Source organism: Urtica dioica, chromosome 11 (assembly GCF_054948205.1).
Source record: "Urtica dioica subsp. dioica isolate 48M chromosome 11, U.dioica_male_clone48M_v1_H2, whole genome shotgun sequence".
NCBI classification, from domain to species: domain Eukaryota; kingdom Viridiplantae; phylum Streptophyta; class Magnoliopsida; order Rosales; family Urticaceae; genus Urtica; species Urtica dioica.
In genome coordinates, this window is record NC_142766.1 from 13,509,115 (window position 1) to 13,569,945 (window position 60,831).

Sequence of the window (60,831 nt, forward strand, 5' to 3'; positions counted from 1 at the left end):
TTGAGATGAAATTAAATTATATATATCTGTATATGTAATATATTGTTATTTATTGCCCTTGTTTTAAGCATATTACATTATAGCGTACTATCAATTAAAAGTCTCTTTTAATCAATAGCATTAATTTAGGCTATTAACCTAATATGATATTTAAGTATAACACAATCGATACTACCAATCTATCTGTCACAAAGCTTACAAGGATTATGTTAGTTCCTTCCGTGGCAAGGTCTTAGTTTGGAAATACTGTATGTTTTAGGTTGTTCAAGACGATTGCGCAACTACTTGTTGACCTGGGTTGTACAAGTCACGTGACAGTCTGCGCGAACAAAACTAAAAACATAATATTTTTTTAGTTCTGATTTTTATGGTGATACGATCGAATTTGGGATCCTGATCAATTTAATTCGTGGAGATTTTGTTATTGACCATAATAAAACTCGCCTAGTGTTTCATTAGGTCAATTGACACTTTTAAGTCAATACACGCCAACCTTATTTTTGAACCAGCCTCTTTATCTTGGAAATCTACATCGACAACTGTTTCAAGATTTGTTGTTGTTGTTGTTATGCTCGATTCATACAGAGGTTGTGAATGCGTATTTTGCGTTGATACGATGATAAGATTTTCGGGAGATGATTGTGCGATATTCGAGAAGAAGAGTTGCGTGGAAGTGAGAGAGAGTCTCAGATCTGAGGGGAGCTCAGATTGCAGTTCATTGGAGATCGGAGGAGACAACTATTTGAGAGGGAGCAAACTTGAGTGCTTGTACCTTTGATTATTATAGTGAATCGCTTTCCACCACCGTACGAATCATTCCTCCTGAGTAGGAGCTTTATCACTGAACATAGTTACCAATTTCGTGTGTCCTTTATTACTTTCTGTTTCTCGGCTTGTTTGATTGCTTGCTTAATTATTCTTGCACCAGCAAAATATATAGTTATTTAACTAGTTGTTCAAACCGATATAGTTGAACAACCTTCACAATACACGTTTAGTAATTTCAGATTAGACAAAATAAAAATGAAATAAAAAAGAAACTAGATCTAAAGACTTTGTCCTCCCAAACTCTAATCAGATCAACCACTGTTGCCCTAAAACCGCAGCTCACTCTCGTCGAGTACCAAAACACCGATCCAAAAAAATGATTTAGCGTGACATTTGAATCATGCCATCCATGATCTTCCATTTTCTCAAAAGTCAAGACATGTCTATGCCACACTAGTTGAAAGTCAAACTAACGTTTCGACAAATTTAAGAATGTTACGCTCATCAACTTCATATATGGTGGGAGAATGTTAGTACGGACATTTATTAAACTTGATTAATAATAATGGTAGGCAAATCGATCTATAGAGAGTTTCATACAAGTCATTCAAGCAATCCGCCATCAAGCACTACTACAAAACTGGGATCCTACAACGCTTAAAAACAGTTGTAGAATGATTCTACAACGCTTATTAAGCGTTGTAGAATCCAGCGTTGTAGAAGCTTCTACAACGCTTAGATATCCGTTGTAGAAGCTTGGCTTCTACAACGCTTACGCATCCGTTGTAGAAGCTTCTACAACGATAGAGTTCCATTGTCCAATCTTCAAAAATTACAAAATTTCTCGCCGCGGCGATGTATATTTCTCGCCGCGGCGAGGTATTCTACAACGGATAAGATATCCGTTGTAGAACTATCTCGCCGCGGCGAAAAATATACACCGCCGCGGCGAGAAATATCTGGGTTCTTTCTACCCAAATTCTCGTCGTGGCGATGTACATTTTGAGGTTGTCTTCTAGTTTTTCTTTTACCGCTAGCGCTAGAACTAGTAGTAGTTGACGACATGAAATCTAAGAAACACAATTCCAACTAAATATCAAATGAAAACTCAATTCCAACGAAATATCATACAAATATGGTGTTTCAACCTAAATTATACATAATTCTCAATTCCATAAACTAACCCGGAGTGTAGATGAGGAGCATGGAGGTGTGGAAGAAAGAGAGACTCGGAGTTGTCGCCGGAGATGCCTAGGCTTGTGTGAGTTTGACGTGGTGGTGGAGTTTGTGGGTTTGTGGTTGTGGCTTTTGGTTTGTTTGAGTTTGGGTTTGTGGGTTTGTGGGGACGGAGAAGAATAGTGAGGGCGAAGAGAGAGTGATGGAAGAGAAGAAGAGAGCGAGGGCGGAGAGAGAGAAGTGATGGCGGAGAGAGAAGGAGAAGTGAAGGCGGAGAGAGGGTGAGGGCGGAGAAGAGGAGTGAGGGTGGAGAGAGAGAGAGAGAGAGTGGAGAATAAGAATGAAGAACAATGAAGAATGAAGAAGAAGAAAAATAATGAAGAATGAAGAAGAAAAATTGACTAAGTCTGAAATTCGGGCGGGCTTTTTGAAAAAATTTAAATTTTTAGGTTTTAAAACGCTTCTACAACGCTTAGAGTAAGCGTTGTAGAACTCTCGCCGCGGCAAAGACTATTTCTCGCCGCGGCGAGACTGCTGAAAAGTAAACCTAGAATTGTCTCGCCGCGGCGAGAGATAGCCTTCGCCGCGGCACAAATATCTTCTCCAAAAAAGGGTCTCTGGAACTCTTCTCGCCGCGGCGAGAATCCTTCTTCGCCGCGGCGAGAACCTTCTACAACGGATAGATATCCGTTGTAGAAGGTTCTCGCCGCGGCGAAGAAGGATTCTCGCTGCGGCGAGGTTCATTAAATTTCACTAATCCTACAACGGTTAGATTATCCGTTGTAGAAAGTTCTCGCCGCGGCGAGAGAAACACGTCGCCGCGGCGAGGCTTATACAACGAATAGTCTAAGCGTTGTGGGAGATCTTAAATATGGTGAGATTTTACAACACTTATAATAAGTGTTGTAGAAACACCAAGCTTCTACAACGTTTAGCCATAAGCGTTGTAGAAACACCAAGCTTCTACAACGCTTAGCCACAAGCGTTGTAGAAGCACCCAATTTCTACAACACTTATTTTAAGCGTTGTAGAATCTCCAGTTTCTACAACACTTAGCCGTAAGCGTTGTAGAATATGGGTTGTAGAATCCAACATGTGTAGTAGTGAAGGCTCTATAGTTTCTATGTTTGGGTTAGCTTGTTATTCAAGATTTTAATACTTTGCTAACTGATTTCCTTTCATGTTCACTCGTTATGCGATCTGCAAGTCCTGTCGCTCACTTATTAGCGAGAACGTCAAGTTTATACTCGGATTGTGTTTTCTAAGAGGCGTTTGTTCCTTTGGAAGTTAAGTTGTTGTTTCAACAAGATTTGATTGATTGATTTATTAAATAATTTTCCTTTGAAAATAAATAAATTTTATCTATAGATAGGAGTAGTTCGTATAATTTCTTTACACTTATAATCTACTAGCAATAACATTTATATCCGCTTACGGTATCTAGAAATACCACGCTCTTTTATACTATTAAAATTCATACTTTAACACTGTTCTTAATTGTTTAGTTTTTGGATATTTCTCTTCTTGCCAAAGTGTTATTTTCAATTTTATGTGGTAGATTGTGACACATTATAAAATTTGTACGTTTTTTAATGTGTTTGACCGACATTAACCAATTTAACCATAAAAAAGAAACTAAATGAAATTGTAATCAATAGAAAAACATGTGTACATTAAAAATTAAGTGTCTACAATTTGAAAGATGGTAGAAAATCAGCATTTTATAGAATTATAAATTTTCTAAACTCAAAAAAAAAAAAAAAAAACACACACACACACACACATAACACATTAGTAATTTTCGTTCAAGTGGGATCACTCGGAGCATTAAATATAGAAAAAAAAAATTCCAACACGCATGCATCGTTCTATCGATCTGGCAACAATTCACCATCTTTAACTAAATTCTAATTTTGCACCATGAGATGACGGTAAATGATGGGTTTTTTTTTTTTTTTTTTTTTCTTTTTCTTTTATACAAAGTTTCCAAATTTAGGTGGAAAGTATTTCATTAAGTGAATTGTTCACTCTTGTTGTACCTAACATTTATTAGCCTAACACACACATAGCAAAGAGAAAGTGACTGTGTCATATACATTATACATACCTCTTAAATGACGCAAATCTTACATTTCACGTTGTAAGTTATTTAAAAACATGATATGATCATTTGAAAAATATATTGCTACTTCGATATTGCCTCAACCAAATAAGAGAGCCAATTACAAATCTAAAAGATGCAATTAGTGAAAGAAGCTAGATATCACATTATTTTTGTGCTCATTAAACAGACACACCCATGTATATCACTTAATTAGACATAGATGTATATAGGCCATGTTCTCTACTATAAACTGGATGTAAATTAACTCAAAGTAGTAGTTTAGGAACATAGTTTACATTCACTTATAATACACTAGACCTGAGTGAGAGTTTGAGAGAAAAGATCCGATCTCAGAGAACCTTGAGATTCAGTCTTGATTCATTGAATTTTAATTTTTTTATTCTGTTACAAGAGTATATATATATATATATATATATATATATATATATATATATATATATATCTAACTGACTATACAACAGACTTATTCGCTCATAGATCTTCTAGACGTTATTGTCCAGCGTGGCATCTTCGCTTGCGTTCCTAACCAATTGGGCTTGGGCCTGCGCACTTGCCTTGGGCCCTCCTTCATCTTTGACTCCAACACCCTCCCTCAAACGAGACGGCGATTGTTTGACGTGAAGTTTGTCTCTGAGTTTCAGGAATCGAGGAACTGAGAGCCCTTTGGTTAACACATCTGCAGTTTGCTCTAAGGTGGGTACATAGCAAATCTCAATGCTCTTTTGGACCACCATGTCACGTATGAAATGAAGATCGATTTCGATGTGTTTGGTGCGGACATGGAACACTGGATTTGCAGCCATGGCAGCAGCTCCAATGTTGTCACACCAAATTATCGGAGTCGAGGTCACTTTGACATGAAGCTCACTAAGCAGTGACTTGATCCAAAGAATTTCAGCAGCCACATGAGCCAGTGCTCGATAGTCTGCTTCTGTACTCGAACGAGCAACTACTCCCTGTTTCCTTGAACTCCAAGAAATGAGGCAGCCAGCTAAGAAGATGCAGTAAGCACTAGTTGACCGTCGATCATCAACATCGTTACCCCAGTCAGAGTCAGAGAAACTAGTCAGCGAGAAACTCCTGCTTGGTTCAAGTGCCAGACCATGGGTTACTGTGCCCTTGAGGTAGCGTAGGACTCGTTTACACGCCAGCCAATGAATTGACGTCGGAGCTTGCGGAAATTGGCTCAATTTGTTCACTACAAAGGCTATATCAGGCCTGGTTATGGTGAGGTACTGAAGTGCCCCAATCACGCTTCGATACACAAATGGGTCGTCCATTGGTTCACCTCCCTCCCTTGAGAGATGCTGATTGGGAGCACATGGACTCGAGTAGGGCTTAAGTCCAGTCAGCTTGACACGGTTGAGAAGATCAACGACGTATTTTTCTTGGGAGAGAAACATACCAGAGCTGGAACGAGTCACTTGAATTCCCAAGAAATAGTGAAGCTGACCGAGATCCTTGAGTGCAAACTGCGCGTTGAGGTCACGCTTGAGGCAAGCAATGGTGGCAGCCGAGTTGCCAGTGACCAAGATATCATCCACATAGACTAGGAGCACAATGAAGACCGAAGCACGCTGGAAAATGAACAGCGACGTGTCCGAGCGAGAACCAACAAACCCCCAGCGAACTAAAGCGAGCCGGAGACGATCAAACCAGGCCCGCGGAGCCTGCTTAAGACCATAAATCGCCTTGTGGAGCTTGCAAACGTGGTCCGGCCTGGTATTATCGACGAAGCCATCAGGCTGAGCCATATACACGTCTTCGGTGAGAATGCCGTTTAGAAATGCGTTGTTAACATCCAGCTGAACTACATCCCAGTTGTTATACACGGCCATGGTAAGGACAACCCGAATAGTGCAGGGCTTAACCACCGGGCTGAAGGTTTCCGAGAAATCCATGCCAGGTGTTTGAGAGAAACCCTTGGCTACCAAGCGAGCCTTAAACCTTTGAACAGAGCCATCAACGTTATACTTGACTTTGTACACCCACTTATTGCCCACAATATTCGTAGCTGCGGTCAGCGGGACAAGCGACCAAGTTTTGTTGTGAGCTAGAGCTTGAAGCTCAAGTTTCATGGCGCCAAGCCATTGCGGATCGGACAATGCTTGTGATGTAGACTCGGGTTCTTTGGGACCAGGGAGGGAATGAAGAGGGTGTTTTGTGACAGTGAGAAGCTTAGGTTTGTAAATTCCCGAACGAGATCTTGTTTGCATAGGATGAAGAGAGAGCATAGGTACTAATGCTGGATTGGTAGACGTGTGTGGGTCATCAGGTAAGGGATTGGAACTAGTCTGTGGTGCAATAGGTAACACTACTTCTGGGACATTAATAGGACATGGGACAGGTTCATTTGTAGGGTTGGTTGTGGGGCTGTTTTGGCTGCACATAGGGCTAGGCAATGGTGGGCGTGAGGTCGAGAGAGACGGGTCATTGAGGTTAGATTATACTGTTGTCTCAGGGGAAAAAGTAGGGCTGTTTAGAGTGAATGTGAAGGATGGTAAGACAGTGGGAACAAGGTCAACAGTTAGGGTAGAAGTAGTAGGCAATAGTTCAGAATATGGGAACTCACTTTCATTGAAGATGGCATTTCTAGTGATGTACACTCTCCCAGATTCATGGAGACACTTGTAGCTAGGGCTGTACAAAACCGAACCGAAAATCGGATAAAACCGATATCCAAACCGAACCGAAACCGAAATTTGGAGCCACGTCAGCTAACCGAAATTCGGATTCGGATAACCGATCCGGTTTACAAAACTGGACCGGATATCGGATTTGATTTTGGGAAAATCTGGATATCGGTTATTTAATGGATTTTTTTAATTAAAAATAAATATATATTAAAAAAAAAGACTTGGCCTAATTTTGAGAGAGACCTAGCGTTTTTATTTTTTTTCCCAAATCAGATTTTGCTGAAGTGGAAGCACTAAATGATTCTAAGCAACTTGTTTTGGGTAAGATAATTAATTTGATATTTTATTTGACATATTCATTTGTTGTTTGTTTATTAAAACAAATTTATTTTAAATTTATGTCATTATTATTAACAGATGATGGTCAAGTTGTCATAGAAGAACAAACTTCTCATATATCAACTCCTACTGCTACTACAACTTGATTATGTGATCTATAAAAGTAACATACAAATTTAATTGATGTATGGTTTATTATGATCATTAGGGTTGTAATTTTAATTTTATATTATGATATTTACATGTGCATGTAGTTGGAGACGAGTGTCCTTTTGAATTTTATTTTTTTTACTCAGTTTTAGATTATGTATTGTCATTTTGGAGCTTTATAAGAGTCGTTTGTACTCGTTTTTTGAATTTTTACAAACCGGATTTGGATTTTAGAAATTGAATATCCATTTTATAAAATTGGATATTAAACTGGATCTGAAATTTTACAAACTGGATAACCGAATTTTAAAAACTGGATACTGGACTGGATACTGGATTTAAGAAACCGGATAACCGAATATTCGGATAACCGAATTTCGGTTTTAGACTAAATTGGACCGGATACTGGACCGAGTTTTTAAAAACCGAAAATTCGGATTCGGATACTAAAAATGTCAAAAACCGAACCGAACCGATCCAGTTTCACCCCTACTTGTAGCCTTTGTGCCCCGGGCTGTAACCAATGAAGAAACACCTCGCAGACCTGTATTGGAGCTTGTTGGAGTTGTATGGCCTCGGGTGAGGGAAAACTGAGCAGCCAAAGACGCGCAGAAAACTATAGTCCGGGAGCTTTCTGAACAACACTTGAAATGGGCTTTGACCACCCAGGACTCTCGTCGGGAGTGTGTTGATTACAAACACCGCTGAGGAGAATGAGTCCCACCAGAATTGTAGAGGTAGACTAGCTTGAGCAAGCATTGAGAGTCCCAATTCCGTGATATGCCTGTGTTTGCGCTCAGCTTTTCCGTTTTGAGCGTGAACATGTGGACACGAATACCTCGCAGCAATACCGTGTTCAGTGAGAAACGTTGTAAACCCCCTATATTCTCCACCCCAATCACTCTGAATTGCACAGATAGAGGTGTTGAGAGACTTTTCGACAAACTTCTTGAAGTTCTTGAACACTCCAAATGCCTATGATTTGAGCCTTAGTGGATAAATCCACGTGAACCGAGAGTAATCGTCCACAAAGTGGATATAGTATCGGTATCCATGACATGACATCACCGGAGATGGTCCCCACAAATCCGTGTGAATAAGCTGTAGAGGCTTTGTAGACTTAGATTGCGACATTGAAAATGGTAACGAATGACTCTTTCCATATTGACAGGCATTGCAAAACTCATCACATTGTTCAATTGGAAGAGACACATTACACTTGTTCAATACATTTTTGACTGTCTTATTCGAGGCATGACAAAGTCGTCTATGCCAAATATGCCATTGTTTCGCTACAGACACACCTAAACAGACTGAAGAAACATCAATACTGGACTCTTGACTTTGAGCAGAGCTTTGAGATGATTCCAAGCTTAGCCATGCACTCTTGTTTGTCTCTTTATTACCGCGCTTTGACAATCCCAACGAGTAGAGTCCATTCTCAATTGTTCCCCAAAGTAGAGACCTGCCTGTCTGTTCATCCTTAATGACACAGTAGTCAGAGTGAAATTCAACAAACACCCCATTATCTGCTGTTAGCTTTGAGATACTGATCAAATTTTTCTTGATCTGAGGCACATGAAGAACATTTTTTAGTCTAATATCTCTATGATGTGCATGTAAAATAGCAGTACCAGTATGAGCAATAGTTAGGCAATTACCGTTGCCAACCATCAGCTTGTCCACACCTGAGTATGCTGAGTTCATCTGCAACTTCTCGAATTCGGAGGTGACATGATTTGTCGCACCTGAGTCAGCATACCACGCCGGATCTGCTACGGTGTCAGGACCAGCGAACAGTGCTGCTTTGAACGAATTATGTGCACCACCACTTTGAGCTTGAGCGCTTTGAGGCTGAACACCACCACCTTGAGTCTGAGTGCTTCCTTGAAAGGATTCATCAAGCCTATGCCAGCATGCAACAACAATGTGGCCTTATTTTCCACAGACCTGGCAGGTAGGCCTTGAATTGGAGTTGCGACCGCCATTAGAGCGACCACGTCCTCCTCGTCCTCTTGCTCTGCCACGGCCACGAGTGTCGGTGTAGTTAACCATAGCACCGGTGTAGTTCCCTGATGCATTGCTCACTTCTGTGGTGGTCTGAGAGTTGAGTTGTTCAATTCGAGTTTCCTGAGCCAACGCCATAGCCAATACTTCTTGAATCGATGGTTCTGAAGAACAATCGCTTGCTTGTTGAAGTCGATTGTTCACCATGGCCACTACAATGTCGTACTCTGCTGGTAAACCCATCAGAATCGCTAGAATTAGGTCTTCCTGAGAGATATCTGCTCCAGCCAAGAACAGAGCATCCACGATTGCCTCCATTTTGGCGAATAGTCAGTTATCGAGAGATTGCCTTTCTTTGTAGACTGAAGTTGAGCTTTCAATGGCATTAACCTGGCCTTGGATCGAACAACAAATCGCTTTTCGAGAGCACTCCAGACACCGTGTGCCGACTGAATTCCGGTGACTGATCGGAGAATGTTCGTCGAGAGTGAGGAGAGAAGCCAACTAAGCAGAAGTTGATCGTCACGCCTCCATCGTGCGAACTCCGGATTTGCAGATCTGGTGATTTTTCCTTGATCATCTGTGGATTCAAGGAATTCTTGAGGACAGACCTCGGTGCCGAAAATGAATCCATCGAGATTGTGACCTATCACAGCTGGTAGAACTGTACTCCTCCAAACAGAGTAGTTGTCCTTGTCCAGCTTCACCGAGAACGCAGTGTTGAGTGTAGGAGCAAAGTGAGACGAGACCAGAGGCCTTTGTATCTCCGATGACGATGAGGAAAAACCTTCAGACGCCATTTTTGGAGCTCTGATACCAAGTGAGAGTTTGAGAGAAAATATCTGATCTCAGAGAACCTTGAGATTCAGTCATGATTCATTGAATTTTAATTTTTTATTCTGTTACAAGAGTATTAAATATATATATATATATATATATATATATATATATCAGTATCATATCTAACTGACTATACAACAGACTTATTCGCTCATAGATCTTCTAGACGTTTTTGTCCAGCGTGGCATCTTCGCTTGCGTTCCTAACCAATTGGGCTTGGGCCTGCGCACTTGCCTTGTGCCCTCCTTCATCTTTGACTCCAACAACCTGATGAAATTATTGCTGTAAGCATTAGGTACTTGATACCATTCGCTATAAATTTTGGAGATTTTTTTAGTTATAATTTTGATTGAGAAAATTGCCACCAAAGTTTTTTTTTTATTTGATATTTGCAATATAACCCTTGAAGGTTTTTCACTCTCTTCGGCGTTTCTAGCGCTAAGAGCGTCATATATATATATATATATATATATATATATATATATATATATATATATATATATATATATATATATATATGCCTATTTATCTCCTTATTATGAAAGGGTGGCTGGAAGGACAAAGAGTGGCTGAAAGAGTCACAACCGCCACGAAGATATTGAGATAGCCTCATTTTTTTTGTAGAGTACTGATAAGCGTCAACATGATGATGCATCATCGCACACACATTCGTAGGACCCACATGTCAGGTGAGGCTCATCCTGTGTAAGTGCATTAACGTCGTCAGTGTGCTGATTTATATAATTAATTTTTTCGATTTGTTACAGTTTAATACCCATTTTTAAAAGTTGTTGGAAAAATACTCAATGTTACAATATCCTTCCTCCGTTAATATATATTCGTTAAAATAAACGGAAAAAACTATTAAAGTGGTCAAAAGTAATACTAAACATTTTTTTTATTATATTAAAAAAAACAAAAATTAAATTCTCCCTCCTCTCATCCCCTCTCTTTCCTCACCATGAACTGTATATTTATAGGGCACTATAGTTTAATAACCAACAAAAATATTAATGTTTTGAAAATAGCCAACGTTTGCAAACTTTTGTAAAAATAGTCAAACAACTTATGTGACATAAGTGATAGCTAATAAAAATTACTTTTATGACATTAGCTTTTTAAATTCGTCACTTTCTCTCTCTTGGTTTTGAATTCGTCATTTTTTCTTTCGAACTTTCATTCCAACATTTTTTTTCATAAAAACTTCAAAAATCCATATCTATCCTACAGATTCGTGGCGCCAAGATCTTCAAAAATAGATCCATTGTGTTTGAGAAAAATCGTGTTTAATGCGACATATTTACGTGTGTTTGTAATGACTTTTCAAAAAATATTCAATAAATTTCCATTTATTTCCAGATGATTTTCGAAAAATTTTGAATTATTTCCATATCTAAGGCAATAACGTGATTTTTCTATATTTATGGCGTTAAAAGTTATTTTTCATCCAACACAATTGGTCTATTTTTGAAGAAGTTCATATGAGATAAATATGGATTTTTGAAGTTTGGATGAAAAAAAATGTTTGAAAAAAATTAGGATAGAGAAAGTGACGAATTCAAAACCAAAAGAGAGAGAAAGTGACGAATCTAGAAAAAAACTGCTAAATTGATTTAAAGACGCTTTTGGAATTTTAACTCATTACCCCAACTGTCACCTCACACATTTGGCTAGTTAGTTACAAATTTCATATTTATATATATTATTTATTAATTTATTTTTTACAAACTTCATGTTAATAACATTTTATTTATTATTAATTTTTATCCTTTTAATGCTTTAGAAAATAAATAATTTTAAATTAAAAAGGAAATAAAGTTTAGTTCTTTATTTATTGTAGTTTAATATATTTTTAATTTATTTAAAAATAAAGAGTATTCATGCCTTAAAAGAAATATTAAAATAAACGAAAATGCGTTAGAGGGGAAGACTATTAAGGCCATAGAGAGAGAGAGATCAATTTTTTTTCTATATTATAAATAAATTATGTTTATTTTTAAAAAAAATTCTCATCTAGATGGTTCATGAGTCTTTTCATTCATTTTGACGGACATGTATTAACGAAGGAAGGATATTGTAACATTGAGTATTTTTTCCGTAAACTTTACAATGAGTATTAAATTGCAACAAATAAAAAAACATTGAATATTTTTACCGCCAATAACTTTAAATGTTTTCTATTTATTTAGGATTTTCTAGTCATGATTATATAAATGTTTGTTCGCTCGCTTGTATGCTTGTACTATGCTTCTCTCTCGTGTACTTATTTGTTTGCCAACGTGTTATGTGATTGTGAATTTGAGATTTGCAAGCACAATACATTACCAACTATATACAAGTAGGATTTTAACACTAATATTAGTATTTGCTCATTTTGTGTCGTATTTCCGACATGAGAAAGAACAACATCACATTGTAATTTGAGTAATTATTAATTAGATCTCCTACCTACTCACGGTGATTGATGGAGAGATCCAAATAGATACTCCTGTTAACTATGAAGAAAATGATTATTCAACTTTAAGATTAAAATATTGATGATATACATCGATATCTTGTGAAAGTAATGAACATAATATTTATCTACACACAATATCTTTTTTTTTTTATTATTATAAATTTATTCTTTCAATACCCCTTAATTCTCACAATATTTTGGTTATCAAGATTTATATATCAAATGTAGATTTACTTATCTCGATCTAAGACCGCTCATTTCCACTATTAAAATTATAAATTTGGAAAAAAAAATTGGTAAAAAATTATACAAATTTGTAATAGGACAAAAATTGTAATTTTCAAAGTTCAGTTCAATAAGGGGCATTTGACCCCCCTGAGCTTCATGTAGCTCTTCCCTTACTCTCGAGTTGTTCTTTTGCACATCGGACTTCACCGCATGAATGCCACCACCGCCACGAAGAAAGTTTATGAAGATTTGTTAAAAATTGTTGAAAAAATCTTTAAAATTTATGGAAATACTTTCAAATCAATGACTGAGATTTTGTTTGGAAACAACACAGTATATAATTTATTGGTAGGGTAAAATAGTGATATTGTATGATGAATTTGTATTTTCGAGGAAATAGTTATATAGTGCATATACGAGTCTAACAGGGACGATAATCAAATCTAACTTTTAAAATGGAATATTTAAATTAAATAATCATAGAAATGATTTGAAAATTTGATTAGTAAACCAGTACTTTAATGTGTAAAAGTTCATGCTAAACAAAAAACTAAATTTTAGCCTTGAAACATAGAAGGATAGTAACCATACATTTGCTCTTACGACTATTTATATCTAATATCGACTAGTTTACTAAAAAGATTTAGCTATAAATTGTCAAATTCAGACAACCTATCAAAAATTGAATGTAAACAACTTCAAGGAGTAAATTGTAAAAACATGATTCTATTCCGTAACAAAATAAAAATTACAAAACTAGAAAAGTTGAAGGGGATCTTCCAGTTGCCTAGAAACAGTGACATTCGTCGCTGTAACGGACTCCAATAAATAATTAATAAACACACACCGTCTCTCTGTCTCTCAAATAAAGAAAATAATAAATTATTAAAATTATATATAGCATCTCTCAATAAAAACAAGATTTGTCGCTCAACATCGCGTGAGAGTGACAAACAAAACAAAGCTCAGTCACTCGCATCGCATTCGCAGAAGTTATTCTCCTTAATCTCCAATGGCTTCCTCTTCAGATCTCATACTCTCACTGCTCTTTCTTCTCGCGATTTTATCGGCCGCGAAACCAGTGAGGTCTCAGTGCGAGCGCAACAGACCGGTGATCTTCAACTTCGGCGATTCGAACTCCGACACCGGAGGACTCGTCGCCGGCCTCGGATTCACCGTCAACCTCCCTAACGGCCGTTCATTTTTCCGTCGCTCCACCGGCCGTTTGTCTGACGGCCGTCTCCTCCTCGACTTCCTCTGTACGTCCGATCAAACTCTCTCAAATTTTTTTTTTTTTTGTCGTTTTGGCTGAATTGAACGCCGATCTATGCAGTGATGAGTGACTGTAATGTGTGTCGGCAAACCACTAAAGCCTTGTCGTTTTGTTTGCTACATTTACGACTTCGTTTTCAGACGAAAATGTGGGTCCCACTTTTTTAAAAGGATAAAAAGATTACAACTACATATATCAAAACAAGTTCAATGCTTCATTTAATTTTAAGATGGTATAGCTGTATTTTAAAAACGCAACGTAAACAAAGGGTCAAACTTTTACTTCGATAATTTTGTGTAATAGTATGATCAATAATAAAGGTGAAAATTCCCTTGCATAGTTGCTAATTCACTTTTCACTTTTTTTTGTCTTCTTCTTGTTGGGAAAAATTCACTTTTCACTTTTGTAGAAACTATTTACATTTCTACCACAGAAATTGTATGCAAATGCTATGCTTCTTGGTAGATAAAGACAATCATAAACATAGATATGAGTGTTTCTCTTTCTCTTCCCTTTCAAGCTACTATAATATGTTATATATACATGTATCACATTAATTATACCAGACGGTACTACCAACCAAGTAGTATATAAAAAAAAAAATCACTTTTGTTTTATTAGAATAATTCTAAAGACAAATAACGTGCAAATAATATGTAGACTATTCACCTTGAATTCCGGTAAAAGAAAAGAGATTGCATGAATGATTAGAATCACCGATGTACAAACTTCATGAAATGTGTCACTCACACGCAACTACTAAAAGCACAAAGACAACGTAAGAAACGTGAGACCAAATTTCAGAAGTGACAATGCAAGATTGTAATGTTGATTTCATTCCCTTTTTTTCTTATGATTAGGCCAAAATTTGAACGTAAAGCTATTGAGCCCATACCTTGACTCATTGGGTGGGACCAACTTCAGTAGTGGCGCCAATTTCGCTATTGTGGGCTCTTCAACTCTTCCCAAATACGTTCCATTCTCACTCAACATTCAGCTCATGCAATTCGCACACTTCAAGTCTCGTACTCTTGAGCTCCTTAACTCAGGTATTCAACATTTTGTATGATACAATAAGTTCTCTTGATTACTAACTAAGATGTTGGTTGAAAATTCGCTGATATCAATAATCATTTTTTTTTTTGGCTTAGCTGTGGGTGGTCATAGTTTGATCGAAGATGCCGAGTTTAGCAACGCGCTTTACATGATCGATATCGGTCAAAACGACATCTCCGATTCATTCGCCAAGAACATGTCGTACGTGCAAGTTGTTAAGAGTATCCCAATGATAACCACAGAAATCAGCAACGCGATTAAGGTTCGTATACATATTTGATCATTTGGTTACTTTCTTTTCTTTTCTTTTTTTTAACTATATGAAATGATTAAAATAGTGCAGGCATTATATGATCTGGGTGCTAGGAATTTTTGGGTACACAACACAGGACCACTTGGGTGTCTCCCACAGAAACTCTCACTAGTTAATCATAAAAAGAGTGATTTAGATTCACATGGATGCATTTCGAGCTACAACGACGCCGCAAAGTTGTTCAACGAAGAATTACGACGTACATGCCAAAAATCGAGATCCGAGCTCAAGGGCTCCAAGATCATCTACGTAGATATTTACTCAATCAAGTATGATCTCATCGCCAACTCAACCAAATATGGTAAGCTTTACTTTGTAATCTATGTATATTTATAACAAAATTACGTCATACCAATATTTCAAAAGCTATTCCACAAAATAGCGTGAAAAACTTTTTTGATTCCATAAATACCGGTTGTCTATAGTTACTTTAAATACAATATTTTCCTTGATGTTTACCATTTTTTTTTTATCAGAAAATTAGAAAAATAGTCAACTTAAATGTTTGACATTACTAAATAGCCAACGTTTTATAAATCTCAGGAAAATAGCCGTAAATAATGACATGACCTAATATATGGAGCTATTTATCTAAGATTTACGTCTGTAAATACATGAAAATGACTATTTACCTAAGATTTACCAAACATTGACTATTTAGCAATATCAAACGCTTAAATTGACTATTTTCCTAATGAACTTTTTTTATACTATTATTACGGCATACAATTTGATTTAGCTTTGTTTTCTTGTTTAGATTTTTTCTAATTTAACCGTTTAAAGTTTCAATTAGAACAAGTGCTGTATTTGGGTTCAACTTAAAATTCAACTTTTGTTGAAGTTTTTGAAATTTCAAAGAAAACGGTAATTGGTATTTCCGAAATTTCCTATTTATATAAAATAAAAATAAAAAAGTTCATTAGGTAGATAGCCACATTTATAGTTTGACATTACTAAACAGCCAACGTTTCGTAAATCTTAGGTAAATAATCACTTTTCATAGACGTAAATCTTTAGTAAATAGTCAACTTTAATTTATTAGATCACATCATCTTTATGACTATTTAACTAAGATTTACGAAACATTGGTTATATAGCAATTCCAAACATTTTAGTTTACTATTTACCTAATTTTTTTGAAATAAATACTATTGTATTGACCGTTGGTGGCTTGGGCTGGAAGGTTTTGCGAGTCCGCTAATGACGTGTTGTGGGCACGGAGGCCCTCCGTACAACTACGAAATCGGGGTGACTTGTGGGCGACCCGGCTATGAAGTTTGCAAAGAAGGGTCGCGATTTGTGAGCTGGGACGGCATTCACTACACTGAGGTTGCCAATATGATAGTTGCCTCCGAAATACTCTCCGGACGCTATTCAACGCCTCAAGCCAAGTTTGATTTCTTCTGTACCACTTGAGAGCTTTGATGGGTTTCGAGAGAGAGCAAACTATGTTTGCTTCTACTTTTAAGGCCTCGTGTTTGAATTAGCGCCTCTTGTATTTTATAATTACTGCATTGTAATTGTGCCAAGAGCTAGCGTGAACACACTTTCGAAAAGAAAAGAATAACTACGGTTTTTTTTTTTTTTTTTTGCCTGTGAAATGAATCCATCGATGGACTCACCATATTTTAATGAGTGTACATGTTTCTAAAATGAAAGCGGTGATAAGATTGTATAGCAATTAAGTTGTACATGTTTTAATTTGTGGCAATGAGACAGTTTTTGTTTTTAAGTAGAAAAGATTTCAAGCATAAAGGAAGCGAAATGACAATAAGATTATCTAATGATTCAACGTTAATATATGATTAAAGCAATAACGTCGTCGTTTTTCTCATGTTTGCAATATGCAATCACACAAAACAAACTAATACTCTTTTAACTTTCAAATTGTACCCCTCTCTCTCTCTCTCCTCTATATATCTATTACCTCTACATATATGTGTAGATAATAATGAGCAGGTCCTCTACATTTTGTCTTCTAGCATAACAAAAAGTAACATAAAAAACAAGTGACATAATTTCTGGAGAACGATAACTTAAGCTAAAAAAGAGTTTACAAATTGTTTTTGTCATGCTGTAGATATTTGTGTGGTAAAAAAAAAGGTTATGAGTCACCTGTGTAGAACATATTAAACCGAATTTGACGTACGTGTCAAGCACAAAAAATTTAACTGCCCTCGTCACCTTTTTTTATCTGTTGAAGTATATCTCTTTCCTTTATTCTATCTATTTTGCCGATTTCTTTCTAAATAAAAATAAAAAAACATCCTATGAGTCACCTGTGTAGAGCATATTAAACAGACTTTGACGTACGTGTCAAGCACAAAATATTTAACCGTCCGCGTCACCTTTTTTTTATCTGTTGAAGTGTCTCTCACCTTTATTCTATCTATGTTGCTGACTTCTCTCTCTAAATAAAAAAAAACATCCACACCATCTGCTCTGTGATTCATGTTTCACTGTCTCTCGATATATATATTCTCTACCGAAGCAACGGTGAAACCAAACACCAGCTCCGACTCCATTGTCACACTTTGATTCATGGGAAGCATTTCAAACTCCACGCTGCGAAGCCTCTGTCCTTTGGAGTCTCGAGATCAAACTCCGAGAACACGCCTCTGATCGATTCGCATATAGGTATCGATCGTCGACACAGTGAAGACGCATAAATCGGAGGCGGGCCTGCTGCCACGGATTGTGGCACCGGAGACCCGGGATCGAGATTTGGAGAGGTCGAATTATACGGTGAAGGCAACCTAAGAAATTGATGTTTTGAATTTTTTTTTCTCTCCAACTATTGAAAGTTTAATGGCTTTTCTGCTATTATTTTGAGGCTGTGGTGATTTTAATATACTTAGGTTGCTGCGAGAAATAAACATCCAAATTATGACAAAATAGAGAGATCAAAATGTGAAGAAGGTTTCTTCAGGAGATTGTGTTCTTAAATTTGACCGGCTTTCTATTCAAAATTCAACCCGTTAAGTTTAGCTAATTATTTATTTTTATAATTAGCTTTGTGTAAGATTTGGAAATAAATTTTATATGTATGGCATAAAAACATGTTTTTTTGTAGCATATATAGTTGCATAAAATTTTAAGAACTGTGTTATTTCTGAATTTAACTCTAGAGGAAGTTTACAAATTAATTAATATTTTGAATAATGATACGATACCAACAACCATATAGGACAGTGTTAAATCAATGAACGAATTAAGATTTCCTCTTAATTGTTTCACGGAAACTTAATTAGCTCTCAGTCTAGGTTTTTTGTTTTCATTTATTCATATTTTTAATCTTAACTAGCTAACAGATTGAGAATTGAATATTATGCTGATGGTGAGATGAGTTGACGAACTGATGGTGAGACGAGTTGACGAACTGATGGTGAGATGAGTTGACGAACTGAGACGAGCTGACGAACTGATGGTGAGATGAGCTGACGAACTGATGGTGAGATGAGTTGACGCACTGATGATGAGACGAGCTGACGTGATGATGGTGAGACGAGCTGACGAACTGATGGTGAGATGAGTTGACGAACTGATGGTGAGATGCGTTGATGAACTGATGATGAGACGAGCTGACGTGATCATGGTGAGACGAGCTGACGAACTGATGCTGAGACGAACTGACCAACTGATGGTGAGACGAGCTGACGAACTGATGCTGAGACGAACTGATTTTCTACACCCCCTCAAGCTTGACTTGGTATGATGAAGAAATCGAGCTTGGATTGCACAGTTCGAAGAGGCTCGTCACTTGGATAGTCGTTGATGGTGAGATGAGCTGACGAACTGATGGTGAGATGAGTTGACGAACTGATGATGAGACGAGCTGACGTGATGATGGTGAGACGAGCTGACGTGATGATGGTGAGACGAGCTGACGAACTGATGGTGAGACAAGCTGACGTGCTGATGGTGAGACGAGCTGACGAATTGATGGTGAGACGAGCTGACGTGATGATGGTGAGACGAGCTAACGTGATGATGCTGAGATGAGCTGACGAACTGATGGTGAGACGAGCTGACGAATTGATGGTGAGACGAGCTGACGTGCTGATGGTGAGACGAGCTGACGTGATGATGGTGAGACGAGCTGACGAACTGATGGTGAGACGAGCTGACGAACTGAGACAGTCAACTGATTGACGAATATGGTGAGACAGTCAACTGATTTAAATTCTTTTTTCGTAGATTTTCGAGTTTGATTTTGTCTAAGTGGCTTTTCGTCTCGCTCGTGTAATAGGTTTGATCAGACAACCAAAGTACGGTCACTTAAAGGATCTTCATAATGCCATTAAACAATGTGAAAATGCTCTGCTAAACGCCGACCCTACCATCACATCCTTAAGCAACTATGAAAAGGTTTGTCAATTATCATTAGCTCTCTCAATAGGATACTAAGAAGAAAAAGGAAAAAAAAACTCGGTTGATTGTGTAAATATGAATAGGGGCTCGAGCTTAGCTTCTTTCCATTATTCGTTTTTGTTCCGGGTACATTTACATACTAAAAATATGATGAGACGAGCTAACGTGATGATGGTGAGACGAGCTGACGTGATGATGGTGAGACGATTTGACGTGCTGATGGTGAGACGAGCTGACGTGCTGATGATGAGATGAGTTGACGAACTGATGATGAGACGAGCTGACGTGATGATGGTGAGACGAGCTGACGAACTGAGACGAGTTGACGAACTTCCCGATTGTAAAAACGACGTGTTTAACACTGCTAAAGTAAATCACTCACACAACCGTAATGCTAATTTTATGTTTAGAAATATGACATGACATAAGTTACTCTAATCTATAATTCATCACAGATGATATGTTGTCTATATTTTTGCACATGTCATCTATGTGTCCGAATGTCTAAGGAAATACTGAACTGTCAAACTTTTCTTGTACTTGCTTAGTGAATTAGCTGGTTCAATCTACTAGGAAATTTAGTGCGTTACATTTGAAAGTAACTCTCTTCAACGGTACTTTTTGTAATCCATGTTTCAATTAAATTAGTTACATGTTTTTTTAAAACTATCCACATTTTAACTCCCAGTTCACTACCACCAAAGCTTGGCCTCAAACTGAGGAGTTGAGCGAGCTGCCGAACTGAGGAGTTGAGCGAGTTGAGCGATCTGAATTCTAATACTCCCCCTCAAGTTGGACGAAAAATGTCTTTGAGGCCAAGCTTGGACAAAATAGAACGCAGTGCTGGGGCAGATAAAGGCTTCGTGAACGCATCTGCAAGCTTATGCTGAGAACGAATCGGCAACAACTTCACATCTCCACGTTGCACATGATCACGCACAAAGTAGAGATCGATCTCTACTGAGCTCTGATACCATTTCAAGAACTGAATCGAGAACGAAGAAAATTGGGAAAAGTTTCAGAGAGAATTTTGAATTGCTGAAAAATTGAATTGATTGAATTGATCTGAAAAACATAAGCGTACAAACATATATAGGAACAAAACAACGTTCCACGAGAAAAGACTAAAGTGCCCCTCACTTACAACAAATAAGAAAGGGCAAATAGAAAACTAATAAAACCAAAAAGAAACTTATAAAACGCTATTGAGCGAGTTGAGGAGTTGAGCGAGCTGCCGAACTGAGGAGTTGAGCGAGCTGCCGAACTGAGGAGCTGAGCGAGCGGCCGAACTGAGGAGATGAGCGAGCCGCCGAACTGAGGAGTTGAGCGAGCTGCCGAACTGAGGAGATGAGCGAGTTGAGCGAGCTGAATTCTAATACTCCCCCTCAAGTTGGACGAAAAATGTCTTTGACGCCAAGCTTGGACAAAATAGAACGCATTGTTGGGGCAGATAAAGGCTTCGTGAACGCATCTGCAAGCTGATGCTGAGAACGAATCGGCAACAACTTCACATCTCCACGTTGCACATGATCACGCACAAAGTAGAGATCGATCTCTACTGAGCTCTGATACCATTTCAAGAACTGAATCGAGAACGAAGAAAACTGGGAAAAGTTTCAGAGAGAATTTTGAATTGCTGGAAAATTGAATTGATTGAATTGATCTAAAAAACATAAGTGTACAAACATATATAGGAACAAAACAACGTTCCACGAGAAAAGACTAAAGTGCCCCTCACTTACAACAAATAAGAAAGGGCAAATAGTAAACTGATAAAACCAAAAAGAAACTTATAAAACGCTATTGAGCGAGCTGAGGAGTTGAGCGAGCTGCCGAACTGAGGAGTTGAGCGAGCTGCCGAACTAAGGAGTTGAGCGAGCTGCCGAACTGAGGAGTTGAGCGAGCTACCGAACTGAGGAGATGAGCGAGTTGAGCGAGCTGAATTCTAAAAATGGTACTCTATAATTGTATTCATATACAAGGTAACTAAATTTAAGATATGGATATATAAGGATACAAGAAAGTCTCGAAGTTGATCAAGATATACAACAAACCAACAACCTTAACGATATTCAAACAATATTCTTCTCTTATGCATAATTCTGCTCACACGTGCTTCTCTTCTGTGCAAATATCCAATCTGCAAATATCCAGTACATTTGTTAAATATAATCTTCTCTTTCACGTCAAAAAAAAAAAAAAAAAACCAAAAAAATATATCCTCTAGAAAAAAAACCCCAACAAAAATTGGCCATACTTTTTTTTTTTTAGTCCAACCTATATGAATCTTAAAATATATTATCTTATACGTGTATATATAATTTTTTTTCAAGTAATGCTTATAATCTTAAAATTTTCATTTTTTTCCAGGTTTAGCTGTTGAATTACAATTGGAATATTTTGCACGTGCTACGCGTAGTATATTATTATATATTTATAAAGAAGAACGCATGTTTACTGTTCATCAAGACTCACATTCCTGTTACGCCATCTTTTGAAATTACGAAAATACCCTTTAATGATATCATAATTACAAATATGCCACTATAAACAAACAAAAATTAAAAAACTCTTATAAATCGTTGGAGCTGTCCGAAGTAATTGTCTGGAATTCTCTAGATATTTGCATTGCAAAAATCATCATCAACTATTTCATGAAATTTCTGGAAAGTTTTTCATTTCTTTCCAAGCGGCCTATATATTCCATGCTCCTCCACCGAAGAAATCGTCTGCCCTTTCGTCTTCAAAACTGCAATGACAAATACATAATCAATTTCATCGGATGACAGACAAAGCCGAGGGAGCACTATCATTCCCTCAGTCTTACACTTTAAAATCACCAAAAAAATTTAAAATCGAAGCTACTGTTTTGAAACAAAGCAGCGCGAGATAGCCCAAGGAGACGATCCGTATCCATAAGCAACGCTCGGTTCCGAGTCATATTTGCACTGATACCTTCGCCGCGTCAAAGGAATTCCAGATGCCCCCTGCCAAAAAAAAGAAGTCGAATAACTCGGCATCGTTTAAAAAAAATCATAACGCTAGATAGAGACGGTGGGTAAGCCTTATTTATTATTTATTTATTTTAAAAGAAAAACATATTTCATTCGAAGGTCATTTTCTTTAATAGATAGACGTCAAAGTCTATACCAAACAGCTAACACGTTCCAAAATCCCTTGGATGAGGTTATTTCCTCTCTCTTTTATCCTTTGGTTAATGGTTTGATGAAAATCTATTTCAGCACCCGAAAAGAAATCATCACAATTCTTGATCATCTGGGAGCAAAAATGCATCAACTTACAAAGAATGGGTTACAATAACATATATTTCCTACTAAGATCTTTATAAAAAAGATTACCTATCATTTCCTTTTTGATGTGTGGAAGAGCAGATGATACCTAAAGCCTACACCTGTATTGCATATTCACCGCTTCTGCTGTTCACTCCAAGTTTTCCCCTCAAAGAACTCATTCAACATTCTCTCTAAGTTCTCTAAAGTATATCTAATGTACTTCTGAGGATTCAGCGTTTCTAGAAAGAGAGAAACCGGTAAAGAGAGAGAGAAGTGAAGCAAGAGCCACCTTTGCTGCGGAAAGAGAAATCGATTAAGAGAGAAGAGAGAGAGAGAGAGAGAGAGAGAGAGAGGCTGAAAAGAAAAGAAAAGAAAAGAAAAAGAAATTACGCTTGGAAGACTCGGTAAAGGTACAGAATTGTGTTTCTTTACACCCACAATTCTCAGACATTTTTAGCAAGGATCGCCTTACCGTTACCGTTACCGTACCGGGGTCCCAATTTTAGGGGGATACCGCTTACCGGAGAGGAAACCGAGGGGGATTCAGGAAAAAAATGGAAATCGATACCGATAGGAACCCGGCAAAAAATGTAGGAACCCGAGGGGGATTCAGACAAATATTTTACAATAATAAAAATAGTTTTCATAGTTCATAGTTCATACTTCAAACAAAGGTTCATACCAAACATAAACTGAATTCTTAAACATAAAATACCATAAGTAGAGTATAAAATTATTACAACACGTACGATAAAACACACTAATTATAAGTGGAGTGCCTCGGGGGTTGAAATCTGCGCCGCCTAGATCTGCGACGTGGTTGATCATCCACCATCATGTTATACTGGTACCACGTCATGGAACTAGAATATGTGTTGAACCACGTACGAAAGTGATAATCGTAGGTCTCCTGACTAAGACTAATAGGACGCGAGTACGGAGGACAACCGTCCTCCCAACGTGTGAAAGGGGTTTGACCGTACCCATTGTAGGACTCATGTGTGTCTTCCACTGCGATCACGGGTATTACGGGGACGGGGACAGGGACAGGGACGGGGACATAAGTGTAGGATGAGTAAGATTGATTCTCGTAAGGGTCGTATGACATCGGGAACTGTGGATAACCAATCTCGGAGCCGTCGGGTGTAATAGAGAACCCTCCAAATTCTGAAGTCAATATATCTATTTCATTACTACCCGACATAGAGATCGCATCGTTCATACCTCTTTGGTTTCCGCCTTGATTTCCGCCACTTTCCGGAGCAAAAAAGAACGGGTTGAATGGCTCATCCCCGTGTTGAGACCCGCCGCCCTGATAATGAGACCCGCTGCCTTGGTATTGAGACCCGCCGCCCTGGTATTGAGACCCTCTGGCCCTGGATTGCTCCCCGCCCGTGTATTGAAACCCGTCGCCCCCGTGTGATGGTGACCCGCTACCCCCTGAATCATGACCACGGGTATCAATTCCGACCTCTTCACTCAAAACTTGTTCGACGTGTATTCCTTCTGTCCGAGCATGAGATTCCGCCAAAGGATCGGGCAAGTTGTCAGCACCATCCATGTGGACCGGATCGATCCAACGGTAAAGCTCATCGTCGCCATTATTATCCGCGCCTGACCTATCGAAAGCCCTTTCAATGATATCAAGAGGATCGAGAGGTTCCATTTCGTCCGCATACCTTGCTCTTTTGTCTCTCACGCTCAACTTCATGTTGTAGCTTGCAAAGACAAGCTTGTCGAGCGTTGAGTGCGCCAAACGGTTTCTTTGCTTCGTGTGAATCAAAGCAAACGTACTCCAGTTCCTCTCACAAGCAGATGAGGACGCCGTTTGCGATAGGATTCGCCTTGCCAACTTCTGCAGCGTAGGTGTATGATTCCCATATAGTTCCCACCACGTAGCTGCACTCAATACGAATGTAGTTAAGAAGTGAACAAAACTTTAATAACATCTTCATGAGATTGTACCTGCATTCACGGTGCCCCTCGTAGTCATTGCACTTTTCTGGGCGAAGTCACCTCGCATGTCTCGAAATGACAACAACTCACTTGCCAACATCGATGAATCTTCGTCGGGGTGTAGAGCGTCGAACACTTTGGTCACCGAGGCCATATGGGTACTCTCCTTATGGATTTCCCTGTTGTACTGCAAGTTTGGATTAAGGAAAAAAGCTGCACATAATTTAAAATAATGTTAGGGTCATAATAGACTTAATATAATTTAAAAAAATACAGTACCTGCTTCATGTAACGGGTGGCCTAATTGGTTGCTCCACCTATTGTCGATGATGTCTACGACCCACTGACGCCCACGAAGTGATTCCAACCGCTTTCGCATCTCAGTGAAAACATAGTACAACAACCCCATGGTGGGATGCACCTCTGAGTCCACTAGTCGTAAACACGTGTACATGGGCTCGAATATGGCGCACACGTCGTCGATACCTTGCCAAAAACGGGCTTGTAAAACGTTTTCGGCAACCCATTTCCCTTCTCGTGAGGACGACAACTTCAAATCATCCCACCATTGAGACGTGAAGAGGTTCCGGAGAGGTGATCTTTTGGCTCGGAGACTTCTGAGAGCCAAGTAGTTGGTCGCGAATCTTGTCGCCCCGGGTCTCACAATTTCACCCGTACTAGTCTCTCGTAGCTTGGACAAAACGGAGCCGTGGTTGTAGATGAATTTGGTCGTCTGTCGAGCAGCTTTCACCACGTTGTCGATACTTGGCCTCTTCCCAATATCTTCGAACATAAGGTCTAGGCAATGTGCGGCGCAAGGGGTCCAGTACAAGTTGTACTTCTTCGTCAGCTTCTTCCCCGCAGACTTGTAGTTGGACCCGTTATCGGTGACGACCTGTACCACGTTCTCTGGTCCTACTTGATCAATCACCTCAGAGAGTATCCCGAATAGGTACTCCGCACTTTTGATCTTGTCGGACGCGTCAATTGACTTCAAGAAGACGGCGGACCCACCACAATAAACCATAATATTTATTATGCTTAATCTCGTGGGTCCCGTCCATCCATCGGCCATGATAGTGCATCCGTACGTCTGCCACTTGACCTTTTGTTCTTCGACATACGCTCGCATGTCTCGTACCTCTTCGTCGAGTATCCACCCGTGAATGTCTTTCGGGCTGGGCAGCGGGACATTCGGTCCTACTGGTAAATAATATCAATATATCAACATCACATACAAAAGATTGCAATTTATATTTGTAAAATCGATATAAAAAGTTTTTTACTTACCGACTTCACCGGAAACATGAATCATGTTCATGAAGTGATGGTCAACTGTCTTGTTTGCGGCAACTTGCGAGTGAATGAAAAATCGGCCAATGGCTTTGGCCAATCTGTTCTTGATGCCGGGTTGCGCTTCATCAACCCTCCTTTGTCGCGCACTATCGCTCCGGTACAATGACGGTGCGGTCGTTGGAGGAGTTCCTGATGATCCGCCGGGACCTTCACGTTCCTTCCGCCATTGTTCGGCAGCTTGTGCCTCTCGTGACCTCTTCATTACGCGACGAAGTTCCTGCTCTTCGTCTACGTCTTCGTCAGAGTCTCGACTCCCCCCTAGACTTTTTCGGAGGTCTGCTCGTATCGACTCACCCAGAGTCTTACGTTGCTTTTTCTTTAGAACGTTCCCGTGGAGTAAATTTTGCATTTCCAATTTTACTTCAGGAGGAACTTTGTCGCAAAACCTAACGCTTTTTGCCTTGTCCACGTTCGCCAAGTGGTTCTTCACACGTGTGATTCCACCACCTCCAATGATGTGCCCGCAAAACTTGCATTTGTATGCACGTGCTCATCCTTCGATGGGGTCGCAATACTTGTATGTCGGGTCGGACGCCATACCTCAAATTAACTTTACACTAATCATAAATTCATAATCATATAACAAAAATCAACATAATAACCACCACAATAATCATCTACATAACCATAACAATAATCATCAAATTAATTGTAATCAACACTATTATTTCAACTTCATCATGCCAATAATCACTAATTTCAACTTCATCATGACAATAATCACAATAATCAACAATTCATAACTAAAAATTGAAAAAAATTCCCAAAAGTTGAAGAACTCGGGTGGTACCTCTCGGTTCCCCGGGATTTGGACAAAATCGGCCTCTCCAGGACGGGATCCGGCGGGACGAAGGACGGACTCGAAGGGTTTCACGGGATTTGGCCGGGATTTGAGCAAAACACGAAGAGAGTCGACGGGATCCGGTCGGGACGGGACGCGCAAATTTGTTCCTCGGGAGATAAGGGTTTCGCGAATTAGGGGCAAATTATTTATAACCAAAACGAGACCCGGTCTGGGGGGATCCGCCCGGTTTACCCGGGATTCGACCGGGTTTGGTTCACGGGACCGGTTTATGTGCGTTCCGTCCCGGTCCCCTCCGGTTCAGGGGATCCCGACCGGAACCCGTACGGAACCCGCGGGATTGCGAACCTTGATTTTTAGGCCGTAGATAATCTAAATCCAACGGTTCGAAATTAAAACTGTAAAATAGTGAGGATTGTCATTTTTATTTAAACAACTAAAAACAAGACGTGTCGTTTTCTGTTTTATTCTTTGGTGTGAGGTTGACCCTTGACGTTATGTAAGATTATTATTAAAATTAGTTACCATTACACATATATGTGTTATGTGCTTGACAGCAAAAAAAATAATAATAATAATAATAATAATAATAATCAAGACTGAGACTGGGTAGAGTATCCTGTTGAACATAATATAAATGAAGAGGCGGATCACAGGGATTCATAATACTTTTCGACTAAATTTATTTAAGATACTAATTTGCGCTCATTCAAAACGCAAAAAAAATTAATTGTTTGCAACGATGTTTAAATTTTTTTTTTAATAAAGAATGATAAATTAATATCTGCTAGAATATATATATATATATATATATATATATATATATATATAATAATGTATGTTAAATTGGAATTAAATTTTATATGATTTTGTAATTAATTACTAATAATGTAATTAATTAATAATTCTAGATGGTTTATTGCTACATGATAGTATTTTTTTTACCCAAGTAATCACCATGAACTGCACTTACTTTCAAGAAACCAGTAGCCGCGATTTCAATTTTTGAAATTGGATCGAACCGTCTTAAACCGGTCTAAAAAACTGGACCAAACCGTTTGAGGTAAAAATCGTGTCAAAATGGACCGGCGTTTTAAAAAAACAGTGGTCTGATCCGATTTCCGATTTTCCAATTTTTTTGCATAACCCTATTTTAAAAAACATACTATCTGCAGCAACGCGCAGGTATAATTGCTTGTATATATATATTCCGAAGCTCATCAACGTCGTTTTTGTCATGTTTGCTTTGACGGTTCAGGAAGCTCTGATGTGAAAAATATGTTGGGCTCTACTATGATTATTCGCCGGTACACGAGAATTTTGTCTGTCCGGATTAGGCTATACAATACCTGTGAGATAAATTCGTCGAACTCTATCATCACGCGCTACGCGCGTCTGGGCCAAATACATAATGCACAGAAGGTGTTCGATCGGATGACCGAAAAAGCCGTTTCGTCATGGAACTCCATTATCGCCGGCTATTTTCTAAATGGCCAGCCTTTGGTGGCTCGTAAACTGTTTGATAGAATGCCTAAAAGGAACGTCGTTTCTTGGAATGCTTTGATATCTGGGTATGTCAACCATGGCATGGTTGACGAGGCTAGAAAAGTCTTTGACTCGATGCCCGAACGGAATGTGATCTCGTGGACATCGATGGTTAGAGGGTACGTGCTAAAGGGTCAGGTTTCGGAGGCAGAGATTCTGTTTTCCCAGATGCCCGAGAAGAACGTCGTGTCGTGGTCGGTGATGCTGAACGGGCTTATAGACGAGGGACGTATTGACGACGCTCGCCGACTGTTCGATGAAATGCCCGAGAAGGATGTAGTGGCGAGGACTAAAATGATTGGCGGGTATTGCAAGGCAGGCCAATTGACCGAGGCGAGAGAGATCTTCGACGAGATGCCTCAGAAAAACGTGGTTACTTGGACGACTATGATAAATGGGTACGTGCAGAACCAACGGGTTGAAGTAGCTAGAAAGCTTTTCGAAGTGATGCCCGAGAAAAACGAGGTGACATGGACGGTCATGCTGACGGGCTACACTCGGTCCGGAAAGATTCGAGAAGCTTCGGAGTTCTTCGATTCCATGCCGTCGAAGTCCTCTTTCGCTTGCATCGAGATGATGATCGGGTTCGGGAAAAACGGGGAGGTCGACAAAGCGAAACGGGTGTTCGATCTAGTGGAAGAGAAGGACGAGAAAGTGTGGAACGCGATGATCAAGGTCTACGAACGGAACGGCTTCGAGCTGCGAGCACTCGGCTCGTTCGCATCGATGCAGAGATGCGAAATCCGGCCGAGTTTCCCTTCCCTGATCACCGTGCTCTCCGTCAGTGCCAGCCTGGCAAGCCTCGATTACGGGAAACAGATCCACGGCTGGCTTATCGCATCAGACCTCGGCCGCGACCCGTTCATCTCATCGGCTCTGACGACGATGTACTCGAAATGCGGAGACCTCGCGAGAGCCGAGCGGATCTTCATAGGTCTCGATACGAAAGACACGGTGATGTGGAACAGCATGATCACGGGCTACGCCCAGCACGGAATGGGAGAGAAAGCCTTGAAGTGCTTCGGCGAGATGAACGTACCGCCGGACGAGGTCACCTTCGTCGGAGTCCTCTCGGCCTGCAACCACGCCGGGAAAGTCGAGGAAGGTCTCGAGATCTTCCGATCCATGGAATCGAAACACGGCATAGCTCCGACGAACGAGCACTACGCGATCGCGGTCGACATGCTCGGGCGGGCCGGGAGGGTCAGAGAGGCGATGAACTTAGCCGAGACGATTCCCGAGGAAGCCGACGCGGTGGTTTGGGGTTCGATTCTCGGGTCGTGCAAGTCCCACATGAGGCTCGACCTTGCCGGAGCTGCGGCGGAGAAGCTTCTCCGGCTCGACCCAGAAAGCTCCGGCCACTACACTCTGCTTTCGCAGCTCTACTCATCGAAAGGAAGGCACGGCGAAGCGGCCGAGACACGGGCGAGGAGCTCGGGGAAATCGCCGGGGTGTAGCTGGGTCGAGGTGGAGAGGAGGGTCCACGTGTTCACGGCCACGGGGGATCAAAACCCGGCGATACTCGAGAAGCTCGAGGGGCTTCTGAGGGAAGGCGGGTATTACCCGGACGCCACGTTCGTGACTCACGACGTTGAGGAGGAAGAGAAGGCGCAGAGCCTCGGACACCACAGCGAGAAGCTCGCTGTCGCGTTCGGGCTCATGAAGATTCCGGCGCCGAAGCCCGTTCGGGTAATGAAGAATCTCCGCGTTTGCGGGGACTGCCACGCCGCAATCAAACTCATGTCAAAGGTCTCGGGGAGAGAGATTGTGCTGAGGGACGCGAATAGGTTTCATAGGTTCAAAGACGGTTCGTGCTCTTGCGGAGACTATTGGTGAAGTCGCCGAGAATATTTATCATCCTCGTCAGACTCGGGTCTAAGCCTCGTTCCGTGACAAGCACACCTGCGATTTGACCAGCAAGTTGTAAAAAATGAGTCATCTTTCAGTCTTGCTCTACATTGGCTTTTTTTTGTACGTTGTGTAGATTCATTTGGGTGATTTAGCAGCCCCATGTCTCTCCCCATCGTCTCGCCATTTTTATTTCAGCAGCGAATGTAAGAGTTGGTTGTTAGTCGGACTCTTGAGAGTTGTGTTACTAAAATAGAAGAGAATAACATAAAATTATTCACAACTCATTGCTAGTTGATTTGTATGATTATCTCTTGTCTGATTTAATTTTTCAAATTTATGTATAAAAATTCAAATATAAATGTTTTCTATCTACGCAGTACACAGCGGTGTATGCCCAGAGCCGAAAAACAGAACAAAAAACCGCGGCCGAAAAACAGAAAACAAATAACCGAGCAACGATCGGTGATGTGAGGTTGTAGAGAGACGTAAGTGGGAGAAGACCTCTTTTCACTTACAAAAATGGAGTGTCACTGTCCTCATTCAATTTCTTCCATTTCCACTCGTTTCTTCTTCTACCAAACCGAAGAGCTTCCGAATAATGTCGTCGGATTTGAAGTTGCAGAGCCTTTGCTTATGCATAGTCGACTATAGTTCTACAATAAACGACATCAATGAAATATGTTTTCACAAATCAGAAGTACTGGCAGCTCAAGAATGTTGTAAAAAAATATGGGGTCAAAAGTGAGATCGAGAATTGTGTATTCATGAGAGACATCTCTTGAGAATATAAATCGAAAGAACGTCACAACAAAATTGCCCAAAACAGAATATAAATGGGCAGCCTCAAATAATTTAGGTAAAAAAAAATCCTAATCTTATTTTGTATATCCAGCTACTCTGAATTTAAGAGATCACCTCAAGGAACAAGAAGACAAAACATCATACATGAAGACGAGATCAGATTTTATGAGCCAGTTTTCTTCTCTGTTGGTGTTCGGCGACTTTGTAATCGACAACCTCTCTGAAGAGATTCGAGTCGAGAACGCAGTTCTCGCTCCCGTAAACCGCGGCTTGGACGCTTGCCATCAGCTTCGCAATCTCTCTGCCGGAGAAACCGTCGGTCTTTGCCGCGGCCTCCTTCAGAAGATCGTCGGTCAAACCCTTGATCTCGATCCTCTGTTGTTCCTTCTCGAACAGTCCAAAGAAGCCCGGCTTTCTCGCCCCAGCCTGAGCTATGTACTTGTCGAGATACAGCTTCAAAAGCTTCAGACGCTCCTCTTCCCCGGGCAGAGGGAATTCCAAGACTTCGTCGATCCGATCCGCCACGGCCGAGTCGAGATCGCCGGGACGGTTCGTCGCGAGGGCGAGCACAATGTCCTTCGACTGGTCGCCCGTTCGGAACAGAAGCGCGTTCAGCGCACTTCTTTGCGCTTCGCTCATATAGGTCTTGTTTCGCCTGCCACAGAATATTCCAAGTCATCAGATTTCATTTTTTTCCAACGGAGTAAAGAAAAGCAAGGAAGAAAATCAACTTACTCGCACAAAAACGCGTCAGCTTCATCGATAAATAGTAACAAGCCTTTGCGAGATTTTTTGGACCAATCAAACAATTGGTGTATCTTGGTAACAGCCTGTGACCCAAGAGGGGCAACATCGCCTCCGGTCATCAGCGCATAATCTAATCCCTGGAGACACCAACGGAATTTAAACAGTCAAACATCGAACAACACAAAACCAACCAAGTATATATGTATATTCAGTTGATGTTTTCGTACTGATTTGCGAGCGAGTTCTCTGGCGGCCATGGTTTTTCCAGTTCCTGGGGGGCCGTAGAAGAGCATGTTCCGAAACGGAGCCTGATGGGACTTTGTATTGGCAGTTGCTCCGGCGAGCTGTTTGATTCTCTTCTGCAGAGACGGGTGCAAAATAACATCTCCGAAGCCGTTCCCGTTTTGGGAAGACGCTTTGTCAGCACCGCCGCGTAGAGTGCTCATTGCTCGTGAGAACAGCCCCGACCACGGGTATTTTCCTCTCGAAGACTCTCTTATCAGCGATGGCTGACCCAATATTCTGTCCAGATAGCTTCCCAGTACCTTCGCACCTTCTCTGCGTTCAAGAAGCAGGAGTAGCATAAGCAAATGACTTTTGATTCATTCATCTTCGCTTGAATTTAAAAAAAAAAAAAAAAAAATCGAGGATTACCTGGTCGAATATATTCCCGCAGCCAGAGCTGTCATACCACCAACGGCAACAACCAACTTATTTTGATCCGTCAGAATGGCTTTCAAGCCCCCTGAAAAAGTGAACCCCACACCACATCAAAACTCAATCAAAGTAAGGATGTTCTAGCCAAAGAACACACTGAACTTGCTAGATTTGCAAAATAGCCAAGGCTTTGTCTAAAATTAATGAAATAGCCAAATTGTGCAAGTACCATGTTTCAATAAAAAAAAAATAAAAAAACTTTCCAATTAATTTTTTTGAAAGTGAAAAATTGCTTATATAAATCGTCAAAAAAAAGGCTAACGATGTAATTTTGGCTATGTTGCTGAAAGTTTGGAGCTTTGGCTATTTCACTAATCAATTAGTTTCAAATGACTATTTAGTATAATTTCGTCCTAAAAAGCGAAGCAACATATTTGGTGTATGATTGGCTTTTGTATAGTCTATTCTATTCGAAAACTAAAAAACGTCTAGTAGGAGCGTAATCAACGTACCACCGATATGGTCAAAAGTAGTATTGATTGCGGCGACCCATTTCTCTCTCTCGGCGTTTGCGCGGTCGACCAACATGCGGCGATTGACGTCCTCGGCCAGCTTGGCCTCGTGGGCCCTACCCTCGGCCTCGGCGATGGCCCTCACTCTGATTGTCTCCCTCTCGATCTCGGCCTTCTCTCTCTCCGTCTGCCGGCGCTGAGCCTGGATCTGCTCCTCCGTGGCTCGCCTAGCCTGCTCTTGCCTGATCGACGAATCCTCTTGCAGCTTCACAAGCTCTTGGTTCCTCGTCCGCTGAAGCTCGTTCTCGGCTTGCATTCGCTTCCTCGCCAGCTCGTCCTCGTACCGAGCCATCTGCGACTTGGTCTGAGCTTGGTGCTGAGCCAGCTTTTTCTGCTCGTCGTATATCACCCTTTGTCTCTCCTACCTCACAAAAAAAAAAAAAACCCCATAAGATTTTTCACCTGAACAGAAAGATGATGGTTTATTTTGATCATGGTATTGATTAGAAGGAAAGTATTACTGTCTCGGACTGAGCTTGCATCGCCTTGAACTCCGCGGCCTTAGCTGCCATCTCAGCTTGCCTTGTTTCTTCTTGCTTCTTTATCACTTCAAATACCTAAACCATCGAGACTTTGTAATTCGGAATTTGTTTTTCTTAAATCTCCTCAGTTAATGAAGCTAATTACTTGATTTGATTATACCTTTTTGGCCTGAGAAGAGGTGGTGATCTCTTTCAAGGCCTTGGCACCGCGCTCCAGCGCCTCCGGATCGAACCCAGCCGAGGTCGTCCTCGGATTGTCGTTCCGCACCTTCGGCGGCGGCGGCGGAGACTCTTCATTGGCTGCCGGAGAAGCGGCCGGAGACGCGGCCGGAGAAGCGGAAGGGAAGGTGAAAGGTCCGTCGGCGCGAGAAACCGAAGCCGAGGCGGCCATGGCTGTGATGAGCCCTATCGCAGAGGTTTTGGCCATGGTGTTGTGAAATGAGAGAGAGAGAGAGAGCTAGTAGCGCATATGACTTATGGCTCAAGAAATGGGTAAATAGGGTTTAGGAGAAAAGTGTTGTCTCTCTCGGACGGAGAGAGAGAAAAAGAAGTCGGTTGTGGCAGATGTAAGGGAGGGTTTATGTAGGGTTTCTCTAACTCTTTCTCTTCTCTGGTTTCCTTCCTGGATTTTCACGGGTCGGGTCATAACCAAATTACCAGTACGCTTAACTACGCTCTTTTGGGCTGGGATCCATTAGAAATGGGCTTCTGACCTTCTTCATTCTTAAAAAAAAACAAGTTGAAATTATTTGCTTATGAGAACACCTCGTTTTATTTTAGAGTCCATTAGGAAAATAGCCAATTTAAATGCTTGACATTGCTAAATAGCCAACGTTCGGTAAATTTTAGATAAATAGCCACTTTCAGACGTAAATCTTATGTAAATAGCGACTACCATATAACAAACAGCTATTTACGTAAGATTTACGTCTGAAAGTGACTATTTAGCTAAAATTTATCAAACGTCAACTTCCTACGGTATAACGCCGTCGCCGCATGAGAACAAGAAAAATCATCCAATTGCCAAACGCGACATGTACATGTCTTTTCAGCAATGTCGACAATTCGGTGAACGGCACAATCAATAACCTCAAGCTGTTGGTCATTGCTGATGTTAACCTAAAAAGCAAAATAATAAAGCAAATTATTAATATACGATAATTAACACTAATTTCCACATATTACCAATAATTTTTGTCGTGAAACATACCTCCATCGTCCGAGCATCATCTTCAGAGTTAAAAAGAATACCAAAAGCATGCTCAGTAAGACCATATAGCATTCGTGGAATAAGTTCTCTCTTCTCATTAAACCACCTTTGCAACAAACTCCGATAACTTAAAACCAAACAAACAACTGGCCAGCCATGCGCTTCGTTCATCATAGAATTCAAGCATTCGGAAATATTTGTCGTCATTACATTATACCTCTTTCCCATAAACTGACTCCGCGACCACAATTCAGGCTTCGCATCCAGTAAGTATTGTTTCATGCTAGGCTTAGACTCGGTCATCTTTGCAAGCCAATAGTCAAAATCTTTTTTAGTATATGCCTTTGCACAATTGTAAAAAAGAGGCCCATAATAAGCTTTTCCAAACTTTGCATTCACATTCGCCCAAAGATGTTGCATACACACTGCATAATTAGCCTCGGGAAAATCTGCATGGATAGCTTTTGGAATAGATGTATTTCGATCTGAGACAATAATCAAACCATCTCTAACACCATAAACTACCCTGAGATGAGTCATGAACCAATGCCAAGATTTGTCGTTCTCTGAATCAACAATACTAAAAGCCAAGGGAAAAAGATGATTATCACCATCTTGAGCCGTGGCCAATAGTAATGTCCCGTGTGATTTACCTTTGAGAAAAGTCCCGTCCACCGAAATGATAGGACGGCAAAAATTCCAACCATGCACAGAAGCCCCCATTGCCAGGAAAAAATATTGGAAATTTCTCTGTGCATCAGTTTCTGTTACTGTGTAAGTACCTGCCAACACAGATAATAAACGTTAATTACTGGAAATTATCTCTGATAGGTGCGTTAATCACGCGTAAAACTCCCATCCCTCGGCTTAAAACGAGCGAGTTCTCAAGTGTCTTTGATAGTTTCTAGTGTGTTTTTGATGATTTACAGGTACAAAGGAGCAGAGAAGCTTAAGAAGTCATTTTCGGAGCAAACGGGAGTCGAAACGGAGCAGAATTGAGGGTTATAAAGAAAGTCAACGCTGAATATTGACTTCTCGCGGCGCCATGTGATACCAGCGCGGCGCCATGTAATACCAGAGCGGCGCCAGAAAAACCCATCACAGATGGCGGTCATTTACGTTCAGAAGCGCGACGCGATGGATACTTAGAGCGCCGCGATGTACCGCGACTATTGACCGTGGCGGCACGATGAATGCGATTTGGGAAACTGATTACGCGTTTTTTATTAAACCTGGGCCATTGGATCTCATTAAGTGGCCCAAATGACTCCGAACTTAGGCTAGAAACTTATAAATCCTACCTTTGTAACCTAGAAAGACATCTTTTGTTTAGTTTTTATTTTGCTTAGGTTGCTTTGGCTAATCTGAGTTTTTTGGAGAGACAGAGATTAAAGCGCCGTCTTCATCGATTTCGTTCATCATTATTTTCACAGTTCCAATTCCCTTCCTTTAATCTCTTGAACTCCAGTTTTTATTAATGAAAATCACGTCGTTGGTCTATTTGTTTTTTAGTAGTTCATCTTTTTCTTTCATCTTCCTTCTTCTCATCATCATGAACTAAACCATCTAAGGGCTATGGCGTAGCGAGATTATGAAACGGTTATGGATTCCATATTATGATAGTGTAGAATTGTTATCGTTCTTACAGCTTTGTTTAATTCAAGTCTGAATTTAATGCTTGTATAAGAGTAGCTACCTTGTGCATGATTCGTATTTCAATTTAATGCTTGAAAGAGATTAGGTTGATTTTGTTCTTGATTTGAATTACTATAATACATTCCTATGCTAGATATAGATAGGTTGTTATAGAGTCGTGGTATGCTTCTGTGTTCATTGCTTGCCTTGTTTTTATTAGTTGAGATCGACAGATAAAACTTTGGCATAGGCTTAGGTTGCTAGATGTTTGAGAGAGGTTTAGTGACACAATTAACGTGAGTGTGATTAGCAAAGTGTGAATGATAATGATAGTGCGTAACTTCCATGAATCCAAACCGTAGAATGAACTCGTGAAACCATAGTCTTTACTTCTCGCTATTCATACAACCCGTGCTTTCTGTTTAATTATTTATTTATTCGTTTATAAATTTAGTGTTCTATTCAACTACAATTTCCTAAGTTCTCTTCGTGCTAGTGAAATTTGAATCTTTTATTTAGCCTAGTCCTCGTGGGATCGACTCGTACTTACGAACTTTACTACTTGAGCGACTACGTGCACTTGCGTGTGCGAGAATTTCGCAACAATCTCATAATGGAAATAAATGGAAATAACTGTAAATAAATGACATGTTCGTCTAAACATATAAAAACGGCTGTATGTATAGAATAAAAAAAACAAACAGGAAACTATCAAAGATACAAAATTACCTGGATTCTTCTCTTTTATCATATCGCCTACAATGGGGAGATGAGAATATGATTTGTCATAATCACCGCGAATATCTTGCAAAACCTTGGAACGAGCCATCCACGCTTTATAATAGCTAATATCAACTTTGAAACGCAAACGCATGATCTCCACAACTGCTTTTGGTGTATATTTGTCAGCCATTGAGCTTCAGAAATCATTGTTAACAACTTTGCTAATCAATGAAGATGACACTTGTTTATGACGATATATAAGGTTCTTTCCAAAGCAATTATGATCTTTGTTGAAAGACCTAATCACCCAAAATTTGGAAACAGAACATACACTAGCATTCAATTTCCACGAGCAATCAGAATTCCAACAAGCAATACAATATCACGTCTTGCTAGACCTTTTCACCGGAATTCAAAATTGTTTCTCAACGCAATAATAGTCAACGCTGAAATCATTGTTTCTTTACTCAAAAAAATGTTATTGACATCAACTTCAACATTCATCGGGCAGTTTTTCAATTGCGTCTCGTCAAAAAAAGTTCCACCATCTGGAAACTTTTCATCAACCAAGCTCATAGAATCACATTTTTCCAAAGACTGACGTTCGAAAATCTTAACTGTTAAATAAGACAAATTAACAGTGAGAGTCGGACCAGCTCTAACCAAGTTAACGTTTTTTAAAAAAAAAATACCAGAATCCACCAACGACCAAGACGCAGAATCCATCGGAAACAAATGGTTTCTTTCAGCCGCTATTTTTTTTCTTCTGCTATATAGATATTCTCTAACGACCAAGACGCATAATCCATCGGAAACAAATGATTCCAACGGCCAAGACGCAGAATCCAGCTGAGATATTCTCTCTTATAATAGATAGGGCTTCTAAATTTAATGTACACGTAATCAAGATATAGTGAAAGTGAAACTATCAATTTAAAGCTAGTTGATGATCTTCATTAATAGGTTCTACCTTTTCTTCTTTACGGTGATGAAAAAACTTCGGGTGTGTGGAGATTGCCTTGCTGCCATCAAACTGATTCCGAACATGTTTCAAAATTTTAAGGACAGTTCGTGCTTTTGCGAGACTATTGGTGAAGCAAGCGTGATGCGATTATTGTTGGTTGTGTATGAATTTGTATCTGGATACCTTTGTGGAATATTTCACTAAGGGTGTGCTTGATTGAGTGTAATGTTATAATCACATTTTCGGGAATCTTTGGATTATCTTGTTTGATATGAATTAATGCTAAAAAAGATTCCTGAATGTGATTACCTAGGTAATGAGATTACCTTAAAAGGACTAGCTAACTTGATGTAATAGAGAATTGACTCATGTAGCCGATCCTTGCAATATGCTTGTATGTCTTGCGGGGATTCTCTATTCCATAAGGCTCTCTTGTCCTAATCAGTTAAGTGCTCGAGATTCCAATTTCACGAGACCTTGATTGTTCTCAAGAACCCCTTCCTGACATGGGTTATCCCTTTATCGACTTTTCAAGATTGTCCTCAAGTTCAAGGCCCTACATTGGGTGGGCATGGGCTCCCTCCCGTAATTGCAGGGATTATTCATAAACTATGATCTCCACACTAGTTTAAGATCAAAATACAATATGTCTAATTTAATCCAAAACTATGACCACAACTTTTGTGCAATTATCTTTTTACCTTTTATCATTTTTCTTAGTTTTTATTTTATTTTATTTCTCTTCAAAAAAACTAATCCACGTTATCATAAACCCTAGGATTACCTAGCCCTACGCGATGAAGAAAAAGCTCACCATGAATTTTTTTTTTTGAAATCTGGAAAAACAGGAAAAAAAGAATCTGCGAATTCATTTAAAGATTTATTGATATTTTTGTCTTTTCTTCAACGATTTTCCAGATTTTCATAAATTGTTTAAAACTTTTTCAAAATTCTAAGAATCGTTCTTGTCACTGAAAAATACTAGTCGCATCTGATTGTACTGTCACCTGCCAAAATATTAGACGGAGAAATACTATCAGAGCGACTAGTCTGATACTTTTCCCGCGAAGGTATCAGATGCGACTAGTCGCATCTGATTGTATATATCCCGCTTTAATATCTTATTTTGGAGTATATTTAGGTGCGACTTTTGGTGCGAGAAGTCGCACCTAAACTGTCGCACCTGATAGTGATGACTTTCAGGTGCGACTTGTCGCACCTAAAAGCATCAGGTGCGGACTTTCAGATGCGACATAGTCGCATCTAAAGTCGCACCTGATGATACTTTCAGGTGCGACTATGGTGCTTTCAGGTGCGACTTTTGTCGCACCCGATGCACTATTTTGTACTAGTGTGTGGTTTGGTTTGATTTGTTTAGTTTAGTTATGTGTTTGTATATTTCAGAAGAAATGTAAAAAAAAAAAAAAATAATGCCTTTGATTCTCACAATCGCTTTGGAGCAGGTCTTAATGTCGAAGCTTATTTTTTTTATCAGTGCCATTATCGCAAATTTGCTTGCGGTCTTGATATTATAAGTTGAGCAATCCAGAGTGAGAAAGCTGAAGAGCAGTCCAACTTAGGTAACGCCATACCTGAGTTCATAAACTACTTCATTGTTATGGTTGGAAGGAATACAAAACGATACGTGAAAAGCGATACATACAATTAGTGTTGACCTTTAATTGCGTTTCAGCATCCAATTTCTCCTTCAATCACGCCACAGTCAACATCCTTAACAATAAGGTACTTCACACGTTGTGGGGAATATGAGATCATCTCATAATATTTGAATCGATAAATTTTAATTTTTGCGTGTGAACTTTAAGGCTCAATGATGTAAATTTTTACACCATTTATGCCACTATGCTCAGGTTTTAGTTTTAAAAAGAGCATAGTGTTTCTCATGGACACTTCAACAACAACAATGTTGCCACAATTTTGTTTGTGAAACCTAAATGCATAAATCAAGAAATAAAGAAATCCAAAAACTAAAAATTTAATAATAATTATATTATCGATTATTAATTTTACGCGATTAACAGCCGACATTCTCGCTTCCGCTTCGTCTACCACTGCTCGCGCGGGTGCTTCCCTCTAGGCGGAACGCTCCCCTACCGATGCATTTTTACATCCCACAGCTTCGGCAGATTCAATTTTAGCAAATGCTCAAAATAAATTTCAAAATCTAAAAATCTTAACACCGATTATTTTCATCCACCAATTCCTTTGGGTGTTGATCACCAACGCTACTCGTATCATCTTCTTCAACTCTTACCCTCTCTTCTCCTCATGACAACAAAGGAGGCCCAGAGGAAGATGTTGGAAAAGCTATATATTATAAAGTTTTTCTTCTAACAAATGGTTTTTTTTTATTTGATGTTTACTAAAAGACGAAATAGTATGTTGTGCATGAGAGATATAAATAAGAAAGAGTCTCACACGGAACAAACTGTTGGAATCGATCTAGGGTTTAAGAAAAAGTTTAACGCTTCGTTAAGCGGCGGAATTTTAAAAATTTTCTTTTTAAGTAAAACTAGTTTTTACTAACCTAGACAAGAGCATGTACATGTAAATAAAAACTGATATGAGCTATTAAAGTTACTAACCTTTCTTGAAGCTTGAACCTTGTAGAAGCTTTTGGAAAGTTGCAACGCTCGTCTCCCCTCGTAGCACGTCTCTCTTCCTTTCCTCGGCACCTCGAGCAACCACGAAAGTTTCTATCACTAAATCACTCGAAAAGAAGGAATCAGTGAGTGGGCACTTTTAAACACTACGACTTGAGAACGAGTCTCGAAGTCGCAGACCTAAACACTAGGTCGAGTGAGGACCTAGGTGCCAAGACAAGAAAAATCGAAAATATAAACTAGAGAGAGAGAGAGGAAGGGGCGGCCAAGTCTAGAGAGAGAAGCTCTCAATCTCTAAAACTTTGGAATGAATCAAATGTGTGGAATGAGGCTCCTATTTATAGGAGAGGTCTCACCTTCAATAAGGTAGTTTCCTCTTCTATAGAATATCACATATTCATGAGCAAATATTGCCCATTTCCCTCTTATTCCACACGGCCAAGGCAGCCTTCTAGAAGGCTTGGATTTGTTTCCTTTTATGTGCCTTGCCTTGCCTTTTTCTTACTTGGCCGAAATTCTTAAGCATCCTTATGCAAATTTGTTTCCTCTTTTTCTTTTGGCAAGTATCTAAATACATTTATGCACAAAATAAACTCTCCTATTTCTCTATTAGGGTAGGCGCCCAAGTCTCTCTAGAAGGAGCTTCTAGAAGCTTCTTCATTTGTTCATGGCAACATGAGAAAGGCCCATTAAGAATTTTCAATAAAATTCTTATGAAATGAAATTAATTCACAAGGCCCAATGATCAAGTCATGGCCGAGTGAAACATGTCATAAAATGACCTTGTCAAAAATTTATTGACATTCATTTCATCGTTTGTCTCAAAAGACAAAAATACCCTTTTCACTATTTTCGTTCTTGTTTTGACTTAGCTTCCAGTTTAACTATTCCTATCGATGTGATTCGTGACAGTGACCTCATGGACCCAAATGAACAAAGCTTTAGCTAAACACTTGGACTCAAAAGTTCACAAACCTTTTCCAAGTTTAGCTTAATGCCAACTGACTCCACTAAAGAGCTGACATTGAAAATCTCTCGGTTCAAATGAATTTATTTTCTACTCAAGAATTCGACCTAATTATGATGAGCGGATCCACTGAATATAATCTATGCTACCCTTCATGAATGTCATCAGCTAGTCGGGATTTACTAAATTACCATTTTACCCTTCTAGCTGTTATTTCCTCAACTCCTTTGTCGCTTGTGAATAAGTTAGAAACAATGTATTGACGAGGAGCTAACAAGTCACATTGTTTCATCCAAAAGAGTCAGGACTCAATTTGGACACTGGCCAGTTCATTTATTCACACTCCAAGGAACAAAGTATGAGGTGACATACATTGCATTTCAGCAATCTTGTACATGAATTCCATATCTATGAGAACTTCACAAAGTTACTCATGACAGACTCACAACTTAGTACTTCACCAATAGGCCTTGTTCGGAATCACATAGTGAGTCCGAACTTTGACTTTCTCAAATGAGAATACTAAGGTGTGAAATGGCATGTCTCATTTCAGGATTAAGGTAAGCATGATGCAATTCATACATAGTGACTTCGAGACATAAGAGGTTAAATGGTTTGTTCTTATATTGTCTCTAGAAGTGCACTGGTCAATTCAGTATCTTCGGAAGATACCTAGAAGAACTATAGAGTCCCCAACTCTCAATGCCTCATAACCAGACATCATAGATTCTTCTAACAATCATACTGAGGTCAATAGTCCTTTGACCCTAAGATTGCGAATATATCGTTTTAAGCAAACTACGAAGAGTTTGTTCATGCAAATCTACATTTGTCTCTTCGTAAGTTGTTAAGTTTGTTTATGGACTAAAAGACTAAGGTTTTATCATAAAGCTTCAGACAAGGAAGATTGAATGAACGTTTCAACTTTATTAATGAATAGATAGGCAATTACAAGCTAGAGTCTTCATGAGACTTTATTACATCAAATGTTCAAAATAAAGACTACAACTCTTCTTGTGGGCACCATTGACAACACAAACAACAAAGAATTGAGCTCGTTATATGTGTTCAACTTCATAACCATCATCAAATGCTATGGAGCCTAGAGAGTGCCACTTGTCACTCTCACACACGTTACTTGCGCAAGCAAGCAAGCGCGGGAGCGGCGACGGCGTCGGCATCACCGTTAGGGTCGGTCTCGGGTGTAGAGGATTTAATGGCTCTTTGTAGGCGCACTTAGGCACTTCACGTAGGCATCGTGGCAAGACCGACGAACGGTGGGGTTCACAGGCTTTCTCACGGCGATTCTCGTTGTGGCGGTTGCCTTACCAACGGTCGCGTCCTCAGACATGGTAGTTATTTTTTAGTGTCCGTTTGAACGAATAGTTGTGTCGTTTTGGAAATGAACGGACGTTTGGCCAACGGTCGTGCCGTTTGCGAATGTAACTGTCGTTCAAACGTACATGTGCCACTATTTGTTGTTACCATTCCCGAACAGGTACGAATTCCCATATAAACTAGTTGGGTTTTTGGAATTTGTCACTTGGTTTTTTGAACCTATCTCTCTCTCTCTCTAAAAGACATTTTTCGGAAATTTTTCTTGCCTACGTTCGGAGTTCACTGCGTCTTGGTGCAGTCCAAATTCAAGCTAGTCGTATCCTGCGGTATTCTTGTTCGTGACCTTCAAGACATTTTTGAGTTGCAAGAGATACCATAAGGTAAACACATCTCATGCGTGATTCAAGCCCGAACTTCTTTAACTTCAAAGAATTACACACATCAATTTTATTGTAGATCTGTGATGGCGACCGAGGCGTCTATTTCTAGCCTGAAAGTGATGAACCAAGACTTCGTCAAGTTGGACCACTTCGAAGGAACCAACTTCACCTGCTCTTCCTAACTCCATAAAGATCTTCTACATGTTGGATCCGGCGTTGGAGCCCATCCCTAAGCCGACGGACCAGGATGTTGAAGTACTCAAGGCAGACCCGAAAAAGTGTCAAGAGAACAAGTTGTTTTGCCGTGGACACATCCTAAACACCCTCTTCGATCTCCTCTATGATCTCTACACCGACAATCCATATTTGGCGAAGATATGGAAGACGCTCGAGTACAAGTTCAAAGCGGAGGAATAAGGTACCAAAAAGTTCATTATCTCGAGTTATTTTGATTTCAAGATGTTTGATGATAAGCATATTCTTGCTCAAGTGCATGAATAGCAAGTTATTGTCAATAAATAGAGGGCCGTCAAGATAGATGTTCTGGAGACTTTCCAAGTGGACGCAGTTTCTGCAAAGTTGTCTACTTCATGGAAAGACTATATCAGAAGAAACTTCTTCACAACATCAAGGACTTCTCTTTCCAGCAAATTCAGAAATATCTTCGAATCAAGGAGGAATCGAGGATGAGAAAAAAAAAACTACGGCTACCGAAACTTCCAAGGCCAATGCGGTGAGTGCAAAAGGCAAAAGAAAATGGGTTGACAAAGGAAGTTCTTTGGGTTCCAAAAAGAGACTGGTCTGGAGCCATGATGGAGTCCCAGCAAGCCATGATGGAGTAAATGCATCGACAAATCTAGGAGCTCTCACATAACATGAGACCGAGTCAACAGCCTCAGCCGTCACCTAGGACACCGCAACCTCAGATTTTGCCGCCACCAGCTCCGTTCAGACTACGCCAGCTTCTGTAGAGCACTAGAGAGATCGTCCTAGCGGTAACGCAACCAGCGCAAGACAAAGTAGAGGCGAAAAAGGATCACATATGTTGGATAAGTGGTTTTCCGGGCACAAGAAGAAGCAGTCAGCATACTTGTTTCGCAAATAGAACTTAATTTTCTATGTTATTTTTTTTTAATTTATAATATTTTATATTCTGTTTTTTAAATAATTTATTTTCTATTCCTATTTACAATATCATCGAATTAATTGTAATTATTGATATTTAAATATATATATATATATATATATATATATATATATATGAAAATTGATGCGACAAGTTGTATCCAATGGTCTCGCGCGTTCTGGCGGGAAGAGAAAGCCGCATCCAAAAGTATGAAACCCCGCCAAAACTAGTTAACATGGATGCGGCTAGTTGCATTCATAGTCGCATCCACGACAACGGCTTTGGACTTTCGAATACGACTTTGTCGCATCCATTTTCGGGCCTTTGGATGCGATAGAAGTCGCATCCAAAACCAATATTTGTCTTAGTGTACCAACGGTCGTGTCTTCTGACATGGTGGTTAATTTTAGTGTCCGTTTGAACGAACAGTTGTGTCGTTTTACCAATGGTCCTATCTTTGCACTATAACTATAGTTCAAACGTATAAGTAAGGCTGTTCGTTGTTACCACCCGCGAACATATACGAATTTCTATATAAATCACGCTGGGTTTCTGGGATTAGTCACTTGATTTTTGAGCCTATCTCTCTCTCTAAAACACGTTTTCCAGAATTTAGGCTTGTCGTATCCTGCGATATTATTGTGTGTGACCTTCAAGACATTTCGGAGGTGCAAGAGATACTATAAGGAAATCACATTTCATGCGTGATTCAAGACCAAACATCTTCAACTCGAGAGTGTAAATGAAAAGATTGAAGCCACTCTATGTAAATGAAAGATTGTACGAGAGTGTCATATACAATGGGAAACAAATAAAAAATTGATCATTAATTAATTCAATAACTTTTAAATATAAATATAAAACCGTGTGATAAAATCATAAGCTCAAAAATGAGATTTACAAACGCTTAAATGAAAGCTCGTCAGTTGAAGCTATTTAAAGGAATTAAAACGTTGGCTAAAATAAAGTAGTTATGTTTTAAGTGACTTAATTTGTTATAATTCTTTTATAATATTATATGCTAATAATGATATAATTATTATATAGTATCTCATTCATTTGAAAAATACAAGAAAATCCTTTAAACTTAATAAATTAAGACTTATATATAGAGAAATTTCACTTTCTAGACCCGAAAATAATGAAAATATCTCAATTAGACTTACTACTTAAAAAATATCCAAAATTGGACTTTTGTACCAATTTTGGACGAAAATACCCCCAATTCAAAATAAACCCTCTCTATCTCTTTCCATCTCTTTCACTCTCACTCTCACTTTCTCGCACTTGCTCTCCACACCAAATCCGACGTGAGCCCCCATTCTGACGTCAACCACACCAAATCCGACCTCCTCCGACGCCCACCACACGAAATCTGACCTCCTCCGACGCCCACTACACGAAATCCGACATCCACCAAGGTTTCAAGCTCTCAATCTCCTCTCAAACTTCCATACCTCAAAATGACAAAAAAATGTTAGTTTTTATGGTTTTTTCATGGTTTGATTAGTGTCGGAAATTTCCGATGGATTCCGATGGTCTTCCTCGGAAATTTCCGACATGTTCCGACGGGATCCGACCATTTCCGACACATTCCAACGAGTTCCGATGGTTTGAGAATCCGACGAGTTCCGCCGTGCTTGAATTATTATTTTTTTTAATATTTTATGATAAATAAAATAGTTCTTTTTTATTTCTGAACAAAATATACTAATAATTAGTTGTTTTTCTAATGAATGATTAGTTGGTTTTTTTTTTAATTATAAACAACATAATTAGTTGTTTTGTCTAATGAATGATTAGTTGTTTTTTTTTTTATTATGAACAACATACTAATAATTAGTTGTTCTTTGTAATTAGTTGTTTTTTTTAAATTATGAACAACATACTAATAATTAGTTGTTTTTTTTTAATTATGAACAACATACTAATAATTAGTTGTTTTTTTTTTAATTATGAACAACATACTAATAATTAGTTGTTTTTCTAATTAATAATTAGTTGTTTTTTCTAATTAATGATTAGTTATTGTTTTCTAAACATCGTGTTTTTTATGTTAAATTTACTTATAAGTTGATGATATTTTGTTTTATGTTATATATTATGTTATATTACAAAAAGTTAAATGAATTATTGTTATTAAGGTTTTAGTTATGAGATCTCTTTAGTTATTGTAGGAAAAATATGAAATTAATCTTGTTGTTATTTGTTTGTTTGTTTAATTATATTAATATTTCATGATAATTAAATATTAATTGTGTTTTAGGACAAATTGACATTTCTATGCGACCACGACTTTGCGGGTCGAATCACATACGGTGGTTCGGGATATTTGAAGACGGTGAAAGAAAAATTCACCGTTTTCGGTCTACTTCAAAGAGTCGCGGAGACTCCGTTCGCCCAATTCTTCGAGGGGAGTATGCTAAATTTTTCTACGGTACTTCTACACTCTCTTCTTCTCCGTAAGATTGACCTAACGAAAAGGGGGGAGTTTCATTTCGGAATAGGAAATAAACGCGTGAGATTCGGAAGACTTAAATACGCGTTGATAACCGGATTGAGCATGGAAGATGGTCCGTCGACGGAGGAGCAGAACGAGCGGAGGAGCGATAGGCTCATCACGGATTACTTGAACGGCGTGTCAAACGTCAGGTTCAACGTCTTAGTCAACGCGTTCAAGACATGTCAAGATCCGAATGACGCGTACAAACTTGGATTATGTGTGTTTGTCTTGGGATATCTCCTCGGACTAGAACACAACAGAACAATCAACGACAAGTACCTCTACATGGTTGAGGACTTGCTGTTCTTCTATTCTCTGCCGTGGGGGAACATCTCGTGGGCTGAGACTCTGTCGTCCCTCTCGGTAAATTTGTCGCGCTACTACGAACGAGTAAAGGACAAATCCGCAAAAGAGAATGTCCTACAGAAGGAGGCGAAGTATTCCTTATCAAGGAATTTGCACGCGGTGCAATATTGGGCGTTCGAGGAGATCCCGGAGATCGGTCAGCAGTTCGGGAATAATTCCGGTGTTCGAGTACCGAGGATGCATTCTTGGTCAAGCACTCGAGTGGTCACGCGCAAGGACGTCGAGAAGATTTTGCTCAAAAAAACTATAATTCATAATTTATAATTTTTAAAAATATTTATAACTACACTTATCTAACTTATAAATATTCATAAATTTTGTTGTCTTGTAGCTGGGCGTTTTTAAGATGTTGAGACCACGGACCGGAGAGCGCGAGTTCTTCGAGCTACTAGAGATGCAACTCAGTCAATCACTCTATCCGGCTGAAGGCGAAGACATGGTTGAGCCACGTAATATCGAGGAAGAGATTGACTTAGTAGAGTCAAAGGCGAAAGAAGTCGGCGTACTCAGAAAAGCCGAAGAGGACGAGGAGGAGAAATTGTGGAGTGAGGAAGACGATGACGAAGACCATATTTCGGATATTCCGCGAGTACCTCGTCGGGTAAATTCTATTTTAGTAGTTTATTTATTAATAAGTGATTAGTTTATAATTTAGTAATTATTTAGTAGATTATTTATTAATTAGTTATTAGTTTATAATTATTAATTAGTTAGTAGTTTATTTATTAATTTACGGTCGAAAACTGTCGGAATCTGTCTGAATTGGTCGGAATTTCTGCTTGAATTTCATCGAAATTTTTACATGAATTCCATCCGAAAGGTCGGATTTAATCGAAAATAACGTCAAATTCCGGAAAGTTTAACCTAGATCTACCAACTTTATTTATTCTACACAAACTATATGACTAAAGCTATAAAAAAATGAATGGAAAAGCATGCTTACCCATTTTGAAGGAATTCAACCAATTGGATACGCGAAATGATGAGAAAATGAGATATTTTCAATAAGTAGATAATGAATTTTTTTAGTAGTGTTATATGATCTTGCAAGGGTATTTTCGTCCAAAATTGATACAAAAGTCAAATTTTGGATTTTTTTTAAGTAATTGATCTAATTGAGATATTTTCATAATTTTCGGGTCTAGAAAATGAAATTTCTCTCTCTCTCTCTCTCTCTCTCTATATATATATATATATATATATATATATATATATATATATATATATATATATACACACATTTTTAAGGATTGCATCATCGGAAGAGGAGACATTAGGTGAAATAGACTACGTCACCTAATTAGGTCCTTTTAGGGCTGCTAAAATTATATTCTTTCGTGATATGATGGCATATGTTATTTCTTAACGTTTTAATGAATATATTCTTTTGCCAATAAATCATTTTGAAAATAAAAAGGTAAAGTAGTTTCATTTATTTATTTATTATGAAAAGGAAATAAGAAGATTAAAGTAATCGAAGCATATATGACGAAAATAGCATGTTTCTTGCCAAGACTAGGAAGTATATACTCTACACAATTTTGTATAAATTTAACATTCTTCGCAAACAAAAAACAAAAAAGCAGGCTTATTTTAGATGTTCGGGACCACTATTTACATTCCCGAACTGACTACTTTTTTTTTTTTTTTTTTCTTGAAATTACTCGACTACTTTATCTAAAAGGCTGCTTTGGAAGAAAAAAAAAACAAAACGAACCCACGCTATAAATGAACCTTAGCCAGATTAGCTGAATATGTCAATGATAAAAATCTTCAATACTATTATACCACATTTAATTTATACAAATAATTCAGTATTGGGAGTTGTGAGGATAACCAAAATGTCAAGCACAATTAGTTGCAATAACATTTTAAAATACATTTTATATGGCACTCTTTTTTATTATATTTTATAGGCAGTACCAGATACACAAAAACCTCATGGTCAACAACAAGAAGTAAACAACAAAACATAAAAGAAAGAAATCGGCACATGATTAATCAGTTAAATTTGAAATCTTCTTAGTTATTTATAAATATTCCAATTACAAAGAAAAAAAAAAACCTTACAAAGAAAGGTTTAGGTCTAAATTACCCTTATGAGTACTAGTATTATTTGTATTACCAGCCACGTGTCCAATGTTTTCTTCTTTTGTGTCTTTGGGCGAGGTCTGACTGGTTCCGGCGAGAGAGAGCTTATCGCCGTCGTCTCGGTGGTCGAGAAAGTCTTCCGGTCGGAATGTGGGGCTCCAAACGCCGTGGATTTTCTCTCTCCGGCGACCAGCGATGTCAACGACGTCGATGTTGACCTTGTCGTTTTCGCGAGGACGATCTTTGTGTCGCTCTTCTGTCCGGTCCTTGGATCGGAGACGGTCCCGAGCCTCTCTGGTGCTTCTCAAGAGAGCGAAGAATTCCTCGACCTTTTCGTCGTCGTTTTCGTCCTCCGTTTTCCTCTTCTTCGAATGTCGCTGATTGTCGCTGTTACCTTCGCGAGCTTCCATGGGGGAAAGAGAGAGGTAGAGAGAAATGGAGATAGGAAAAAAGCAGGGTTTGGTGCAATTGGTTTGGATTGATGTATAGTAGTAGTAGTATATAGTTTAGTTTAGTTTATAATTATTTAGGGTTGATGATTATAGAAGAGAAACAAAAACAAGAGTTTTTGAGTGCATTTTTGATTTTCCATGTTTTTATATTTGTATTGCTTGACTAAGACCAGAGAGAGAGAGAGAGGAAATTGACCCGAAACAGAGCTGGTCGTCTCTCATGACGAAAGGGGAGACACAAGTGGAATGTCTGCAATGACAATAATACCCTCATTTAGTTGTTTTGTTATTTTCTTTCTGGTGGTATCTAAAGTTTTTTTTTTTTTTTTGAGGCATGTATATAAGTCTAATCTAAACTCTAAAAGTTTAATTTATTACTACCCGAAGAAGGAAGCGACTTAGTGGGTGTGATAATAGAGAGAGATATACCTCTTTATTCTTACTATTGTTGGTATAAAGTATAAACTATAGAATGGCTGATGAACTAAGAGCATCTCCCATGGAGATATCAAATTTGGTATAGTCTTCACACTAAATTTGATATAACTTTTATATTAAATATATTTTTTGCTCTAATATATTACACTATATCTTATATTAAAAAAATATTCTAATAATATGTTTTTTTATTAGGCTTTTTAATCTAAATGCTTTTAGATTAAGTGTTTTAATTTTATTAGTTATTTTAATGTCTAATTAGATATATAATTATAGTTTATTTATCAATTATGTATAACATATAGTATAAATCAATAATAAATTATTTAAAAATAAAAATGTAATTAATAAAAGTGAAATTTAATAAATTTTATTACATAGATAATACAACATTTTTTAAGAAATAAATAATCACCATTATAAAAACTTTTATTGCTATTGTTGTTTTATAAGTTTAACTATTTTTTTTTCATTTTTTTATCTTTGTAATTGTATTTGTATTTTCTTGTAATATTAAGACTTTTGTAGAAATAGTTTTTGTAATATTATCTTTTGATTATATGCTTAATTAGGTTTGATATCTATAAATTAGTATTAATTATCGGCTTAATTTGGTTTAATTGGCTTAATTGAAGTGGAATTGGAGAAATTAATTTGAATTATAAATAAAACTTCAAACAGTTAAAAATATATTGATTAAACTTGGATTAATTAAAATATGTACTTTTAATTAGAGATTATGAATTAATTATATTATAATAATGATTAAACATTTTGTGTAATTTTGACATCAAATGAATAATGTTACACCAAATTTGGTCTAACACTATTCATTAGGTGTCAAGATTACAATATATATAGACTTTTAGAATTTTTGTGTTTTTACTATTCGAGAACTCTAACTCTATTTACAGAGTTTTAGAGTTCTCCATTGGATATACTCTAACATATTAAATTGAGTAGTGTTACACACCAACGGTCACCAGCTTGCAGATATGAAAGAGGAGTGAGGCCCACTTGACATGTAAGGCCCACCTTCGCTCTCACATCAGTGGATAACCGACTGTTGCTGAAAATCATTTCTGTATTAAATTTATCACATAATTTACCATGTCATGTACCAACGATGATGCAAAAACAGCTCTCTTCCCTGTGTTAGGTACTTTTGGCTTCCCTGTGTTAGGTTAGAGTTTGAAGTTAATTCATATAGTTTGAGCTTAATCGTTCAACGTAATTGATTGTATATTATATATGATATATACGAAGTTAAAATGAAATATATGTGGGAGTAGAGTTCGGTCCCATAAAGTACTATGACATTGGGCCGCCAAAGTTCAATAATCACCGAACTCCATTTCTACTAAATGATTCAAATAATAAATAAACAACATTTGCAAATTGATTCTCGTAAATTATTGTCGTACAAATCTAAGAGACTGATCAAGCCCCAGTCCAAGCCAATTTGCAAGCTCGAAACTTAACCACCAAAGGTTGTGACGAAGTCGAAGTCAGCATAGGAGATGCGATCTCGTCTGAAGCTTAGAGAGTTGACAATTTCTACCTAGCTCATTCAAACGTAAGAGCGACGTGGCAGAAGAAGCGACAATGAATGACGAAGTCACCAACACGTGTCTCAAAGGATTTCGCATCTCGTCGTAATATAAATTCTCTTCTTCAGAGAGAGTTTGCACGTTACTCATATTTTTTTATCATCACGTGCACTCTTTTTTCTCTCAAATGTTGTATTCTTGAGCTCGTCGATTGTGTTCATAATCAATCGAGCTCGACAAATTAATGTATTCAATATCCGATTTTAATAAATTAAATTATTTTCTCATTTTATTTCTATTTTATTATTACATATTTAACATTCGTTTCTTATACGAAGTCTTTTTGAAATCCACGAATAAATTAAATCGAATCAAACACCAAATTTATATCATTCTCTTCGTGATTGTTGAGGTTCGAAAACGATCTCAACACAATATATATATATATATATATATATATATATATATATATATATAAATAAAAGTAATTTCATACCGCTTCAATATGTAACATGCCATTAGTTGTTTGTTTTGACTTCTAATCCTTACGGGGTATTCAACTCACAATTAGTTATGAGAAAATTCAACATCTATTGCTGGTGTCAAAATAATAGATGTCAAAATTTGAAACTAGAAATCTCAAAGCTCTTTTCGAGCAAAAAAATTAAATAAATCTCAAAGCTCTTTTTCTAAAAATCTCCACATATGTTTAGTAACTCGAGCATCAAGAGTGGTTGCACTAGAAATATTTGTAGTCGTGTTTGTATCTTCTTTCCCAGAGATTGATAACAACAATCTCATATTGCTGGTGCCAGCGGTAGAATAAGGCCCCTCCTATCTATACGATTGAAATTTTACCCTATTAAAGCCGTGTAAAAATACCCAGTATAGTAAATTTGAAGTTTATTTACAACTTGCCACGTTGCCGTTTAAACTATTTAAATTTCTCAAACGTTTCTAAAATTCTGAGTTTTAGGGTGACTAAAATGTAGGATGAACAATTGTGATTCGTTTACATTCAAAATTCATAATCGAAATTGTGTTAGTAGTTATCTATTTACTCGCTTATTTGTTTCTTCGACGACTCAACTCCAACCCACTTCAATTTGAATTTAGGTAGAGTTGAATTATCCTTGAATACTTTTAACATAATTAGTCTATTTTTTAATAATTACAACCTGATAAATTAATTTAGAACCGTATATTGCCATTGACTACTGCTCAAGTCTTTACCGGACACCTTGTCTATTTCCGTTTACCCTCTTTTTTTACCTTGACTCAAATCAAGGTATAACATTTGTTAATCCTAAATTCAGAATTCCGCTCAATTTTTTAAAATTATAATTCTGATCAACTCAACTAGAAATGGGAATCTAATGTAGACCCTCAATCCTAGCCAAATTACGTATAACAAAGTTTCACAGAAATGCACGTTTTGTCTGTTAGTTTTCATAATTTAGCCCCAGTTAAGAGATATATAACAAAATCATACCTCAGTCTCGTTTTTAACTTCAAGATACCAATATCATGCTCACTTTTTTTTTATTATTTTTTTTAAATGAAGTTTATTCTGGGTGAAAAAAAATAACATCCATATATATAAACAAAAATTAATGTTTTGTTGGAACTGAAAATGGAAACCTTAACATAAATTTTAGATAAATTACGGGTTTCAATGGAAACATTCAAGGGATTTTCTTAAGCTGTTATTGAAAAGAAAACAATTTTACCGGTGTTTAGCAGTATTTTGTTGGTATCAGACGAAGCCAGTTAAGGCCTAGCAAGAGTTTAAGCCCTCACTCATTTCTTTTTAAATATATTTTTTTTATCTAAGTTTATTTTTTTCTCTCATTTTTAACATGAAAATTTACAAATTAACCCAAAAAAAAAAAAAATTCACTTTAACCTCCCTAAGTTTAGAATCTATCTCCCTGGTCGATATATCATTGATATTTAAAAAACGATTGATCATAACCGATTAAATTGACTATTATTTTGATTGAAATGACATCAAATGAGACAGTAAAAAAAGACGGAGGATCTGGATTCTCATGCAGTCTACCGTCTAATACATAACTACATAGAATCTGCATTCATTAATTTATTAGTAACTTTTTTAGGGCAAAATGGCAAACAGTGAGATAGCTGGAAGCACTGTGACCGTGGGGCTGAAGATATAGAGGTGAGAGAGACATAAGGAATCAACCCCATAATTTCAAATTTCGATCATATCCCAGTGGGGTAAGCATCAATGGAGATATGCCATTGTTTATTTGTTTTATAGTAAATGATATGATGATGAACTTAGTCCGGATCCTAGAATACTTCTTCATTCATGATGTCTCCCATTTCAGTAAACAACCTTCATTCTCGGAACCCTGAAAGAGAGAATCTTGAAAATATACATTTTCCTATACTAAATAATATATAAGTAATATTAATGGACCACGTATATGATAGAAGCATATTTATGATGAATTGAATTCTCAGTATTTGAAAATATTTGGTGAACATTTGATATGTAAATTTTATCAAGGGTACAAAGTATACAAACTCATATAAATAAAAGAGAAATTTGATAAGAATATGTGTGAAAACAACTCTAGTTGATATTTTAATTTCATTCAACGAAGTTTAAAAAGCATGTATATCTTTTACTTTTTAGAGCAATATACTATTTTTGATCAATTTCGAGCTAAATACTGGAGTTTTTTATCAACGAAGTTTAAAAAGCATGTATATCTTTTACTTTTAAGTTTGTTTATTTTATTTATCTCTTTTGTTATGTACTTTCAATTTTCAAATGATATGTAAAACTAAATATAAGATTATACCCTTTTTATTTGTGTAATTTTCTTATGTTAGCATGAGTTGAAATATATTTTTAATATTTGAATAATTGTAAGTTATAATCTTAATTGAATGTAGCTATCAGAATACTTCAAACAATCCCTCTTTTTTTTTATTAATTTTTTGACGTTGGTTTTTTAAAACATGTTTTTTTTTTTTTTTTTTTTTTTTTTTTTTTTTTTTTTTTCTTGAAGAGCTGTTATGTTATTCTTCCTTTAATCATACGGCGGCCATTTCGCTGATGTGTTGTTGTCGTAATAGTAAAGAGTTTTTTTTTTCCGTTGTGAAAGATATTTTGTCGTAAAAATGAAATGTATACATATTTATTCGAGGAAATAGCGATATAAATAACCAATATTTTCACAAACATACATTTTATTACCTATTTTTTTTCGCTGCAAAAGTACCTAATGTTGGATTTTAGTTGCACCGTTAAATAAAGTCAATTAAGTTTGACGGAAATACGCGTGGCAGCCTCATATTAAACGCGATTTAATATATTTTTTCTTAACATTATTAATTAATTAACTTAACTGATTTTTTTAACAGTGCAACTGAAACTTAACATTAGGTATTTTTATCTCGAAAAATAAGTATTTTAGTGTATATTTATGAAAACATTAACTATTTATGTCGTCATTTTCTCTATTTATTCAAATTAGACAATTAATGATGTTAAAATATTAATTGAATTCATTTTCATATAGCTTTCTATTAAATAACATGTCTAAAATATGTATGCTCCAAAAAAAATCAAAAATTGTTGGAGCTCGTGCATATTTCAAATGCTCAGATTTAGTCCCACTTTAGTTTTTAGTTTTATCGTCTATTTGTCTGAAACGAAATTTCACACGAAACTCTGTCCGTGCTCATATTGATATTTTCCATCTTGAGAGAGAGAGAGAGAGAGAGAGAGAGAGAGAGAGAGAGAGAGAGAGAGATGAATAAGTTAATAGATATCAATAATGAGATGGTGAAGTGGGGTAGAGAGACTTAGAGTAGATATTTGGTATATAATATATATAGTGATACAGAGAAATAATATAATCGGTAACACCATTGCGTTGTGTTGCGTGCGTCACTGCCATAACGTAATCCCTGCGAATGCCATATTTGACTCACCCTCCCTTTCACCATTATTATAAAATCAAAGTATTCGTATATCATTCAATTTCAGGCATATAAAAAAAAAAAAAAAGTATTGGTATCAGATGTCAAACCACTTTATTATAAATATTCATGAATGACTTTCCAACTCATCTTGTTAAAAACTAGAAATAGCATTTTTTTTTTATCTAATATTTATTTATCAGTCCGTTACTCGGTCTAAACGGTTTAGGTGCTACTCGTTCGAAATATGTAAAGGGATGATACCACTTTCTAATCATTAACACTAGGGCATTACATTTACCTCGACCTGCTAGATTAAAAATAATAAAAATTTAATAGAAAGTTAGAAACCTATCAATTTTTTAAATAGTTTGTGTTGTAATTTTGAATTCCTATTTGTTTTATTATTCTCTCTTTAAATTATATTTTTTATTTTAAAATTTTAATTTATATTAAGATTTATTGAGTGATTAATTTTTTATTCTTTTTATAGTTTTTTTTACTGTGAACCGAGTTAAAAAGTAACGGGTATTTTATTTCACACCCGTAACCCGACAAGTATACCCATCACCGATCCGTTCTAGAAAACGAGTACGTGTTTACGGTTTTTTTTTTTTTAACGAGTTCAAGTATGGGAATAAGTGTACCCTTATATGTGTCCATTCCTAATTAAGACTAGTCTATTTTTTAAGGGATTGACGAAATTTATACACATATAACATATTCACTCGTTTTTTTCGGCATGAATACATAAGTTTACGTTTTTTAGTTTCACCGTTAATGTCATCAAAGAACGCGTGGAGGTCTCGTGTATCAAAATAATTAATATATAAGTGTCGAAATCCAAAATTAATGAGTATTTATGTTGCAGTTCCTCTAATAATTATTATAATAAATTAATATTTAAAGTTTTCGGTTCAAAATTGAGCTCATTTATGGAAATTCCATTATGCTAACCTTTGCGCGGCTCCTAATTCAATCACAAGCCCAACATGCCATAAAATCAATATGCAATGCATATTTTCAGGCACACATAATTTACATATAATGTGACATAAGGGAAAGAGACAATAAATATCGAACAGTATGGAAGAACTTGGAGAGAAAGAGGGAGTCCGAACTTATATAATTGTTATAACGGTTTATTACTGTTATTTGTATAGTGGTTAAATTTATATAATTGTTAAAAACGATTTATAGTTGCTGAATTCAATATGAGTCCATCACCAAAATCAAGAATACACATTAATATCAACCGTTTATAGCTATTCATAATTATTTATAATTTCTTATATCGATGACAAAAAATTTAAATCTCATTCAAATATTCAATATTGAAGGTTAATTGCAATTTATAAAATATATATATATATATATATATATATATATATGTTTATATTAAGACGGAGTAAAACATATAACCCATAATTAAACTCCATTTGTTAAAATTAACAAAAACTATATAAAAATTAAGAATATATAGCATAAACTAAAGTCCAGACCATACCATGAAAACGTATGTATGACTTAAACTATCTCTTTAATATTTGAATACTTCGGCTATAGTATTAAGAGTAAATTACATATTTACCCCCTCTCGAAAGTGGCCTATGGTGGTGAGCCTCTCAGGTCGTGGCGGAATCTCTCACAGATTTTCACCTTATAAGATACATGTTCACATGTGTGAATGCAAGTATTAACCTATATGATTATATGCTATATATAGCTATAAAAACCTTATCAATGCACTATTATACCGTTTGTGAAAATAATGCATTAAAGTAGATTAGATGCACGTGAATATTAATGTTGCATCTTAATATGATAATGCATATTTGACACGTTTATGTTAACGTTGCACTTGCATGTTAAATTTTGTGAAATATCACCACGATATAAACAAATTTAGAAAAAAAAATGGCATTCAATTAAAATTATTTATGACATTATTTCTAAATTATGACCTCTACACTAGTTTAGGACCAAAATCCAATGTATCTAATTTAATCCAAAACTATGACCACACTTTTAGTGCAATTGTGTTTTTAGCTTTTTATCATTTTTCATTGTTTTTTTTCTCTTATTTCTCTTCAAAAAACTAACCCACGTTATAAAAAACCTTAAGATTACCTAACCCTACGCGACGAAGAGAAAGCTCACCAGGAATTTTTATATTATTTTTTTTTTAATTTGGAAAAACTGAGAAAAAAAAATCTGCGAATTCGTTTAAAAATTTATTGACATTTTTGTCTTTTATTGACATCGATGCCAATAAATGTTAAAAGGATTTTCCCATAATCGTTGGAAGATTTATTGACATCGATGTCAATAAAAAGACAACGATGTCAATAAATCTTCAACGATTTCCCAGATTTTTCAAAAATCTGCGAATTCGTTTGAAAATTTATTGACATTTTTGTCTTTTATTGACATCGATTTCAATAAATTTTTAAAGGATTTTTTTTCAGAATCATTTGAAGATTTATTGACATCAATGTCAGTAAAAAGGCAACGATGGCAATAAATCTTCAACGATTTTCCAGATTTTCTAAAATTTTTTACAGACTTTTAAGAATTCTAAAAATAGACTTTTAAGAATTCTAAAAATCGTTCTTTAGTATGAAGTCACTGAAAAATGTGAAATCCTTCTTAGCTAAGCACGGGGGGGGGGGGGGGGGGGGAGAGAGAGAGAGAGAGAGAGAGAGAGAGAGTAAATAAAATAAAACTAAAAAAAATGTGTTTTATTGAGGGTATTTTTGTACAAAAAAAACAAGGTAGTCATACTCATAGTTATGGATTAAATTAGACATATTGGATTTTGGTCTTCAACTAGTGTGGAGGTGATAGTTTAGGAATAATCTCATTATTGAACGTTGCATATTAACAGGTCCAAAACGAAGCCCCAAACTAGACACAGGACCAAGTCCGAATCCTCAGAGGGCCTTGTGCCTCAGTCTGAGCTGGCCCGGATGGTTCTAAGTTTTGAGTTGGACCGACCCAGACCCCTCCATTGCTAGGCCGTGTTGAGCCTAAGTCTGAGCTTGTCAACGACCTAAGTTTTTTGGTCACGGTCGGTTCGGCCCGACCTGACCGACCCAATCAACAAATTTATCCTATATGCATTAATAAATGAGATTATGGATATTGACATGTAAATTCGCTTGAATACTCCAGCAATTAGAAATATTTTCAGACAAACAAAATTGATAATCTAGGAATTGACTTTTTCATTTTTATTAGATTGGATTTGTATGTTTAATTCAGAATTCTATTTTCATAATATTATTTCTAATTTATAATTTTGTTAATTAATTTTTATTTAACTATAGATTAATTTTGATTTAATTTTCTAATATATAAATTTGTAGCAAAATCAATTGGGCATTAGGTACGACATGTCGCACCTGATACTGTCGCACCTAATATGCAAACTTTTATGTGCGACATGTCGCACCTAATACCTTTAGCGACGGATTTTTAGGTGCGACGATTGTCGCATCGGATACCTCTATTTGTTCTAGTGTATACATACAAGGTAAATTCAAGCCAAAAGGTAAAAGAGAACCAAGTGTATATGAAGAAAATTAAGAATATGATTAATGATTAAATAATCACATAAAATTGTGAAAATCTGATTTTTTTTTTTTTTGTAAATTAATAAAAAAAAATTAAAGGTTTGTGATGTGGGCCTTAAAAATGTAAAGGATATACTTATGGCCATGTAAGTAAAAGGGAAAAAAAATTACAGACACCCAGATCATACAAGAAGTTAATGGCCCACAACATCATGTAGTTTGCATTTATTTGATGCTCATCTAATCAACAACAATAGGTTGATTTGATTTTTTTTTTCTTCTCAAAATCATGATCAAGAGCTGGTGAGATTTTGCGTGTGTGTGTGTGTGTGTGTGTGTGTGTGTTTTCTTTTTATATTTTATAAATCTCATGAAATATACAATCTCACCCACTCAACATAAGCATGGTCTAGCAACCCATACTCTACGTCGTGTGTTATTTTCGTTGCCAATAATGTATGTCCAATAGTAGAGATTCCTTATTATCACATGCGTCCCATTCAATAAGCTAACCCATCATCCTTAAAAGTAGAAATTACGAAATACGACTACATGAATGTTTCTTTCTCGAAGCCGACTCTGGAGCCAAATTATGAAAAAGGACAATAACGTAAGTATATTAAACTTAAAGTAAGTTTTATACAAAATTGACGTCGCATCATGCAAATGTGATATAAGAGCATTTTTGTAATTTAAAATATCTTTTGATGGCATTCTGTAACATTTATCTGCCTCTGTAATTTATTTATTGCAGCGGTACACCAAAAAAACATTGACCAGAAACTTGTGGTTTAATAGATGCTCACAGTGTGATATTATTATTATTGGAACAGGAAGTTATTGGAAATTCCGGTTCCGATGTATTAATTTAGCTTAGCGAAAATATAGTTTTCGTTATTGAATATTTAATCTAACATGTTGGATAATTAATCAAACGTTGGGTTTATATGTTAAATAATTATGTGTTGTGAATTGTTAATAAAAATAGCCCATTAAAAGTTATCTAATTTGGTGTACGAATATTGGACTTTAATGTATCTATCAGGTTGTGGGCCTTTAATGTGTAGACCACTATGGCTTCTATTTTTATGATGGGTTAAAATAGGAAGCCCGCTAGGTTAACCTAA

At 37.5% G+C, this 60,831-nt stretch overlaps 3 protein-coding genes, 2 long non-coding RNA genes and 1 pseudogene across 6 annotated transcripts; 2 read left to right on the forward strand and 4 right to left on the reverse strand.

The window, feature by feature from the left end:
* Positions 1-13,509: 13,509 nt before the first annotated feature.
* On the forward strand, positions 13,510-17,094 carry LOC149381404 (GDSL-like Lipase/Acylhydrolase superfamily protein). The gene is made up of 5 exons (XM_089629781.1): positions 13,510-13,986; positions 14,861-15,049; positions 15,152-15,318; positions 15,400-15,670; positions 16,553-17,094. Exons 1-5 carry the CDS (start codon positions 13,740-13,742, stop codon positions 16,783-16,785), a joined length of 1,107 nt encoding a protein of 368 aa, XP_089485907.1. The 5' UTR covers positions 13,510-13,739; the 3' UTR covers positions 16,786-17,094.
* A 5,375-nt stretch (positions 17,095-22,469) lies between these two features.
* On the reverse strand, positions 22,470-23,350 carry LOC149381405 (uncharacterized). Its single transcript, XR_016293962.1, has 3 exons — positions 23,100-23,350; positions 22,606-22,727; positions 22,470-22,489 (listed from the first exon to the last, which is right to left on the reverse strand). It is a non-coding gene; the product is annotated as an uncharacterized LOC149381405 (long non-coding RNA).
* A 2,809-nt stretch (positions 23,351-26,159) lies between these two features.
* LOC149381406 (uncharacterized) lies at positions 26,160-27,500 on the reverse strand. The gene is made up of 3 exons (XR_016293875.1): positions 27,136-27,500; positions 26,280-26,895; positions 26,160-26,189 (listed from the first exon to the last, which is right to left on the reverse strand). It is a non-coding gene; the product is annotated as an uncharacterized LOC149381406 (long non-coding RNA).
* An 892-nt stretch (positions 27,501-28,392) lies between these two features.
* LOC149381407 (pentatricopeptide repeat-containing protein At1g56690, mitochondrial pseudogene) lies at positions 28,393-30,821 on the forward strand (annotated as a pseudogene).
* Positions 30,822-30,935: 114 nt separating this feature from the next.
* LOC149381408 (uncharacterized) lies at positions 30,936-34,379 on the reverse strand. 2 transcript variants are annotated; one of them, XM_089630697.1, is made up of 8 exons: positions 33,963-34,379; positions 33,782-33,877; positions 33,261-33,681; positions 32,746-32,836; positions 32,319-32,649; positions 32,080-32,228; positions 31,459-31,999; positions 30,936-31,196 (listed from the first exon to the last, which is right to left on the reverse strand). In XM_089630697.1, exons 1-7 carry the CDS (start codon positions 34,227-34,229, stop codon positions 31,501-31,503), a joined length of 1,854 nt encoding a protein of 617 aa, XP_089486823.1. In that variant the 5' UTR covers positions 34,230-34,379; the 3' UTR covers positions 30,936-31,196; positions 31,459-31,500. The 2 variants fall into 2 exon arrangements, with proteins under 2 accessions (XP_089486823.1, XP_089486822.1); XM_089630696.1 differs by lacking the exon at positions 30,936-31,196 and having other exon boundaries at positions 31,251-31,999.
* Positions 34,380-34,750: 371 nt separating this feature from the next.
* LOC149381409 (uncharacterized) lies at positions 34,751-37,560 on the reverse strand. The gene is made up of 5 exons (XM_089601347.1): positions 37,377-37,560; positions 35,666-35,794; positions 35,230-35,578; positions 35,013-35,118; positions 34,751-34,921 (listed from the first exon to the last, which is right to left on the reverse strand). The coding sequence occupies exons 1-5, from the start codon at positions 37,558-37,560 to the stop codon at positions 34,751-34,753; spliced, it is 939 nt and encodes a 312-aa protein (XP_089457473.1).
* Between the last annotated feature and the right edge of the window lie 23,271 nt (positions 37,561-60,831).

What these genes read in the sequence shown, in the direction of transcription:
- LOC149381409 (XM_089601347.1), bottom strand. Translation starts at nt 37,560, where the DNA reads ATGGCTGACAAATATACACCAAAAGCAGTTGTGGAGATCATGCGTTTG. An exon ending in GATAAAAGAGAAGAATCCAG is followed by an intron (nt 35,795 to 37,376) that starts GTAATTTTGTAT and finishes CTGTGTTGGCAG; the next exon opens with GTACTTACACAGTAACAGAA. An exon ending in AGTCAGTTTATGGGAAAGAG is followed by an intron (nt 35,119 to 35,229) that starts GTATAATGTAAT and finishes TTTGTTGCAAAG; the next exon opens with GTGGTTTAATGAGAAGAGAG.
- LOC149381404 (XM_089629781.1), top strand. Translation starts at nt 13,740, where the DNA reads ATGGCTTCCTCTTCAGATCTCATACTCTCACTGCTCTTTCTTCTCGCG. An exon ending in TCTTGAGCTCCTTAACTCAG is followed by an intron (nt 15,050 to 15,151) that starts GTATTCAACATT and finishes TTTTTGGCTTAG; the next exon opens with CTGTGGGTGGTCATAGTTTG. An exon ending in AAATCAGCAACGCGATTAAG is followed by an intron (nt 15,319 to 15,399) that starts GTTCGTATACAT and finishes AAAATAGTGCAG; the next exon opens with GCATTATATGATCTGGGTGC.
- LOC149381408 (XM_089630697.1), bottom strand. Translation starts at nt 34,229, where the DNA reads ATGGCCAAAACCTCTGCGATAGGGCTCATCACAGCCATGGCCGCCTCG. An exon ending in GCGGGAATATATTCGACCAG is followed by an intron (nt 32,650 to 32,745) that starts GTAATCCTCGAT and finishes TCTTGAACGCAG; the next exon opens with AGAAGGTGCGAAGGTACTGG. An exon ending in GCTGACGCGTTTTTGTGCGA is followed by an intron (nt 32,000 to 32,079) that starts GTAAGTTGATTT and finishes ATTCTGTGGCAG; the next exon opens with GCGAAACAAGACCTATATGA.